This window comes from Tachysurus fulvidraco, chromosome 1 (genome assembly GCF_022655615.1).
Source record: "Tachysurus fulvidraco isolate hzauxx_2018 chromosome 1, HZAU_PFXX_2.0, whole genome shotgun sequence".
NCBI classification, from domain to species: domain Eukaryota; kingdom Metazoa; phylum Chordata; class Actinopteri; order Siluriformes; family Bagridae; genus Tachysurus; species Tachysurus fulvidraco.
This window is the reverse complement of record NC_062518.1, coordinates 14,049,912-14,122,000: the sequence shown is the minus strand read 5'-3', so window position 1 is coordinate 14,122,000 and position 72,089 is coordinate 14,049,912. Positions and strand designations below refer to the sequence as shown.

At 37.9% G+C, this 72,089-nt stretch overlaps 2 protein-coding genes across 2 annotated transcripts in view; one reads left to right on the top strand and one right to left on the bottom strand.

The window, feature by feature from the left end:
- Nucleotides 1-9,236, bottom strand: part of mgat5 (alpha-1,6-mannosylglycoprotein 6-beta-N-acetylglucosaminyltransferase) — a 70,115-nt gene extending 60,879 nt beyond the window's left edge. Inside the window, exon 1 of the mRNA XM_027168562.2 lies at nucleotides 9,045-9,236. The gene's annotated coding sequence lies outside the window, so the exon portion shown is untranslated. The remainder of the gene's footprint in view (nucleotides 1-9,044) is intronic.
- Nucleotides 9,237-40,374: 31,138 nt separating this feature from the next.
- Nucleotides 40,375-68,609, top strand: pth2rb (parathyroid hormone 2 receptor b). Its single transcript, XM_027168573.2, has 13 exons — nucleotides 40,375-40,971; nucleotides 42,145-42,247; nucleotides 46,832-46,942; nucleotides 47,149-47,264; nucleotides 47,435-47,532; nucleotides 51,403-51,586; nucleotides 51,691-51,844; nucleotides 54,465-54,525; nucleotides 54,711-54,777; nucleotides 55,584-55,678; nucleotides 63,080-63,218; nucleotides 64,666-64,707; nucleotides 66,921-68,609. Exons 1-13 carry the CDS (start codon nucleotides 40,918-40,920, stop codon nucleotides 67,470-67,472), a joined length of 1,776 nt encoding a protein of 591 aa, XP_027024374.1. The 5' UTR covers nucleotides 40,375-40,917; the 3' UTR covers nucleotides 67,473-68,609.
- Nucleotides 68,610-72,089: the final 3,480 nt, after the last annotated feature.

The window sequence follows — 72,089 nt, the reverse complement described above, 5'->3', positions numbered from 1 at the left end:
AATCTCAGCTTGCTGCAGACGGGGTTGCATAGCCACAGACTGCTTTCTGTGCCTCGGCAGCTCAGAGCTGTTTTGGTGACACAATGGGGACCTACACAATATTAGGAAGGTAGTTTTTCTGTCATGGGCTGATCGGTGCATGCTGCTCATTTGTCTCAGTACAGCTTCAACAACGGAAGCAATTCATTTAGCTTGGGGTTTTGTTACCATAAATAATTTATGATCGGATTCGTGCCCTGGTTTGGAACAGCAAGATATTACATGTCATTGGTTTGAAAGGAGACGGATGCTTGCAACGTCACACAAAAGGTTCATTGACCACGGTGAGCCAACAAAAGTCATTCATTCATTCATTCATTCCTTATTCTTGCATGAAATGCTTTTTTTGAAATGTTATAACAAGGAAAGCCACTCAGTAACCGCACCTTTATTAAAACGGCTTCAAACCAGGGCTAATTTTTCACAGAATGATCTAAAAGACACCCAATTTGTTTTATCATAAGTAATAATCTGTAAATGAGGATGCAAATTTCAAGAATCATTTCCTCTATAGATTTTGACCACTGTATAAACCATGAGATTATTGATAAGCCTTTATACTTGGTACATCGAAGCGCTTCTGTTAAAAAAATAAAATAAAATAGATGGTTTCCTCAAAATCTTAGCATAAAGGTTCTAAATCTAAAAGAGATCTCCAAGGTTATTAGAAATATGAGCTCTTGTGTGCCCTAAATAAGGTTGCGTGCTGGACTATATTCTTCTTCCTGTGTTGAAGCGAAGCCTATTGTAAAGAAGCAGGTCAGATAACATACATTGTTAGAAACAAACCATTTCTTCTTCTTTATAATAATGAAGCGTATACAAAGAAAAGCAGGGTTATACAGTACGTAGGGCCATCCTTAAAAATATTTTGGTTTGCGGTTAAAGTAAAAAAAAAAAAAAAAAAAAAAAAAAAGGGTCGGTACGTAGGTCTATATATATTTTTTTTTCAAGTTTCAATGTAAAAAAAAAGTACAATTTTGGTGATGGTGATTACGTAGGTATGACTTTAAACAAATTAGCATATCGTGACGTCACTGACTGGGTCTTCATCCCGTGCCTTCGGGCGCATCATTGCAAACCTTATTTTGATGTTTTTCCAGAACTTCGTGCCAAGCTAAAGCAGTGTTGAGCTGTTGTAATGAATTTTTTAGATGTATTATGGTGCCCGAACCCATTAATATTATTTTATTAGCTTTTGTATTAGTTGTTTGAAGAGTAAAAAAAAAACAAAAAACATCGGTCTTGACGCAAATTTACAACCGGCAAGTCGGTCGGACTTAAAGCAAAAAATAAAATTGAGTCGGTACTAAATTGACAGGGTCGGTCGGGTTACGACAAACGAGAATATTTTTAAGGATGGCCTTACAGTAAGACAATTATTCTTTTATTGTTCCCGATCACTACAGAGCAAGTGGGTCAAAACACACGTTCACTCGGTTTGCATTCATTCTTTTGCTCTTACGTCCATAAGGAACAAGAGGAAAAGGCTTTTTCATAATGTATAATAATCAGCGTTGTGCTAGTTACTAAGAAATAGTAACTAGTTACAGTTACTAGTTACTTCATTCAAAAAGTAACTCAATTACTTTGTTGATTACTTACACCAAAAAGTAACGCGTTACTGTTAAAAGTAACCTTTTAGTTACTTTTTGTAAAGAAATAATGAGCATATTTCCACTCTGAGAAACTCGTCTTGCTCTCGGCTTGACTCGCCATTACTGCCTCACATACATGAATAAATGGAAACACGCCCACATCATCCACCACTCCTACAACGCGTCGCTGCTGTAAATGGGTTAGGCTGTAGGCCACACATCAGCCTAAATGAACTAATTTAAAAAAGTAACGGACAAACGCACGGTGACGGCGTTACTTTATATAAACAGTAATGCGTTACAGTATTAGTTACTGTCAGAAGTAACTGCATAACAGTAGCGCGTTACTGCCCAACATTGATTATAATCACACCTATGAAGCTTAACAGCACTGCTACTGTGGCATATCCATTCGTTTATTTTTTAATAGTTAACCTGAAATGCTGTATTGAATCTTGTGTGAAAAGTTAATGTCCTGAATGCAGGAAAAATGAGCAAGCGTAAAGATCTGAGTGACTAGAAACAAATTGCGATGGTTAGACAACTGAGTCAGAGCATCTCAGAAGTGGCAGATCTTTTGGGGCGATCCTGGTATGAAGTGGTCCAAGACAAGACAACCAGTGAATCGTAAGGTGGAAATTTTTACTATGCGACTAATTAATGTCTCTCGCTTTAACACCCACACACAGGTTTATCATCGAAAACAATACAGCAGTGATAAACTTGTTCCTGTTTCACAACAATCAATCCTCCACTTCTGTTAAAAGGTCAGTTACTGATAAGGTGGAAGATTAAATGATCTGCATCATTCGCAGTTGTGATAAGAAAAAAATCTATTTATAGCAAACACGGAGAGGGGGAAAAAACGCAGAGATAATCTGCGACTGAATTTACTCAACTATTTTGACTAAAAATGGTAATAGGATTAACATGATAGGGAAGATTTTATGAATATTGTTGCATGAAATAAAGAAATAAAAAGAAATATAACTTAGTCTAGAATTTTATATATATATATATATATATATATATATATATATATATATATTATATATATATATGTGTGTGTGTGTGTGTGTGTGTGTGTGTGTGTGTGTGTGTGTGTGTGTGTGTGTGTGTGAACAAAACTAACATGCAGAAATAGTGTACAAGCCCTGAAGCCACAGAGCGCCAAATAACGCTCATGATTCAATCACCAAATGCAACTAAAATGATTTTGTCGATAACTGACAGGCTGCAGGCTAAAAGCCTCATCCTCCGGGAGCTAAAATGTCGATTGTCACACAAAATGCATAAAAATAAAAACCTCAGAGTGAACCATTGCCATAAGTTGGGTCATCGCTTTATGGTGAGCCGAACATTTTTAGATGAGCTACAGTTGAGAAAGCAGGAGCCATAACATAACCTGATTCATTCTGGAGACTTCTGGAGTTTCACTCAGTCAAGATCAAGATGAACAAACAGGAGATAGAGTTGTCTGTTCCTACTCTGACGTTTAGTATGAAGACGATAAGCTACAACTATGAAGATCAGTATGTAGCACGGTAAGAAATTTGTTGCATAGCCTGAGTTCATGATCTCGAACTTACGAGCTTTGGTTCATTGCTGAAATACGGCATAGCATCCCGTTTGGTGGATTCTCCATCACTTTAAATGGTCAATTACAAGCAAAACATTTGGAGTCTTCATGATTCTATCAAGAACATTTATGCAGGTTGATCTGAAGATGACGTCTGCCAAAACGGTTGTTGATCGAATAGAATTTGAAGGAGAAAAAAAGAGACCATAGAGGAAAATATAATCAAGAGGAAATTGGCGTCAAAGGGTGAGCTGAACTCTTTTCAGATCCAGGATTAAACAGCGATCAAATGTTTTGAACAGAAACACACTTTCATATTAGGGCCAAATTTGGTCCAAATGTTCCTTAGATCACTGGGCCAAATTTTACATCTTTTTACCAGATGGATCCCAGACGAAGAAACAAGAACGACAAAAAGGTGAACAACAACAGGATGCTTACACACTTTTAGTGCTTATGAGCACTGGATTCTGATTGGTCTAATGCAGTGTTGTAATGTAACGGAGTACAAATACTTCGTTACCGTACTCAAGTAGAAATTTCACGTATCTGTACTTTACTTCGCTATTTAAGTTAGTCAACTTTCACTTTTACTAAACTACATTTCCTAGATAAAATGTATACAGTGATGCCTCGAGATACGAGTGCATTGACATACGAATTTTTTGAGATACAAGCTGTGATTCGACCAAATTTTTGTCTTGATATATGAGCAAATTTTTGAGATACGAGCATCCGAGCCGCCACCAAAACAAAGATCCTCAACAACCACGTGTGCTCTGAAAATAGAATAGACCCCCATATAACAGAACCACTAATCATGCATAGTATTAGATATGCTCCCTTCCACGTTTTTGGAAAGTAAATGAATGGATGGATAAATAAACAATTAAATAATTAGAGAGATAGGGAGAGAGAGAGAAAACTATGTGGAGATTTATGGCGTAAACTGGTACAAGGAACGCGAGTTCTGGCATGGCGGAGTTGGGGTTGGAGGAGGGAGTTTAGATCGCAGCAATAGCGAAACGCTAGAGTGGCTCTATGAATGGTAATTTAAATTGTCGGGTAATATGGATGTCGTAACCGGATTGGTGCGCGTCGTGGACAGTTGATTAACAGCTAGAACTAGGCCTGCCAGAACTAATGCGATGCTTGATTTAAGTTCGTTAATTTTAGTGAAGTTTAGTTAGTCAGTGACATCAGACTTGGCTCTGTGATGGCTCTCTAGCCGATGGAAAGGCAAACCGGTTCTTAGAAGGTTCGCCAGTGGAACCAACTTTGAACCAGCACCAGCGCTAGCTCTGAACCAGCACCCGGTTCTTTTTGGCGGAAAAGGGGTATTAAGGTATTCTGGAATTTTAACACCAATTTCTTTCTGAGATGCTGGCTTTATATAGATATGTGTATATATATATATATATATATATATATATATATAGATATGTGTATATATATATATATATATATATATATAGATATGTGTATATATATATATATATAGATATGTGTATGTATATATATATATATATATATATATATATATATATATATATATATATATATATATATATATATATATATATATATACACACACAGAAAGAGTCTCCAGAGTCAGCATGTTCTTATCAGACAGTAAGTTCTCAAAGGATGTTCCAGCTTCATGGGAACATGATGACTTGTGTTGATGAAACAACAAGAACCTGTTTTGCAGGTGCAAACTCGAGTGAATTCTGGGTTATTTGAAATAATAAGCAACTTTTCTTCACTTGGAGCTGCAACCCAACACTCACAGTATGCCTTGAGTGTTTTACTGCTTACAGACACACTTATTATTTATACGTATATATAAATATACATGCAATTTAATTACAAGATTCTTCATATAATATAAAAATTACACGTTTTTGTCATTAAACTACAGCCAATAAAATGACACACATTCAGATAAAAGCATTATATAACTAAATGATTCTCTAATCATGAGACTTATATTCCATTATGAAGGACCCCGATGCCAACAGTCTGAGTAATTTGCGTGACCCAGCGACCAGCTGGGAATGAAAACGTTCAGAGATGTGTTATTAATGCAGAATTATAGAATTACAAGCAACCTAATTGGGGCCAGACAGGGAGTGGGGACACCGGGTGTATGGAGGAGGAAGGGGTGGGGTGTGGTGGTGGGGTATTTAACATCTACAATCAATAACAGGTTTCTCTGGGAATTTCATTGGCGGATTGTAGGAAACGTCTCGCTGAACAGATCCGGCTGAAGCCGAGATTCAGAGAGAACAAGAAGCACTCAGCTTTCAGGCCTGGAAATGACTCAACCCCCTCGGGCCAGCTCACTCGCGGCTTAATCAAATCAAGAGCTTTTAAAATATCGACATTAAAATGGCGTTCAGCTCAAAGCACCAAAGTGCCGGGTCAATTCTCGCACAGGGCAAAGATATAAGGCAAGAGCGTTGTGTATCAGACAACGTTTAAACACGTTTTAATAGTGTGTTGGGAGCCATGAATGGAAATTAGCACACGTTTATATACTCAGCATTTTGGGACTCATCAGAATATTCACTAAATTTTACGTTGAAAGCTAAACACTCATCGGTTGTTTGTTTCACTGTTGATTTTTTCTTTTGGTTTACTTTTAAATTTGTCATAATGTATGTTAGCTGCCCTGGACACCATACACTGCCAACACACAAACACACACACACCTTTCATTCATCTCTCCTGCCCGTTAAAGCGTTGCTGCTGCTTGGAGATTTACGTAAGCTCTGGAACATACAGTAAAGAGCTCTGCTGTTCCTGTGTGTATTGAGAACACTGGCAAAGCCTGTCTTCGTCCAAACGTTTCTTTTTCCTCACAACTTCACATACTCAAAAAAAAACAACAACGTGCAAATGAGACGTTTTCCTTTGGCTCAGACAAAAAATAAATGAATCAAATCAAAAACACTGCATAGTTAAGTTCCCTTCCTCCTACATCAGTTTTTTCCCTCAAGCTGCAATGCCAACTTGGCTCTTAATGGCAAATTATGTCCAGCGGCTAATTAGAAACAATCAAAAGAGCTGTACGACAAATAGTTTAGCAAAGAGTCATTTAGTTGTGTTCCAAATGACAAACAACACACTATACACTTACTCTAGGCACTCCAGTTTATTCCAGCACTCCATCGAGTGTGTGCGTTTTAGAGGGATTGTACCATCTCAAACAGAACGCTAACCGTTTCGTTTAAACTGGGAATGTAACAGAATACAGCAAATTTAAAGAAAAGAAGAAAAAAAAACGTTTATAAATAAATCACTCAACAGACTGGCCAATTTAATAGGCACCCAGTGTGGAAGCCCCGCCCCTTTTTCTCTACGTACGCCATGCTGCGATCGTTAAATGCAACAATTGTCCATCATTCCACATTAAGTCGTTTCTTATAGTTGAATTAGGGCATCATCCGAGTCCTCGAAGTTCATTTCTTCTTCTTGTTGGAATATTTAGTGTCACACAACTCACACTATATACACATATACATGTGTATACACACACACACACACACGCACACAAACAACAAAACCGACAAAGAACAAATCAGAAGTATGCGATTTCGATTCATATTCCATCTGGGCATCCAAGTAGTAGCTGCAACATATAAATGTATTAAAAACAACATATTACTCAAAAAATCAATTCAATCAAATAAATCTCTGACACCTTTAATCTATTAAACACTCAAATTCCAAACCCAATCGGATAAAAGCATCAGATAAATGAATTAACGTAGATCACTGATGGGGTTTGGTTGAGAAGAACTCTGATACTTTAAGAGTTTATGGAAGGAGACTAAAGTGTCCACACGTACAGTATGAGGTTAGTTCTTTTCAACGTAAGAGTAAATTAATGAAAAGAAAAAAGGTCAACGATACATAAATCCGATCTAGTGATTAAAAAATGGTCAATGTCCTTTGAGGATGTAAGATAAATACTAAAAAAAACCTGGACACAGTGATTTACACACTGATGACTGAATGATAACAAGAGATTAGTTAAGAGGTTAAATGCTGGTTAATTCCCACAGGCCCTAAAAACAAGCTGAAAAATAATGACGTTACATGTGCTGCGACTGGACGTTAATTCCAAGCGTCTCACTTACAAAATATTCATATCAACCCAGATCTCATATTCCAGAGATTTGCTTTTCACAGGTAATGTGCAAATCAGGTGCACAGGTGGAAGGGAAAAAAGTGAATATATGCTTGGGTAGAAACCTCAGCTATAACCTCATGTGATCTACTGTACATTTTTATTTTCTCCACCACGCACAGACATACATGCCTAATCCAAACCATTACAGAATCCCCGAGCGATCCGGATTAAATTAGAGGATCGTCTGGAGGACCCGGAAGAGCAAATTGAGAAAAAAAAAAAACTTCCTGGTCCAGGTGATTTCTCTGATAACATTCAAAAACTGGTCAGGTGTGATGTTCTGCACTGCACGCCACTGCACTGTACGTCTGGAAAAACCTCGTCAAATCCCCGGAGGGACGTGTTAATTATCCTGCACCTGTATGCGAGGTGTTAATTCAATTCGCTTTAATTGTGTAGTGTCACCCAGCCAAGGAGGGGAGACGACGATGCCATAAGAAAGAAATATCCTTTTGGGTGACTTTTGTGATTGTGATTACTGTATAAATCATTAGAGTGTACGATTTTATTACAGTGTAAAAGTTTAAAGGAAGAAAGTCCAGCGTGAGCAGATTAGAAAGAGAAGTCCTGAGATGAGCACACGGCAAATTTTAGATATTTAAGCAAGATAAAAGCAAGTAGTGAAAAGTCTTTTGACCCGTAGTGAAAAGTCCACTGGAATCGAACAGAAGTCGAGAGTCATACTGTAGCTTTGTATTTTCTTTTTGTACGACACTGACATTAGACTCTATTCATCTAATGTTGGGATTTGTCTCAAATTGTCTGCTAGATGAATAAACGAAACACCAGCTTCTGAACGTTGCCCAAATCTGGTGGTTAATAGTATTCACTAATTGCTCCTCAAGCATGGTTCTACAGTATACTCGTGAACCGGCGTCACATCATCATCGGATCATCAGATGGGATATGAAGCACTTTCACACTCTTTCTCAAGCTCGGGCTTGTTTTTTGCAAAGTTGGAGGAAACCCAAGCACCCAGAAGAAACCCATACAGACACTAAAACTTGTCAAATCACTGAGGACAGGTGACACTACCTGATCTAATGCAGCACGTGCCAACCCACATCAAGCACACTGAACAGAAAACCTATGCATGGGAATGATCTCATAAACACAGGACCAGCCACAGTGACAGTGACAGTGACGGTGATGTCCACACCTGCCGGCCTCATAGCTCACAGGGAAGCACGTGATCCTGCACATGCATCATCATTCAAACAGAACGAAGAAATCAGACCTGCCAAAGTCTACATTAAAGGGAACAGATGTGTTTAAAAAGCTGAATGCATGACTGTGTCTGCTCATGAACCCATCAGGACCTAAAACCTAAAGATCAATCAATGACAAAGATCAACCTGAAGCTCGCACATGAACGGTTTATATGCAAGGGATCGAGTGACAAAGCCACAAAACAGGACTATGTTTTATAGGTTTATTTTATTTCTCCAGATCACCTTTAATTGTGTGAGATTAAGGTTCAGTAGCACGATGGTGCTGGCTGTAATGTAAGGCCAGTGATAGCGGCACCGCAGCGCATTGCACGCACACGCACACACACACACACACACACAGACACAAAAAAAAAACACACACACACAAAACACACACAATGCTTCTCATCTAGCTTACCTTTCTGTCCTTGTTTAGAGATTAATCCACTATGATTCAACCCCTTTTGATTGCGAGACCTCCTATGATCAGCCCGGACTGTTAGCGCTCGTGCGTCTCTCGTTCAACGTTCAACAACATCACAGGGAAGTAAGGGAGCGTGTCAATTTTCGTTGTTAGGGGAAGAGCGGGAGGGACTGGTGCTGGGTTTAGAGCGTGCGCGTGTGTTGAGAAACAGGGGAAAAAAAGAACAAGTAGGGATCGGGTCGATTTTCTCAACAATAAATAAAGACGGACAAAAAAGTAAAAGACTAGTGTATTAAAATCAGGATTGACATTAATGATGTGTACATTACTGTAGGTCAACCGTAGTTGTCTTTAAATGTGCTTTGTGAAATAAAATAAAAATTCTCATGTTTACTTATTAATAAATATTTTAATTTAACTCAACGTGCGAATCGATTTTTTTTTTTTGCAGATTATTGATTTAGCCACAGATGCATTAAACAGCAATACATATTATTTTATACGTGTACTCAGGGTAGAATTCATAAATACAGTATATAGACCTACCGTATATTCAGTGGGAAGCATGAAGTTTACGTTCCTCAAAAAAGTTTATAAATTACGACGTGCCCAAACACAAGGTGGGAAAAACCAACAAAAAAAAAAAAAAACCCACGGAGTAAAATGTTTGCGTTTGTCGCCATCTGCTGTTTATTGTAGAAATTGCATTACTAAAAAAACAAGCACGTGCCTGTAATTGAAAGGTAATTGAGGTAACACTTTCTAATTACCCATAATTTATGAAATATTCATTGGAAAAAAAAATGTTGCAAAGGTCATGCTTACTTCTTTTCACTTTAAAAATCAACAAAAGGGGATTGGCTACAAATGTACAAAGTGACAGTACTTGTGAAGAGTACAGTACATAAGGTGTAACACTGGCATTAACTGGTGGTGTGATGTGTATAACACCTCCACACTCCAGACTCCAAACTCTGATTTTTCATCATCAGAATAGAAAGTCTACATAAATATTCGGTGGCAAGACACATCCACACATCATTTTCCTGTACGAGGCCAGAACGTCTAGAAATAAAGCAAGACTAAGAAAGCCTGAAACTTGTAAATGTAGACAAATACACAATGTTTGAAACACTTGATTAAACTGATACAGCACACTTTATCACAACTGGGCTGATAGTCCAGCAGGATGGCAACCAGTATTATAAAGGACCTTTTCCATAGGTCTGGAATTGTGTGATTCAATAGATGTGTTACTTTTAATATTGTCCAGAAGAATGATAAAGTTTTTTAACCCTTGTATGTTGTCCATATTTTTGTTACTCATCCAGTGTTCGTGGGTCTGGTGACTGCATTTTCTGGTTTTAAATTCAACACAATTAAAATGTTTATGTTAAAATACTTTACAGATTTACTTCATCCCAATTAAAAGTAATAAAAACAGCATATATGGTTAATATTTGCCCTTTACCTTTATTACATCACATTTTTTAAAATAAAATGTAATAAAAAAAAAGTAAATAAAATTTAATCGTTATGAGTGGGGAAAAATCAACAAATTTGCAAGGAAGCAAAGTTTTTCAAAACTGCTGATGTTTATGAATATGGGTCCCACAGGCCCGAACGCCATACAAGGGTTAATATAATAATTGATTAAGTACAGAAAGATTTTTTTGATCAATTGTATCTTATAAAAAAAAAAAAAAAAAAAAACGTACATGACTTTGTGGAACTTTTTTATTTGATGTGAATACGTGATGTTCTGTGAATCCCACCACCTGCTGAACTGCTTCGATGTGCTTGATGTTAGAAATAATTAGCCAAATCTATACTGATGAGAGGCTGTCCTATCTTGGTTGTTAAACATATGCACAGAAAATAAAAATGCTTGAATAATAAACGGGAAGTTCAAGTTTTGAAAATTTTATAGATGAGGATAATTATCATATATTTATTAATAAGCCTGTATTATTGAATTTAGCTTGCTAATTAGCTAGTCATATGATGTATTGTTTCACCAGGTACACAAGCAGCGTAGTATCTGGACATGGGGAAAAACAACATGGGACTGAGCAGCACACTGGAGCTTTTCCTATTTTCCTATTTATCCAAGGAAAATATTTGATGCACCTGCATTGTTAAAGGCAATATAGAAGGTGTTTTGGATCACTTTTTGTTGACATATTCAATATATTAAACTTTAACTGATGCCTTAGCTTCAGGTGAGGAAACTGTAGGTATAGATCATCCATGGTTCACCAGTTTGCTAGCAGTTTGATGTAGTATTCCACCCACTGCATTAGAAAAACTGACATATTTTAGTTTGGAATAACAAAATCCCTTTTGTCTTTGTTGGAGATGTGAAGGATGACATGTCTTCAGATGAGCACCTGGTTGTCATCCTATGCTGTAGGAACCACACTGTTTATAGCAAATCCTGCGGATGCTGCTGCTCGGGAAAGGGAACAGGCCGTGTGTCAGATGTGCAGATTTCAGAGTTTTCAGAGAACTCAATGTATATTGAGCATAAATAGATCATAATGCTTTTCTTTATCTTCTGATGTTCAAATGCCTTTTAATCATAGATGGACAGAAAACATTTTGAAGTGAGTCAAAGCTTCAAAATATTTAATTGCATAGACTAAAGCACAGCAAACATCATTTACTAATGTAACACAACGGCATTTGACTAAAATTTTGTCTATGACCTGTAGTAAACATTGAGTCTAACTAGGATCTTCATTTTTACTTGTGTTTAGATGTAAGTATATTGTCAATATATAGTAAGTAATAGTCAAGTAGTTGGTATTTAATTGAGAAAATTGTGTTAAGTGTACATACCAAATATCACCTTATTATGTATTAGAGGGTAACTGATATTAAAAAAAATCAATACCAGTAATATAGACCAAAATGTCATGTACACATAATAGATAAATATTATACCCATTCATGTCTGTACCACGTACTGTATACTACACAGGGTTACAGGGAATCTGGCATATATCGCAAGAGACATACAGTAAGGAATGAGGCAGTGGACATCCTAGAGAGGGTGCCAACCCATCGTAGGGCACAATCACGCTTACAGTATTCTCACACTTTGGACAAGTCAGAGATGCTAATCAACCTCCATCGCATGGACTAGGGGAGTACATTTAGTTCCTGGAGGAATCGCCACAAAGACAGGGAAAACATGCAATCTCCATGAACCCAGGGCAGAGGTGGGAATTGAAAACCAAAGCAAACCAAAAGAAAAAAACACCATACACATAAACCACTGACAGAGGAACAGGACAAACCAATTAATGAGGCAGTTTGTAAAAGTGAGTTCTAAGTCATTTTAAAACTATAATAGAAGAAAGCACATCGGATGTCCAGTGGGAGGCTCTGGAAAGGCAGCCATTATTATCCTTCATCCATGATCGTGAAACAAACACCTCCTAAATTGAAGAGTATAGAGACCTGGGAGCAGAGTGCTGGTGCAGTAGGTCAGAACTGTTGCATGGTGCTAGATCATTACGAACTTTAAAAACAAACAGTAAAATAATAAAAACAGTGTCTGTGCTATCTTGTCAAAACTGGAGTGTTGTTGCTGGTGAGTACCCTTGCAGCTGCATTTTGAGCAAGTTACAGAATTGCAGATAACAAAATACTGTGAATTGCATACTGTATGTATTGTGCTAGTACTTCTGAATAGTTTAACAGAACTTTTATGGCTGTGGATGGGCAAAACAGAATGAGCTCAGTGCTGTTGTCATTTCCCTGAAAAAAATGTCCTCATCCAGGACTTATTATCATAGGAAGATAAAGCTGAGTGTCATTATCTATTAATGGACCTACTGTAAACCCTCATAGCAAGTTATCCTGTAGGCCAACCATGGACTCAATGTGTGGGAAAATGGATATCATGAAGTACTGCTTCAAATGCAACACTGAGGTCTAAGAGTAGAAGCAGACCAAAGTTACCAGCATCGACTGCATGTAATAAGACATTTGTCAATTTTAACAAGGCAGGCTCTTGGTTTTAAAAACAGACTGGAAAGTTAAATAACAATCATTATTCTCCAGATGTAGCCACAGACCACGTGGACCTTGGAGAGAAAAGGTCATTTTGAAAATGACCAAAAAATCACCAAGCATCTTTAAGTCGAGATGTTTTTTTTACATAAATCACATACAGTACAGTACAGACATAAAGCAGGTGTTTCCGATAAGTTGCTCTGTTCTGATATTTTAGAAGGTGAGGAGGAATAACATGTTAAGGGGCCATAGTGCGCTTTGTGTAGGTAATTAATTGGAAAAGCAAACAAGTTGGAGCTGATTAAAATACTGCAGTGCACCCTGGGTCTGGATACTTTTAGTATAGAAACTAATAATGGTAAGCATGAAGTTACTATGGACTTGAATATCCAAGTATTACTTGGTATTTACAAGCAATTCTCCATTGGGGGAAGGTCATTTGCAGTAGCTTAAACATACGGCCCAGAAAGGACATAAGACATGCTGTAGTTTGGGTTTTCGAAGAATCACTGATCCCTTCTGATCATTCTCTTTCCTCCACCTGTTTTACTTCAAACTTTGATTTTTAGATCTCCAATCTTTTTTCTAAGATGGTCAGATGGTTACCTGGTTAAACTGTTTAAGAGCAACCTGGCAGTAAGTGTTTCTGTTGTGTTCGCATGGCTCCGCTCTGCTCCTGAACTCTGTATTTCTTCAGAACCTCTACTGTGAGATACCACCTGTTTCCTTAAATCCTGACCTCTCCTGGCTTACATTTTTTTCCCTCCTGCTTTCTTCATTCTTCCATGTTTTGTTCCATTCTGAAGGGTCCTGATTTATTTTCCTGTTGCCTTGCCATCTCTGCAAATATCCCTACCTTTTGACAAGGTTGGCATCTTCACAGAATCAATAGGGAACAATTCTTTCATTTACACATGCCATTTGCACTGAATTACAACAAGAAATGCCTGTCAGGCTTGTGTTCCAATTTCCAGTTGTGTTCCAGTTTTGATCACTTGGAAAAATCGGTGTGTTTCAAGAAATGCTATAGAGAGCCAAAGTCTGGAAATGAACTGTGGAACGTTCTCTAAGACTGTTGGAAAAAATTAAACAAACTGTAAATCTTATGTTGTGCAATATTATTGTGCAATATTATTTCATTAGCTGTCAGATCCCAGGAGCTCGCTATCGTGATACACATCTGTTCTTAAAATGTTTGGCTCTCATTCATTAATCTTGAGTTGTTTGACATGATTTATGATTTTATTCAAATCACTTGTCATTTGCAGCAAAATACTGTACATTCTTGCACATCGTCCCTCTGAACTACACATAACAAAGCAGATTGATTCATAGCTACAACTGCATATGAAACACTATCACCACCGAATTGGCTGGAATACTCATGTGAGGGGTAAACAGAGGAGCAAAAACTTGAAAAATATCTTCTGTAATACTTGTTGACAGGATCATCAGATGTTGTACAAAAGCAGCCTATGCTTCTTTGGGTTCCTAAAAAATGGACTTTCCGTAGCACCTCTTTTCTACTTGAAGGTGAGGGGGTGAATAATAATAACCTGAAAGCTTTTCCTTAAAAAATCACAAGTGTACAAATTATAGAAACTATTATGTAGCCGGGGGCATGGTGGATTAGTGGTTAGCACGTTTATCTCATACCTCTAGGGTTTGGGGTTCGATTCCTGCCTCCGCCTTGTGTGTGTGGAGTTTGCATGTTCTCCCCGTGCCTCGGGGGTTTCCTTCGGGTACTCCGGTTTCCTCACCAAGTCCAAAGATATGCATGGTAGGTTGATTGGCATCTCTGGAAAATTGTCTGTAGAGTGTGAGTGAATGAGAGAGTGTGTGTGTGCCCTGCGATGGATTCTTTTGTCCATATATCAGAATCAGCTTTATTGCCAGGCATGTTTTCACATGCGAGGAATTTGTTTTAGTGTCAGAAGCTCCACTGTGTAACAGAATGACATATACAGTATAGATGAAATTGTATGTACACATTTACAGGTGTGAAATGTGCAGTTTAAATAGACATATGAAATATACATATACTGTACAAATATAGACAATTTGTATGTACAAATTTGCAAGTGTGAGAAATGTGCAATTTAGGTATACAATATATACAATATGTATGTACACATGTGCAATTGTGAAATGTGCGGTTGAAGTAAACAGTAAACATTTAGACAATATGTATGTATGTATGTACAGATGTGCAAGTATGAAATGTGCAATTGAGGTATACATAGTACAAATATTAGGTGTTGTGTGTTCCATGGTGTTAATTGTTCATCAGATGGATTCCTTGAGGGAAGAAACTGTTCCTATGTCTGGTCGTTCTGGAGCTCAGGGCTCTGTAGCGTCGACCAGATGGCAACAGTTCAAAGAGTGAGTGTGCTGGATGTGAGGGGTCCAGAGTGATTGACTTTGCCCTTTTGCTCACTCTGGAGGAGTACAGGTCTTGGAGAGTGGGCAGAGTTGTGCCAATGATTTGTTCAGCAGTCCGGACTACTGTCTGTAGTCTTCTGAGGTTGAATTTGGTGGCTGAGCTGAACCAAACAAACACTGAGGCACAGAGGATGGATTCAATGATGGCAGTGTAGAACTGTTTCAGCTAAACCTGTGGCAGGTTGAACTTCTTCAGCTGATGAAGGAAGTACAACCTCTGCTGAGCCTTTTTCACAATGGAGTCAATGTGAATGTCACACTTCAGGTCCTGGGAGATTGTGCAAGGTCCATTACTAAAGGTCTTATTAACCATTCTATTAATGGTCCTATTAACCGATCTATTAACCATTATGTAGATGAATATGGTTTTCACTTCTAAAAGTTGAAAAAAAAGAAAAACATTTAGTGTGCATTAGAGGAATTTTAATTGATGTAAAATGCAGAATACTGCCACAGATCAGAGTAAGCAATTAGTCACACTGGCACGGTGTCTGCTTCCATGTGCAAGTGCACCAGCTGCAATGTGATAGTTCTGCCTCTGATCCTTACAACAAAGAACTATATTAAAAGTGCGTTTGCAAAAAGTGCCACGGTCTCCATACGGCCTTGAAGTGAATAGCATTAAGGCTCTCTGGGATCTGCAGACACTCAAGCATATGAAAGCAGAAGTTAGGAAAAGAACTGTTACAGGTTCTTTGAGATTCCTTGCACAAACTGCCAGTCTGATTTAATTTTAAACCCAAGACATTCTTGAAAAATGGATATTCATTTTTATTTCATCATAGCCAGCAGAATCTACTCTGAAAATGTTGCAGTTTTTAAATGTTCTGAAATAATCAAGACCATGTCAGGTGTGTTAAGACCGAGGAACACCATTCCACTAGGTTTGTGTGCCAGGAATGCAGGCTATTCCAGGCCTCTGGGTCTCTTCTGGGTACTACGGATTCCTCCCCAGTCCATAGACTTGTGTAGTAAGTGTTAGATTCACTTCTCTAAACTGTCCATTGTGTGTGTGCAAATCCTGTAATGGGTTGATGCCTAGTTCAAGATGTCCTCCCTCCTTGTACCTTGAGTGCCCTGGGATAAAGTCAAAAATGGTTTATTTATTTGACAATCTAACCCTCCATCAATTTTCTGAACTCCTTGTCCCACACAGGGTTGTGAGAAGCCTGGAGTTTATATCAGGGTACTTGGGCTACAAGTCAGGGGATACCAACCCATTGTAAGTCATAATCAAACACTATAGATACTTTAGAGTTGCCAGTCATGGAGTCTACTGTTCAATTCAATTCCATTCAAGTTTATTTGGATAGCGCTTTTTACAATTGACACCGTCTCAATGCAGCTTTACAGAACAAAAACATAGAACAAAAGGTTATTATAAAGAATAATATAAAGATTAATATAATACAAAATTCAAGATTAATATTAGATATATTTAAAAGTGTTTGTATTTATCCACTATAAGCTTGTCTGAGGTGACTCAGGCAGCCTTGGCAAGGAAAAACTCCCTTAGATGGCAAATGAAGAAACCTTGAGAGGAACCAGATTCAAAGGGGAACCCATCCTCATATGGGTGACACTGGAGGGTGTGATTATAAATATACAGTCAAACAAATGTTGTATTGATGCAAAAGACCACATGGAGTTCACATCTTCTCTTTAGTATCGCAGGGTCTAACTGGCTCTGGTACTGTAGATCTCTAGATGCCTAAGGATCCTCACAGAGTTGGCCTCATCTCAGTGGAGGTCTAAATCTTCATCGCACGGAAGACGATCGGAGCTGGAACAATTTCTGGATGCCTCGGGATGGGTAGAAAGAGAGAAGCAGTGGAGAGGGATTAACATACAGTATCTGCTGTTCATAATATTAGCAAGCACTAGATGAAAATGTGCATTTGGTCTGATGTAATAGAGCACAATATTATGGGATGTATTATATACCGCCTTCAGTAGACTTAGATTTTCTGGGAACTACCAGGAGTCCTGAGTTTTGTGATCTCGGAGAGCAGGAAGGATTGTAGCGTGTTAGAAAACTCGTTAGATACATGGGAGCTAAACCATTAAGAGCCTTGTGCCTAAGTAGCAGCAAAATACTGTACATGTCTTTTAACTGGGGGAGGAAACCAGAGTACCCAGAGGAAACCCTTGTAGCAGGAAGATCATGCAAATAGGGTGAATCTCGAACTGGAAGCCCTAACCCTGCCTAACAAGCATTCACAATCCAGGGACAAGTGATGAATTCATTAGCTTGACCACCAGGCAAGTACAAGCTCTAGTGTGTTGCCTTGGGGGAAATGAATAGGATTCCTCAGATCTATAAGGAATTTTCATCAGCTACCTACGCATTCATATTTGTGTCTATGTGCAACAATGATATTTATTAATGTGTGTTGTATGCATGCATTTAACCTGTTTTTGCTGTTTTTTGTTTTTGTTTTTTGTTTTACTTTGCAGGTCATTTGCAAGATTTCATGTTGTAGGTGAACTTTTAAAATACAAGTCAACTTTGGATAGATTCTCACCCAGACCAATCATTTTATTTGATACATGAACAAAAATTCATATAAAAATTTAAGTTTTGAGAAACCCGTGCAAGTGTTTTTTCTTCCAGTCATACACCAGTTAGCACAGCGATCTTATTGCATCATCAGCTTATGTCAGTTTTGTCAATTCTGTGTTTTTGCAATCATTCTCTGAAGGAATTTCAGACATGCCTGTAGCTAAGCTGATACCTGAACGTGAAATACTATTTTGAGACCCATTATTAGCCTTGATTGACTTGGATTGTTCAGAAGACCAGTTTATACAAGTATCTGAGCAAACTGAGTAGTGCTGTCTGTGTCTGGATGAGAAACAAGGTCTTTATGAGTCACTGCACTATGAACTATGAAGAAAACACGTCATTTTTTTATCCAGACATTTTGAAAAGGATTTGCTCAGAAGCAACTCTTTGTCGATAGCAATACCAATTTTGGTGACAGTTAACGATTAAGAGATGAAACAATGGAGGACTTCAGCTGGTGTTAAAAACAGTCTAACATGTCAACATGGCATCTACTTCATAAAGCAAACCACTTTGCTTTGTGAAGTACTTTGAAACACATTAAACATTTTGTAATTTAATATTTGTGATATATTTATCAATTCTAATTTGCTATAATTTGTTGGTTTGCTGTACTGTTTTTTTGTTGTTGTTGTTATTATTCCAAGTGCTGGTGTCTCAGGTGCATATCGATATCAATAGAGCAGTAAACAATAGTGTTTGTTAGAAGAAAAAATATTCAACAATTTTAAATGTCAGTTTTTAAACTCCAAAAAACTAGATCTGGTCTTTGTTTTTCCACTTGTCATTGTTCAGCAATGTCATATTAATCTGATAACCACTGTAGAGATAGTAAATACCGCAAAAATTAGACACAATGTTATAGACACATTGAAGCTACTCCAAGTCATGGCAGTCTGCATAGTTAACATCTACAAGGTAATAAACATGCTTTAGGAATTATCATGAATGTTTAGGGCAAGTCAAGACCACTTTTGTAAGCTAAGTGAAAACAATTTTCAGTATTTGACTACATCTCAGATTCCTGTGATCATCACATCTGACTAAATCTGCACATCTTTAAGCATTGTGACCTCCAGGATTCGAGTCTAATCTGGCAACCGTTTCATATATTGACCATCAGGCCTTGCAGTGATTGATTGATAGCATGCATCAAAAACCATAGGAGAAAGTAGAGGTCTGGAGAGGAAACAAAGGCTTATAAGATAGATTTGCTTCTTCTCACAATCTGTGAAACTGCTGAACTCTGCTCTTCTCCACACAAGGTAACAATATCCACATAAGACAACAATTCAAATAACAGTAATTGGGTGATTCCTGGATTGCACTGCTGTAAAAGACCTTAGGGCAGGGGTCGGCAACCCGCGGCTCCGGAGCCGCAAGTGGCTCTTTCATCCCTCTGCTGCGGCTCCCTGTAGATTTGTAAAATAAATATTTAATTTAAATTTATTTTATTTTAGTTATTTTTTTTTAAATGCAATTTTACCATGAGAGATACCATGAGCATCTGTGAAAACATCTGTATGCAAAAAGAAGAAAAATCACAAGTTAGACTCCTCGGATGTACAAACTTCAATCTGAAATGGTCCACTAAACTCCACGACTATGACAAAGGACCAGATGAAGGAGGCATCTGGTACCAAAGTAATAATAACATTAACAAAGTGCCTCAGATCTATGTCTTAAAAGGAAGAAATCCCTGCTCCAAAACATAAACCATTTGGAATAGTTTCCTCTGATGTGATGAAATAAACATTTAATTGTTCAGCCATATCTGCGAAGCATAGTGGTGGAAGCAGCATGGTGTGGTGGTTTTGCTGTTAAAGACTCGGGACTTAAAAAAAATTATAATAAAGGAGGATTGGCTAGAAAATATGCTAAAACAACAACTCATGCAAGCCAGAAAACTCAAATGATTGCAAGCAGACCTTATTTTATTGGAATATCGGAGTCTGATCTGAGCAATGAGACCCAAACCTCACTGATTTACCTCAGTTCTGTCAGGAGGAAAAGGCAAATATTGTAACAAATGAGATGTGAGATGCTTGTGGATCTGGTTTGGTCAAGGGAGTGGATATATGGATATCAGTGTGAACCAAAAAAAAATATGATACAGGTTGATGCAAGCTAGGCATTAAAAGGTCTTATTGTAAGCTGTATATGTCTTTTAAAAGATTGGTTCTGTATTGGTTCTGTATTATATATAGATGAAACCCCAAAATGGTTGTTTATATAGAACCATCTTAAAGGATTTATTAAAAAAGAACTCAGTGATTAAAGTGTTTCTATCATCTCATTTATGTAGACTACTTCACAAATTTACTAAATTATTTGATATTTTCCTATAATACCTCATTCAAGAACATGTAATTTTAAAACATCTTGCAGCATTATCAACATAAAGGAACAAAAAAATCCAAATATGCAGCCCTTGAAATATTGAACTGTTTTAAAATAAAGGTTTCATTATATCCAAAGCAAAGTACAGAGCCCAAGGGGTCTTTACAGAAGACCAAAGAATCTTTTATATTTATTTATTTAGTCCAGAGGTAATATGACGAAATAATGTGCAGGTAACCCACTGGGATAGTAAGCAGTTTAGGGCTTATTGACAGGAGACAAAGTGAAACATGATCTGTATTTTCTATTCCAGATTATTTGTATCTGCGACTTTTGAACCAGCTGGTGAGACTTTGAACGCTGCGTTAATGGAAGAGTTTCAAATGTGTTTATCACATGCAGACAGCAGGGATAATAATAAGCAGGCTTTGATTAGCTGATTTTGACACTAGCAGACAGTAATGCACAGATGCCATTTATGCACCAAACATTGTGCTACAGATGTCCTTTAAATACTTGTTTGCTTTGTAATCTCATTTATGTTTCAAAGTCCACTGAAATTTTATTTTCTCTTGTTAAAAGAAATGTCCCCTGTAGAGACGGCACAGTTGTTTACTGGCCGTTTCTGACCTTTATCAGAATTCCCATATGGACGAGTTTCTACAATAGAGTTTACACAGAATAATGGAAACTAAGTGAGAAGTAGGAAAGGCCTTGTTGATGAGAGAGTTTATTGTCTTTTGTGTATTGTCTTTTGTTTATTGTCTTTTTTGTATTGTCTTGTCATTTTTTGTCCTGCACTGTCTTTTGTCCTGCATTGTCTTGTCTGTCTTGTTTGTCTTGTCCTGCACTGTTTGCACCAGGTTGCACAGATGCACTTTACAGTATGTGGCTAAGACTTACTTGAAGAATCATTGTCTCACTGTCACACTGTGTACTGCAACAGCTATATATGACAATTAAAGCTTCTTGACTCGACTTGACTTTTAAGTCCAGAGGAAAATATTCAGATTGTTCTGTATTCCAATTAAAACTTACAGGGAAAGGTCGTGTAACTAATATAACCACTAATTAATTTTCACGACATTAACATTAGGCTTCAAGTTACACAAATTGCGGTCACAACTTCAATATTCCGTGGCTAAAATTATTGTTATGCTTGTGGTTTGTGGCCTTGTAATTGAAACTCTTTGCCTAGATATATTACTTTCTTGTTCATTTGTCAGGATCCAATTGAAGAGCTGGGTACAAGTAAAAATGTTATGTATGAATGTATAAATTGCACAAACAGCAACAGAAATGGTGAAATAAAAAAAAAACATGAATTTAAACATAAAATATAACAGATGTAGCAAGATTATGGTATACATGGCAACACACAAAAACACATATTGATTAGGACGTGTAGTTAATAAATGTAGTTTGTTCCATATCAAGCAAAAATCAGTGCAAACGAAAATAATGGAAACAGGACAAATAATACAACAGCTCAAGTCAAGTCAAGAGACAAGAAGCTTTTATTGTCATTTCAAACATATATAGCTGTTGCAGTACACAGTGAAATGAGACAGCGTTTCTCCAGGACCATGATGCAACATCATTTCAAGACAATACACAAAAGACAATACACAAAAGACCAGTGTAAATACTGTATGTTTAAACAATATTGCGTGTGCGGAAATACTGGAATGAACACAGTGTTGTAGCAGCAGTTACCTGAGATATTGTAAAGGGTTGTGCAAAACAGCAAATGACTGAAATGTGAGACAGCATGTGCAAAGAGCAAAAAAATGTGTACTACAAATTAATTGCAAATATGCAAAATATGGCAAAGCAATATATAAAGCAATACAGTATGTAAAATATAAGATATATGTATTAGAAAACTAAATACATGGATATACTGTATAACCAATTTTCTGCTTTTATTTAGTTAGTGAAGTAGCCTGTTTATTGAGGTGGGTCGCATCACTGTTGCAGTAGTGTTAGTGGGTTATTACAATAATGCTGTGCCGGTAAGATTTCAAATACCACTCCTACTGTTGCACCATTCCACCCTGGACATGAGGAACAGCTTATTTACTCCCAAGGAAATGCTTGAGTCAGCACAAAACCTGCTCCCTAAATGAGTTGCAATTCCCTGCTTGGGAGGTTTGTTCAAAGCTTCGAAGCTACTAATGCAACCATATTTTTGTTCTTTTGGTAAGTCAATGTTTGAGCTGCCATTTAGCTCTGTTTAAAAAAAAAACAACTGAAATGTGCATTTTAAATTTGAACATTCTTCTTCATCAACATCAACATTTCATTTTTCTGACACTGGCAGTTTGTTCATCAGTTACTTACTTACTTACTATTTATAGACAGTGTTTGTCTTGAGGAATATGCAAAAAAATAGGGGTGTTTTCTTCCTATCAAATTGCAAAACATTAGGTCTGTCTGTCGCAACATATTCATTTGGCATCTGCAAGCTTGAAAATGAACAGTGAGTACAAATTCATAGAACTGATGGGAGATTTTCTCTGGAACAAATACTGCACATTTATACAGACAGTACACAAAAAGCACAAGCATGGTATAGGATTTATTTTGGGCCAATCAAACAAAAAGAAAGACCTAAGTTTCATTAGCAGTACTACAGTATACATTTTAGAAATGTATAGGTATTTGAGTAGTTTGATGTATAAAGGTAGGTCTCCAGAAGGATGGTGAAGTTTGCTAGTGCTAGTGTTTACTAATGCTGGTGTGATTAGTAATTAGCCAGTAATTATTGTAAAACAGCTATAGTCCTATACATGGGCGAGGCTAGCCCCTTTTTAGGGGTGCTTCATAATGTGATTCATAATGTCCAAAACATACTTCGTAGTTTGTGGTTTAAAATGTATGTTTTAAGGATGAAAATAGCAAATGGTGTCATCCTCTATTTTATTCCAGTGGGTCGCCGCTTCTGTGGAGTAGCACAGGACCTGGGTAACTCGTCCATAGTCATAAACGGAGAGAAGTAGCACCGGTTACAATGTAGTTCTGTTTATTAACTGCTAGAGCGTGAAACAAAAACAGCAGCGCGACAAATAAACTGCGTACCAGTGTAGTGCTGTCATGATTCAGCCCGGACTTTGGCCACGTGCAGTTGTTTGTTTACGTTTCTCGTCACGTGTCTGCCCCGCCTTCGTTTGCTCCTCCCTGTCACCACACCTGCTCCTCATTGTGTCATCATTGTCTTGTATTTAAGTGTGCCGCGTTGCCGATGGCAGCGCTGAATCTACTGTTGTCTTGTCTTGTCTTGTCTTGTCTTGTCTTGTCTTGTCTTGTCTTGTCTTGTCTTGTCTTGTCTTGTCTTGAGTCTGTGTCATGTTTCGTGTTTCCTTTGTTATTAAACCCTGTTTTGTTTTGCTATCCTGCGTCCGGGTTCGCTTCCTGCCCTGCGTCATGACAAGTGCGTACGTGTGTCTCTGTTGGTAAAGTTTATCGTTAAGTTGATAGATGGCCATTTGTAAATAATTTACAGAAGATGAATTACATTTTGTTGCCCAAGTACCTGTTACTTTGTTCAATGATAATAAAGTTGAATCTAATCTAACCAATCTGATGATTGTTGACACAAAAAGAGGCAGATGGATAAGGTTTTGTGTTTGTTACAGGGGGCTGTGTGTCTGTGTGAACTCTCACAATTAATCTGGTATTCTGAAAAGGTCTCCAAAAAAAAAATCTGGATTTTGGAGTTTCAATAAAATGATAAAGTTATTTTTCAATAGACATATTTTTTGTTTTTGAGGAAAAGAGGGGTGGGTGGTGGCAGTGGGGCTCATTGGGTGCTCAGCACCCCCTAAAGCTCTGACCCTAGAATCGCCCCTGGTCCTATAGTGGTTCTTCAGGAGATATATAACCCTCAGAAATGACAGCATAAAACTATTAATTACTGAATAATTATTAGTGAACTCATAATTATTAACATTTTAATTGAGTTATTAACTAGTAGTTAATAGGAACATATGTGTTGATGAAGAACTAAACATTAGTGAGCTATAATGTGTTGAACAGTATAAGATGTCACCCTTATGAAAAATTCTTAATAATAATAATAATAATAATAATAATAATAATAATAATAATAATAATGCTTCTTCTACTCATGCAAGATTTTCTCCATTTCAGATACTTTCCACCACTAGTTGGATCACTCCTATGGCTATACAGTACTATGATGAACTGTTTCTGATCATTTCTTTCTTTTTTTTGTCTTTGTAAAATATAAAAAAATATTTTTCAAAACAATTATTGTTTGCAGATGTGTCTAATTGCTATCTTCCCTTATTCTGTCATTGTTATGCATGAGGAACATCTTCAACTGAAGCGTATCCTACAGATAAAACACCCACACTGTCTTCCAGAAGAATCAGTTACAATATTTTTTGGATGTATTGCTTGCAGTGGAAATGAGGTCAAAGCTCTGCAAAAAAAAAAAAAAAAAAAAAATAGTGAACAGTTATTATAACAATCCAGTTTATGAATTAAATTATTTTTTTTTCAATGGTGGTTACTCAGCATCCCTTCTAATGGCTTGAAGACATTAAATACATGATTTACTGTATATTGTAATAGATTTACTTTATCAGTCAATATCACAACATCACTGAGAATTTACTGTTCTTTATTTGAAGATCTTCAAAAAATTCTGATGATGCAACTACCTGTTGAACATGTAACTGGACTATTCCAAATACTGCATAGGAGTGAATGGGTGCCATTTAGCTCTGTTTTAAAAAGAATTGAAACGTGCATTTTTAATTTGAATATTACAATCGGAGTTAATCTTGTAGAAAGACTTTTTTTTTACTTAGAGAGGATTTCGTTTATGAAAATATTGCATCAGGATCTGCCTGTACTGAGATGTGGGATGTGGCTCAACACATGGTAGACAGAGATACAAAAAAGACCCACTAACATGGCATTTTTGTCAGCCAGGATTAATAATCAAATCTGTTCAGGAGCCTGAAACTTTCTGTTCATTGGTGCACAGTGATCCTGAAAAAACTCTTGTAGAGGAGACAGCATTTCTACAACATGGCCTTATATTCATGAGAGTAAAATCTTTATTACTGTAAGTGTGACATGCACTGCTGCCATTACTTCCCTTGGGTTCAATGAACTAAAGAGATATAGTGATTAATTACATCCCATCACTGGGAATTTGTTTCAGCATTTTGCTATAGTGATAGAATTCAATTCAGTTCATTTATTTTGATCTTTTATTCTCAGATACAAGCCATTGATAAATCATTCCGGTCTACGCAGAGTGGTAATAAAACGTTTGGCTACGCCATTATACAGAAATAATCCACTTCAGTGTAGTAATTCTTAACCCCAGAAGGTATCACACTAACATGCCATGGATCGTATAACAGTGCAGCCCAAACTATATAATACGGTAGAATTAAGAGAGTTAAGAGTGTGCACTTGACCAGTACATGTTCATTGAAATATGTTTCCTTTTTGCTGACTTTTTCTCATATGGTTTTATCAAGACATTTATGAGATTTAATGTAGGATCCTCACAACATCGCTCAGTGGCAGGCATGAGTCACCATGCAACTCACCGAAAACTGAATGTCCTAAATGTCTGTATCATTGACGTTTAAATCTATTCTGTATTGTCTGCTGTATTGTCTGCTGTGTGGCTTTTGGAAAATAACCTCTTTAAAGGAGCATGAGAGCAGGTCTTGCCCATATAATGGAAAATAATGGGATGATGCACATCCAAAATAATAGAGGTTCACATATCTGCAATCAGGCTGAAATTATCAAGCCTCACCATCTCAGTCTTTTTGTTCAATGCCTCTAGAGTAGCAGGAGTGTAGTCAGTGAGGGGGAGGTGTAGGACTTTTGCACATCGCACATGCCTTGAATTGAGCCTGTGACTGACAAGTGCAAACCTCAAAGGGGGGAAAAATTCGGTGACCAATCCAAACACATTTATTTCATTTTAGAATTAAATTGTGTGGAATCTAATCAGCATGAATGCAATGAATGAAAAGAAGAGGTCTTATTATAAAAATGTAGAGACGTTAGATACATTTAATAGCAGTACTGTACTTGACAAGAAGGTATGGAAATAGAAATTCTTTATAATCTGCCATAAAAATGAAATTGCCTATGGAAATGTTTGGACTTGCACCTCGAACCCCACTGAACACCTTTGCAATGAGTTGGAACTGTGTGTCAGGTCTTCTTGTAAAATGTTAGTAAACCATTGTAAATAATACATTAGCACTAGCGGATATTGTGTTTTGGGATAAATGTTTGGAAGGGATATATGCAGTTGTTTAGGGTACAGGTGGCCCTCAGAATATCCATCCACCCATCCATTGTTATGCATTACTTGGCCACTTAGGTGTACAGTACCATGCATGAGTTTATCCATTATGATTCTGGCACATGATTGGCTGCTTGTGTAACTGCTTGATGATGTCATAGCATGTAGATAATCCTAGCATAGACACAGCACTGGTTAAAGTGGTAAATGACCTACTACAAGACTTTGATTTTGGTTGTATCTTCTTACTTGTGTTTGGGTAAACTTAGTGCAGGTTTTGACACAGTTGTATGTTTCAGCAATACCAGAAGAGAGGCACCAGCAAGAACATACAAAGGGCAGTAGGCACTTTATGATTATTAACTTCCTCCTACTTAATTCTGACAAGGCAAATCAACTTGTCTTGGGACCACATGCAGCTAGAAGAAAGCGTTCTGATTGCACAGTAATTCTGGATGGCCTTTCTGTTCCATTATTTGTAGACTTCACAGTTCATTTTGACTCAAGTCTTTCACTTGAAGCTCACATTCTTTTCTCAGAAATATCACAAAGATAAGAAATCTTGACAACATGATACAGAAATGCTAGTTTATGTTTTTGTTTCCTCCAAGTTAGTTTATTGTAATGCCATATTTTCTGGATGTTACAGAAGGTGCATAACCAAGCCTCCAATTAGTCCAGTATGCAGCAGCAATATTCCTTACTAGAACCAGAAGATATGACCACATCCATCACCCATATCTTGAACACTCTGAATCAATGTTGCATCGAAGATAAATATAGCTCTTGTGTATAGTGCATTCTACAATAATTTGCAGATTTGGAGGGTTTACAAGCAGAGTGTCTTTACAGTAGGTGACTGTTTGTATGTTGTCACCCTAACCCCACCTCACCCGCCCCACTCTCAAGCATTTACTCAGGTTTGGTGATGGGATAGTGGCTGGTTGCTTTCCTTCTGGCTCACCCTTTTAGAGTTTTGTTCTCTCTCTCTCTAAACATGTCACTCCTGAGATACCAATGATCCTGACCCCTTCTGCTCTCTGAACATGAAGTTCATATCATTTGGAAACCACTCGCTGATGCTGAGGATAAACCCACTCAGATGATAACTTTAACAAAATATATAACACATATAATTAAACTACTGTTAGACAATTGCACTATTTAACCATATATACTGTAATAGAGCAGATATATAGAATAATGATTTATATTCTGCTGTCAACAAGCTGAGCATGGCTTTCCTGGGGGTATCTATTCTCCTCTGGCTTGCTTGGTAGGGATGATCATATATTTCTATAAAGCTGCTTCGTGAAAATATCCATTGTTAAAAGTGTTTTACAAAACAAATTGAATTAAATTTCCATATGTTGAGTCTTCCCAGGTTTGTAACTTGTTTTAACTGTTCTGAGCAATTATGGCAGACTACCAGAGCTAAATGTGTAACTGTGTGGGCTGTTCAGGTCACCGCATTTGAAAGCCTCATTCAACCTGAGCGCATTCTTCTGCACTCTTGCCTTTTGAAGAGCCTGATTGTAAGTCTTTTGATTAATGCCATCTGGATCTGTCTGCAATATTTAAAATAAGCAACCATCTAATTACAGAGACCATTTAAGTACTATATATATATATATATATATATATATATATATATATATATATATATATATATATATATATATATATATATATATGTATGATTATTTCTACATTTATATAAATAAATAAAGCGAATGAGGAAAATAAGAAATATTTAGAAATAAAAATGTTGGTGAACTTTTATGTGAATTTTCCAGGAAATAATCTACAGTTTCTAGGTGATCTCTCATTATTGTCAATGCACAATGACATTTATAGCCTAGTGTTTATCCTAGCACTGAAAACACTTAGGCAGTAATTAGCATTTCTTTCTAAATCATCTTGCTCCTTATGAAATGTCTTATACCATAGTGCTGGTGAATTCTTGATTAGTCAGATGGTGTTGAATTTTCTCTAACAGCAATTCTGTCTGAAGGACCATCTATGTCTCAAAAGGGTTACTATAAATAAAAAATTGATGTGTTCAGTAATTAAAGAACTGGCAACCTGTTCTGCTGAAAGCCATAATTCGGTGGTCACATTAGATGGAACTTGTAGCAGTGTATCAGTCGTGAAGTGACATACAGCTAAGCATGGTGACCCATACTCAGAATTTGTTCCAAAGTGCACACACACAGCAGTGAATACACACACCGTGAACGCACACCCAGAGCAGTGGGCAGCCATTTATGCAGTTGGGGGGTTCGGTGCTTTACCACTTCAGTCATGGTATTGCCGGCCTGAGACTCGAACTCTCTAACCGTTAGGCCACGACTTCCCTAGATGGTTTTTAGGTATGTACAGTATTACCATCTGTGCAATATTAAATTTTTAATGAGTTTTTTTTTTTTTTTACTGTTGCTCATTTTATACTTTTTTATTAGAAATCACCATTAATATTATTTGGGAAGTACTAGATTTTGAAACTTTATTGTAAGCCTTTTTACTTTAATAGTTATCCTTTTTTTCTTTTTTCATTGGAAAATTTAAAGATATATATTGACAGTTTAACTAGAACTATACAGTATACTTTAGATACATTACTTATAGCCTCATTTTAACCAAGTTGATTATATACTCATGCAATGATTCTATTGATATTAATGAACTGAAAACATACTCCATATAACTTGACAAAATGCTGGTATTGCCTGTAAATTCAAGAACATGAGAGGGTGAAGTGCCTTCCAGATGGTGTCTATAATATCTATAACATTAGCATGAGAAGTAGGAGTATGGGAAAACAGTCCAGATTTGTATGACTCTTTGCTCATTTGGCTCATGTGTGATTGGAATATATATTTGGGTAACTAGACAGGTTAAAGACTATTGCATTTAATTAATTCATTATTTAGCCCAAACTCCCAACAAGAGACTGAACAAGTGGCATCTGTGGATAAAAAATGGCTGGTTCCATCTGCTGTTTAAAGTAAAAACATGTGGAAGTTAATGAGGCTAGAAGGACAGTTAGTTGTCAGGATTACCTCAAAGTTGCATCCATTGACAGATGGTGAAATCTGAAAGTTGTCCAAAATGATAATTATTACACTATGTGACTGCTTTGTGCCTAGAGTTAGAAACACATCTAGTCACTTTCTCTAGGTTGTGTGTTTAGCTGTAGCTCTGGAATAGTTCGCTCATAGTTCTTCTTGTTTTTAGGAACTCATCTTACTATTGGCTCCTGCAATATTTGGGTACTTTGTTTTGGAACATAATTCAACAAGGTGTAGTGAATTTTGTGGTTTAAGAGACACCAGCTAGACATGTGTTGCACAGAGATAACACTGGACACTACAGTTTGAAGCAATGAAGCATAAAACTGAAAAAGCTGAAAGCATAAATATACAGACAGAGGAAAAATAAAATTGTCTTTATATCCACTTTGGAGACAAAGGTAAATGATTGATTGATTGCATGATTTATGTAAAATGATATTTCACATATAAGGGTTTGCATTTTGGATTTAAATTTTTCTATTCCTAAAATTTTATACATAAAAATATGGGAGTTGGTGAATTGCCAAGCAGTAGGACTGACCTTCTCTGCTAATAATGAGGGAGGTTTGCCACTACTCTGAGGAGCTTAGTTCAGCTTAATGGCATGCAATTATATTACCACTTTAATTGAAACCAGAATTAAATGAATTTTAAAGCTCTTTTTAATATGCATTTATATCTATGTATAATTCACACACATATCTATGTATAATTCACTGTGATGCCATGCCGAGCACTTGTGATGCTCAAATGTACCATTGAGATACGAGCAAGGTCACGGAACGAATCAAACTCGTATCTCGAGGTATTACTGTATACAATCAAAGTTTAAAATTCATTTAAAAATATTAACTTAAAATTTAAAACACTATATATCTATCCCTATCCCTAATGAGCAAGCCGGAGGTGACGGCGGCAAGGAAAAACTCCCTGAGAAGAAACCCTGAGAGGAACCAGCCTCAGAAGGGAACCCATCCTCATTACAGGTACAGTACAGTACAGTATGTGAATTCTTTATTCTTGTAGATTTCTACACCCAACACAAAACAAACGGAAAAGAAATGGGAGTTGAAAACAAGCACAATATGAATAGCTTCCAACTATACAGCTAAGTAAATATTGGACAAAGCACATGCTGAGTCAATTATAAATTGACCAGATTTTATAAAAAGAATTTGGGACTTGATGATCTGTGCAGTTCTGCTTTAATTTTGTACATGCAACCTTTTCCTTTTAGCATTCATACATTTCTGCCTCTAAGATTCATGCAATGCTGAAATGTTTGAGTTGTTCAGAGCAACAATAGAGTCATAAGCCATAAACATTGCCACGATCATAAAGATGGAATCAGACTTTAATCCTCTAGGACAACAAAACAGCATTCAAAAACATTAATTATTCAACTCATCAATTACAATGATCATCAGGGGCCTGTTTAAATTGACAGTGATTCACAGAGAGTAAGCTTATGCTGCATATAAGCAAGACAACAAGGGCAGATATCTATATCAACGAGAATTCCTCTTTTTCTTTTAAATGCTAAAGCTAAACCTTGCTCAGGGAAGAAGACATGTATCCACATCCAAATACTTAATGAAAATATGAACCATATATGCACCAAAAAGGTCTTCGAGAATATTCTAACATCAAATCATGTGATTAGGTAAATTGACACTACAAATACAACAAAGGTCAAGTTGTATGGCCCCATCCCATACTCCAACACATTTACAGCCAATACAGAATCTATACATAAAAAGATACTCATTCATTCATTCATTCATTTTCTACCGCTTATCTGAACTATTCTCGGTTCACTCAGGCGTCATCGGGCATCAAGGCAGGATACACCCTGGATGGAGTGCCAACCCATCGCCGGGCACACACACTCTCATTCACTCACACAATCACAATTTCCAGAGATGCCAATCAATCTACCATGCATGTCTTTGAACCGGGAGGAAACCGGAGTACCCAGAGGAAACCCCCGAGGCACGGGGAGAACATGCAGACTCCACACACAAGGCGGAAGCGGGAATCGAACCCCCAACCCTGGAGGTGTGAGGCAAACGTGCTAACTACTAAGCCACTGTGCACTTCATAAAAAGATACTAAATTACTATATACTAAATATACTTCAACCTGTCATAAAAAGATACAAATATACTATAGGACTTAGAACTTAGGAGGTTCGAGAAATCATGTTGAACCCCAGCTCCAGTTTAATGGTCTGAATATTGGCATGGCAAAGTGAAGAAGGAGAAGGTGCCCTATAATCAAGGCATGCATTGCATGAACAGGAAAGGATTATTTACAAAGTAATTTAAAGAGATTTACAAAGTTCAGCCAGATCAATGAAGGACACAATGCAAGGTAAAAGGAGCGAGGTTTCATAGAATAGTCAAACTTTCACTATAATGCTACAGACAAGTTGCAGTAAATAAATAAAAGGGGGGGGGGCAAGTGAAAGGGTAAATGAGGTTAGATTACAAAGTTTTTGTAACAGGACAACATTTCTGGTAAAACCACATGATATGAACAAACATACATAATGATGAAATAAGTTTGTTGGCCAAACTGTCCCGAGCCATCAAACTTCCTGGAGAGCAGAGACACCCGGTCCATGTGGCAGGACATCCAGGTGATCAAGAACTACAGTACAGGACAACTTCACCTGCCTGTGAAATTGATGCCTCCTTACCAGATTCTACACTCGGTTCGAGGTTCACTCTTCTGACTCACGACTGTGTAGCAATGCACAGCTCTAACCACATCATCAAGTTCACTTATGATACCACCGTGGTGGGTCTCATCAGCAAGAACAATGAGTCAACATACAGAGAAGAGGTGCAACAGCTAACAGTCTGATGTCGAGCCAACAACCTGTATCTGAACATTGACAAAACAAAAGAGATGGTTGTTGACTTCAGGAGAGCACAGAGCGACCACTCCCCAATGAACATTGAAGCATCTTCCGTGGAGATCATCGAGAGCACCAAATTTCACGGCGTTTATCTGGTGGAGAACTTCACCTGGTCACTTAACACCAGCTCCATCACTAAGAAAACCCAGCAGCTCTTTGATTTTCTATGAAGCCTGAGGAAAGCACATCTCAAACCACCCATCCTAACCACGTTTTATAGAGGAGCATCGAGAGCATCCTGAGAAAATGAAACACTGTCTGGTTTGCAAACTGACAAGACCCTGCAGTGGAGAGTGAAGACAGCTGAGATCATTTGCATCTCTCTTCCCTCCATCACAGACATTCATCACAACAGGATGCATTCGCAAAGCCAACAGCATTATAGGTGAGCCCACACACCACTCACACACTCTCTTTACCCTATCAACCATCTTGAAAAAGGTACCATAGAATTCAGGTCCTCATAACCAAACTGTACACTAGTTTCTTCCCTCAATCCATCAGACTCCTCAACAAACAGAACTGAACTATTCCGAACATACATACAATACACACACACACACACACACACACACACACACACACACACACACACACACACACACACACACACACACACACACACACACACACACACACACACACCACTGTGTGATCTACATTGGACTCTTCAAATCAATTACTCACTCAGTTGCTGTTTTGCACATCACATTTCAATACCTCATCAAACTGCTGTTATTACATAAGTATGCATATGTTTATTTGAACCCTGTCTGTTTACGATTTCTCTAGTTTTGCACAATGTACTTTATAATATACAGTATGCACACTGGTCAGCACTATTCTGTGTGTCTGTCTTGTACTGTAGTGTTTTGTCTTGTCTGCTTGCACTGTCTTTTGTTTCACTCTGTTTGCACTACAGTAGGTTTCACACAATGAACTTTATGTGGCTGGGACTTATAGTCCTTAAAATCTTTGCTGTTCTTTTGTAGCTTTATATCATTTTCTGTAGCACCATTGAAACATTGTTTTATTTCACTGTGTACTGTGTCAGCTATACATGGTTGAAATGACAATAAAAGCTTCTTGACTTGACTTAGAAGTGTTAGAAGTGCAATTCGATGCCCGGACAATTTTGCCCTTCGACAACACCGTCCACATCCACCAAGGCTCCACCATTTCACCCCATTGTTCATCTTTTGCACAAACTTTTGTTGTCATAGACATCAATGACCAGGAGATGAACAATACTACTTAAATTGAACCAATTTAACTAAATTTAAATGCATTGTGTCCCTCATCACCTCAGTGTGTAAAACCCTGCCAGACACCCAAGCTTGTCACAATGCAGCATGGATGAAATGATATCAAGTCCACAGTGGATTCCAATCCAAATTAAAGCCAAAGGCTTTTAAAACCTTATCATCGCTTGCCCTGTGGTGCTGTAAGGACAAACAATGTGATAGAGATCCACATCATGGAAATTAGGATGTTGTTCTGGTCGCTTGGAATTTCTCGAATCTCTCAGCAAGACTGGGTCATGAACAAAGAAGTAAGGAAAAAGATGGGAGTGGCACTCATCGTGTACAAGATCTGTGAAGCGAGACTGGAGTGATTCGCCCAGGCTAAATTTACAAAGAACACTCCATCTCCAAGACGGCTCTCTGAATCAGCTCTGATGGACACTAAATGTTTTAGCAATGAAGCAGTGTACTGTCAGGAGAAAGCAAATCACAATCTCCACTGATGAACATATTTATGTCCAAAAGGAGAGCAGAGGAAGATGGAGAGGAGAGGAGAGGGAGAGGAGAGGAGAGGAGAGGAGAGGAGAGGGAGAGGAGAGGGAGAGGAAGAGGGAGAGGAGAGGAGAGGAGTGGAGAGGAGAGGAGAGGAGAGGAGAGGAGAGGAGAGGAGAGGAGAGGAGAGGAGAGGAGAGGAGAGGAGAGGAGAGAGGAGTGGAGAGGAGAGGAGAGGAGAGGAGAGGGAGAGGGAGAAGAGAGGAGAGGAGAGGGAGAAGAGAGGAGAGGAGAGGAAGAGGGAGAGGAGAGGGAGAGGGAGAAGAGAGGAGAGGGATAAGAGAAGAGAGGAGAGGAGTGGAGAGGAGAGGAGAGGAGAGGAGAGGAGAGGAGAGGAGAGGAGAGGAGAGGAGAGGAGTGGAGAGGAGAGGAGAGGGAGAGGAAGAAGGAGAGGAGAGGAGAGGGATAAGAGAAGAGAGGAGAGGAGTGGAGAGGAGAGGAGAGGAGAGGAGAGGAGAGGAGAGGGATAAGAGAAGAGAGGAGAGGAGTGGAGAGGAGAGGGAGAGGAGAGGAGAGGAGAGGAGAGGAGAGGAGAGGAGAGGAGAGGAGAGGAGAGGAGAGGGAGAGGAAGAGGGAGAAGAGAGGAGAGGATAGGGATAAGAGAAGAGAGGAGAGGAGTGGAGAGGAGAGGAGAGGAGAGGAGAGGAGAGGAGAGGAGAGGAGAGGAGAGGAGAGGAGTGGAGAGGAGAGGAGAGGAGTGGAGAGGAGAGGAGAGGAGAGGAGAGGAGAGGAGAGGAGAGGAGAGGAGAGGAGAGGAGTGGAGAGGAGAGGAGAGGAGAGGAGAGGAGAGGCGAGGAGAGAGGAGTGGAGAGGAGTGGAGAGGAGAGGAGAGGAGAGGAGAGGAGAGGAGAGGAGAGGAGAGGAGAGGAGAGGAGAGGAGAGGAGAGGAGAGGGAGAGGGAGAAGAGAGGAGAGGATAGGGATAAGAGAAGAGAGGAGAGGAGTGGAGAGAAGAGGGAGAGGATAAGCAGTTAATATCTGCTTTCTTTTGAACTCTTGAGTTTTAATTTTCTTTTTTCATATTATCTCCAATTTTGCTTGTTATGGCCATTCTTGTACTACTTTTGGAGTTTGGAGGGTGTTTTAATGTACTTAAAAACTTTTTTTTCCATAAAAGAAAGATTAGGTTAGATGGGGTAGTTAAATATTCACTGAGATTAGATAGAATTTATCCTGTTTAGGTCAAATTAATCCATATTTAATGATGGTCTCATTCTGCTGGTGAACTACTGTATATTGGGGATCTCGACCCAACATGATGAAGCCAAAACTTCATAAGAATTTCAGCCCCTTAAAACGGATTTTCTATATCTGCCTCCACAAGGACATGTAAGGACGGCCCGGTATGCATATGCAAAGACTATAACTACAGTATGAGATGTGAAACTGGATCGAAAATGAAAGAAGCAAAAATATCTTACTGAACACAAGCATCTCTTAAATGTCATGCAAACAGGTGGATGTTCAAAAAGTCTGCGCAAGTTTATTTAAGCAACATGATGTGTTTACCAAGGAGGTATGGTGGTTTAGGGGTTATGTTTGCTTGCACCTCTGGGGTTAGGGGTATGATTCCTGTCTCCATCCTGAGTTTTCCATCAGTGTCAGAGGTTTCCTCTGGTTTCCTCTCAGTACAAAAATATGCGGTGTAAATTTGACTAAAATGCTGTGGTGTGAGTATGTGTGCAGTTGTGCCCTGCAAGGGGTTGGCACCCCATCCAGGATGTTCCCTGAGGATGGGAATCTGTGTAGGACAAGCGGTCCACAAAAAGGATAGATAGATAAATGTTTTTCATCTTGTCTGAATCTCGTAGATGTAAGAATACTTCATAATAACTTTTATACTGTAGGAAATGCCTGGATAGGTGAAGAGGGAACAGTATGATATAGTAGAAAAAAAACACATGAAATGTTTGTATGTTTGCCTGACAGGTGCTTAATTGTAAATGACTGAAAAGGGTACGTAAAAAGCAGCACAGGAGCGCTCCATTTTCCACTCAGCATGTGCAATTATACTCAGACTTCCTTTTTCTTTAAAGCTCTACCGCCTTTTTCTCTCGTAAAGGTTAAATGTGCGCGAGCTTGTGTTTGCACGTCCTTGGTCTAAATCTTTGACCTGCTCTTTTTTTTTTTTGGCACCACTGAGTCATTTAGAAAGCAGTCAAGCAGTCGCTGCTAAAGTATGTTCTATTTAAAATATCTTTAATATCTGGGATGTCATTGTGGCCATAAAGCTTCAAATCCTTGAAAATCAAAATGATTCATTTCAATATTTGTGACTTTCCTTAATGATGTTCACAGACGAATAAGTACAGTATGAAATTTTTTAACAAAGTCATAAGCACCACACTATAATACATGGTTTATCTATCTATCCATCCATCCATCCATCCACCTATCCACCTATCCAACTATCTATCTATCTATCTATCTATCTATCTATCTATCTATCTATCTATCTATCTATCTATCTATCTATCTATCTATCTATCTATCTATCTATCTATCTATCTACAGAAAAAGCTCCTAAAGTGCAAATAAAAAAGACAGATCATTTAATTTACCATGTTATTGTGGTCTATTTGATCGTTAAAAAGGACTTAGTACTGTCCTGTAGTACTATGGAGTCAAACCTGCTTCGACTGATGCAACTTCAAAATAAAGTCATGGATTGAGGTCTCTTCCTTTTAGAAACTCTTTAAGAGCTTTACAGACCTTCTGTAGAAAGTGTCACCCATATACTGAGACTAAAATAACAGACTTATTTCCATCTCACTGCAGCAGCTGTGCTAGTATTATTATTATTGTTGTTGTTGTTGTTGTTGTTGTTGTTGTTGTTATTATTATTATTGTTGTTGTTATTATTATGGGATTCATTTTATTTTAAGTCATAAGGAAAACTAAGCCAGTAGCAAAAAAAAAAAAAGAAGAAGAAGAAGAAGAAGAAGAAGAAAAAAGAAAGAAATCCCTGGGGTCCCAGGATATGTCAGAAGCTTACCTTGTTTTAAGATGAATAATTGTATACTAAGTCTATAATTTAAGCAGCTAAATAAACACACTGCAGCATTGTTATATTAGTCCAGTCTTTTAGCTCCAGGGGGAAAAAAAATAACAAATAGAATATTTTATTTGGACAAATATGATTCATGAAAATATTTTCAGTTTGTGAACTCCATGAACTACTTGGCAAATAGAAAATATGCGTCAGTTAATAATGAGTCATACATTTTGACTCATTGTTTTTTTTTCTTTTCTAAAAATCCCATCACTTTATAGATACCATTTAAATGATGATACTGGCAGCAAAGGTGAATCAAAGCAAATCGAATTAAAATTCTTCCACAAGCAATCTTGCGGAACACACGGACACCATCAAGAAATTATGACATTCAAAAGGTCTTCTTATCAGCAAGAAGTCAAATCATACTCACACACACACACACACACACACACACACACACACACACACACACACACACACACACACACACACACACACACACACACACACACACACCAGCCCTAAGGAAAGGGAATTTTAAATAGTCTCCCAGGAAACTCTTTTTCTCCTGTAATTGTGTGTTGACCTGTTTTACCTTTTCTTATACAATAGAACAAGCTGTGCATCCAATTAAAGCTTTACCAAAAAAAAAAAAGTTAAAGTCTACCCTGCTTATGTGTTGAATGGGTTTGTACATGATGAACACATTACTTTGTAAGGTGGCCTGTCCACGTGGTGTATAAACTCCATGAAAACTAGACAAATATTGACTCATTGCTACTGAGATCCTGAGATATTCAGCTTCTTCAGAACAGTTCTCTGTATATTTATAATCACACCCTCCTGTATCACCCATATGAAGATGGGTTCCCTTTAGAGTCTGGTTCCTCTCAAGGTTTCTTCCTTTACCATCTAAGGGAGTTTTTCCTCCCCACAGTCATCTGGGTCACCACAGACATGCTCATTGTGGATAAATACATACACATTTAAATATATCTAATATTAATCTTGAATTTTATATTATATTAATCTTTATATTATTCTTTATAATAACCTTTGTTCTATGTTTATGTTCTTATGTTCACCATTCCTGCATTGCTTTGGTCTTGTGTTACGCCCCGTCTAGAGGTGAAGGCGAAATATACAAAACAGAGGTAACTGAAAGAACAATATTTTAATGAGAAAAACAAGTGTACAAGCGGGGGTATGTCTTCAGGAGCCAACAAGGCCAAAATAACAAACAGAACAGCTAATTATTGTACCCTTTAACTTCCCTACTAAACAGTCCAAACAAGGGCAATCCAAAATCAAAGTAAAAAAAGAAACAGGCAGGAGTCAGTATTAACAGGAATGCTAAGAATACAAATACAACGAACAACTCTCACGATATTGGCTAACAGCAAACAAGTAAATGAGCCAAAAAAGCTAAACAGGCCGAGGTGGTGGAGGCTTTTATACGCTGCAGGGAGTCAGCTGACCAGCAGGGCGTGGCACCAGGTAAACCAATCAGGGTTTATCCTGCACAGAAACACAAACACCTCCCCAAAACAGAAAACAAAAATAGAAAAGGACGTAACACTTGTTTCACTAACTTTGCTAACACTGCTAGAAAATAACAGAATGACACAGGTTTTCTCATAATATCTCCCTGTATTTTACTCCATTCATGCTCTTTTCAATTTTGGCCGGTTCTGAAAATAAAACATATCCGCAGGGCATGGTGCGACCATCACCATATTGCAGTGTAGGAAATATAAAGTATCGAAGGTGTAGTATGATAGGTGTCAGGTTTGCACCAATCTTGGTCTGATCACACCAAAAAAAAAAGATCTTCACTGGGTCACTTTCATGGGTCTCACTGGAGATTCCTTCTGTCTTGATAAGAGAGAGGATCTTGACTAGGTAGCACTTGGGTGGTGCGATAGTTTCCACACTAATAATGCAACATCTTACAGAAAGGTCCAACTTCTGTGACGTAATTTTGCACCTTAGTGCCAAAAAACTCTATTAACTTATCTTTAACTTGCTTCTATGGCTTCATTTCGACTTTGCCTCTTCAAGGATAGTTTAAATGAGTTTTTTCCCTCCAGAATCTTTCATTTTAGACGAACCTCAAATATATGACGGTTGTGTCCTTGTTGTCGTTCATGATCACTTCAGATTGGACTGCGGCTCTAAATGTGGTTGACGTCAAAGAAGAGAAGAGCTCAGTTTTATACTCATAAAAAGATAAAGTTTGTCACTAGGTGCAATCATCAAAATGTCAGCCATTCTGGGTACATTGTGTGTGTATGTATAGACCCTGTACACTCTGTACCTCAGGCTCAAAGGGTGCAGAATTGCAGTATCTCTGTACCAAAGATGTTAGAAATGTATCTTCCACCATTTCTGATAGGCAGATTTAGTCTTATAATAGTATTGCCTTTTTTCAAAGATTTTGATTTTATTCTATTCAAAAGATTAACGGTGATAAAAATTCTGTTCTTGTTACCTTGAGACCTTAAACAGGCTGACTATGTGATTGAATTTAATTACGGAATTAAGGCTTACATCTTGTGATGGGATAAATCTGTCTGCCAAATGTGTTAGTGTAAAACTTGAGCCAATAATCTATATTTTTGTAAACAGCATGATTACTTGTTTTTCTTCTAAGATCAGTCAGCATTGCATCCAATTTAAAGTTTTGAATCAGCTCAGAGAACATGAGATTTAGTGATCCGTGGAAATTGAGTAGTTATGAAATTATCCCCAGGGCTTGTTTTTTTCAAGAGTGTATGATTACTGCCTCTTTTATGTGAACGTGGAACACTCAGAGGAGCAAGATACAATGTCCAAAAAAAAAAGAAAAGAAAAAAGAAAGAAAAATCAGTGCGCACTCTCAAAATCTCTTATCGACTTTATCTCTTTCTTCGCTCCACCACCACCAGCACCACCACCACCACCATCAGACCAACTGCCATTATCTCTCTTTATTCATTCATCTTCCTCTTTTTCTCTTGATGCCACCTTACGCAATGGTGAATGTACATCCTTGGATGGTGTAAATGGAGCTGTTCTTTTTTCTTTTTACTCGCCTGAATGACGAGACAAGGATGAGGGACAATGTGGAAAAAAAGTGTTCGTTGTTTTCTTCAGCATTTTTCCTCCCCATCACCATGGAAAGCTGGTCACTTGCTCTATAAACTCGCGTCGTCATCCTGTAGTATCTCACTCTGGAGAAGGTTTTACGCGTGATCAGACTGTATTTTGCGCCTCCGTTAAACCACGAGAGATAAACGCATTCAGCTGTTTAAATCAGTCACACACTGGATGCATTTAATTCGCATAACGAAGTAAAACAACTTGGATGTGAGCGGACTCTGAGATTTTGTTTTTCTTCGCCATACCATTTGGATCATGCAGAAGGCTCTGTGTGTACAAGTTCTGCTTTGGAGTTTGGCCAAGGCGCAGGTGAGCACCCGAATCTCTTTAGCTAATAAATAACTCAGTATGTTTGTGAATAAAAAGAAATGCTTTTTTAAATCCTCCTATCCAAATATAACCCTTTATTTCCTAATCATTTGCGTGATTGCAGTTAAGACTTTGGAGTCTAATAAACAAAAACCTTAAATATTCATGACGCATCGGTATGACTAATTAACGCAATACCAATTGTAGAACAATAATAATATTTTTTGTGGAAAAAAGTTAAGATACAACTCCAAATACTGAAGAATTACTGATTTGATTAAATCATGCCATGATTAAGATAATGATGGACACTAAAACGTCTTAATAATAAAGACGTGGCGAGTATTGAGCATGTTATTGAGTAAAAAAAATCAAATATACAAAAAAAAAAGAAAGAAAAGAAAATTAATTATATAAATGAGGTTTTATTTCAAGTGATTTCAATTTTGTTTGTATTCTGCATCCATGTGAAAACTCATTAATACACATTTTGCGCATGATAGCCTGATCTTTCCAAGCGTTTAGGATGATAAATATTATTTTCTGGGTAATAAATTTCACATCCCTGCAAAATGAGACAGAAACATAATGTCGCTGCTTGAATCCAATAAGCTGGTACATGTTCAGTGTCAGTCCTTTAAAGCATTCTGTGCAGCTGCTGACTGGGTGACTGCTGTGTGATCATCAAGGCATTCAAGAAGCTCTGATAGTTTCTCGTCAGTCTAATCAAGAATTAGTGTTTGCTTAATGATGATGATGATGATGATGATGATGATGATGATGATGTTTTGGGGCAGATGAGAGTGAAAGTAGGTACTCTGAGGATTCAACTTGTTGAGATGGAGGGCATTTGATTGGAAAAACCCCACATTTTTATCAACATTAAGAGGCTTTATTTGTTCATTGTTAACCCAAATTGTTTGGAACAGACATTTGCCCAAGTAAATATTTATATCTTTAAAAAAAAACGTAATTGTGAAAGAATAAAGTTTGCATTCTTAAAAATGTTATTTTATTTTGTACATTTTTAAGGGAAAATTCTATTCACAAATAGAAGACATGTGTAAGTAGGATTTAAGTGAAGTCTTTCAGACTTAAATTTATTTGAAGCGAATAATGACAAGAATTCTGGAGCTGCCTTGCATGGGCCTGACTCTTTACCTTTATCCACAGGTGGTGGATCCTGAAGTGGGACTCACTGCACAAGAACAAGTTCTTCTGCTCTATGACATCAAACTGCAGTGTCTCCAGAACATTTCAGAACATGATCCTGAAGGTAGTCAATGCTGACTTTGTTCTTTTTCAGAAGTCGTCGTCTTTTTTTTTTTTTTTTTTACATTCGCTGTAGTGTTATTTTGATAGGAAGGTAAAATGGGAATTCAGTCAACAGGGGTGGACCGGGTAAAAAAAAAGAAGAAAAACATCAACTACTTTAAATTGGCAACCTACGTGACATAAATAAGAGCGAATAAACTTAATAAAATTACTGTAAATCCCTGTCTGTTTTATTATTTTTTTTGTTCCACAGTCTCTTAGATAAAATGCTTAGACAAAATCCAGAAATTTCTATGACTCTGTGACTCGGCCATTTCTATGACTCGATCCAGTTATATAACCTTCACGGACACATGGACTTCATGAGAGTGTGAATTCTTCTTTGGTCCATCACATAGAAAATGACAAGCAATTTTTGCATTTGATTATCAGCATTAGTCCCAGCAACACTATGCTCTTGTTGAGGCATTTCAAACCACTGCACAATTTATCGCAGTATCTCTATTTTCTATGTTATTCTCTCTTCTCTCACCATCACTGTGTTTCTCAGCATACTGTAGCATCACAGCAAGCAGAGTGGTTTGCAATCAACAAGCTACGTTCCTCAAACACATATTTCACAGTTCAGTTATGTCTGGATGACGCAGGTGTGTTTTGAACTCATCCCATTGTCAGTCAAGTGCCAGAGAGATCTGGTCCCAAATTAATAACTATATAATAAACACTACAAAACAGAACATTGACAAAAGCTGCAAAAAAACAAAACAAAAAAAACGGCATGTCCTGAATTGTAGATTCCACTGAAACTGGAAGATACTGTTGGGCCCTTGAGCAAGACCCTTAGCCCTATTATGGCTGAGCGTATTATTGCTGACCCTTCGCCTACTTGGGACAAGTTGGGACATACTGTACAAAGAAAGAATTTCACAACGGACATTGACGCTAAGCGGAACTAGTGCTGTAATGTATGTCACATATACATCCTGGGCTCATTTACCCACCCAGATAGGAACAGAACAGGCGTTGTGTTTGCAATTCAATAGATTGTTATCAGCCACAATCACAACCTTCGTGGTTAAATGAGCCCAGCATTTCATTAGGAATAGAAAGAAGCTTAAGATTTAAAAAACTCTCAGACAGGTTAAGACAATATCAGATAATTAACTACAGCTAATGCTGTGGAGATAAATTTCCCAGTTGTCCCATTACATAGGGACTTGATGTAACATGCAGAATTTATGTGTATTAGGAGACTCAGCAAAAATGAACAGGAATCTTCTTTTTCTAATAAAGCACAGGTTTAATAACGCTGTTTGTGTCAAAGTCAGTGTTCGGTTTTCAGAACAGCAGGATTATGACAAAATGCTCATGTATACAGAACTATATACATCATGGGTTACATTAGCTGCAGTTCATTACAAACCTCTGACTCTAATAATAAACAACCAATATGAACAAATGCATTTCTCCTGTAAATGTGCGAATAACCTGATCACATGCGAAAAATAAATATTCTTGTGAGAAAAGCACGTGTTAAAAAGAACATCATGTGTAATCATGTGGAAAATCAGAAAGGGATGCATTTATGTCGAAAAGAATACACCGTAGAAAATAAATCAGAGGAAATCAGATGTGAAAAATGATTCATATGGGGAAAAATGCATCATGTGGAAAATATGATATGGGGAAAATGGAAAAGATTTGCATGTAGAATGAAATATCTGAAGATAAAACAATCATGTAGAAATGTAAAAGATGAACAATACCATGGAAGAGTGGACTGGAAAAATCAGATTTGATAAATGCATCATGGAAAATGTCAATTAAAAAAAATGTGAAAAATGAATTATGTGTAAAATCAGATTCCGAAACAGATGAATCATGTGGAAAAATCAGGCATAAAAAAAGTAATCATGGAAAATCAGATGCGGTAAAAATGAGTCATGTGGAAAATACGATATGGCAAAATTAATTGTGGAACATCGGATGGGAGAATGAATAAATCATGTGGAAAGTTCACATTGAAGGTCAGATCTGAAAAATGAGTCATGTGAACCATCAGATGGGGAAAACATGCACCATGTGTAACGTAATAAACAAAAATAAAATAATCGTGTAGGAAATCAGATGTGAAATAATATACCATGGAAGAGCAGACTGTGGTAACTCAGATATGATTCACGAATCATGGAAAATCAGATGTAAAAATAGATGAACATGCAAAATCAGATAAGTCAAAAAATAGTCATATAGAAAGTTAGTGAGCATAAATGAATCTTGTTGAATATCTGAAAAAAAAAAAGAATCAGTGAAGATTCTGATTATTTTCATAGAACAGACAAATATGGAAAGTTTCCATTTCTACCACATTGCTTTGACAATGATTACAATGTTTTATTTATAAATATATAAATTGTTCCCTATTTTAATGGTTTATAGTATAATTTGACAGAATGTCGTCGAACGTTTAAAAGAAGTTAGTTTCTGTCCTTACTCATGTAATTCTCACTCAATTGCAATAAACGATTAAAAACGATCACGATCATAAGCGAAAATCTTCTAGAGTCTAGAATTTCATTTTAAATAAAGGTCTAATAAAAAGAAGTCACCATATCAACAATGATGAGTTCTACACGGCTTAATTCTTTGGGGGTCCTGACTTGCGGGCAGAAAATAATTCAGGAGCATAGTGGAACACCATTGTACTGGTAGAAAGGGTTAAACAACACAACACCTTTTCAAAATCTGTTTATTATTAGTTTTAAATTACACTCAACATCTTCTACCTTATAAGTCCTTGACTCGTATGACTCGTTACTATAGAAACAATAACGCCTTAGAACGATCTCATTAAAATAAACTCATCATTCAGGTTACAGCCAGAACTTCCCAAGCCGTGCTGTTACTATATATGATCCGATTGGACTGTTCTGTGGTGATACTGTAAGTCAAGATATCAGATGCACTGTGGAATGCCAGTCAGACAGACCTGTTGTATAAGTTATTTAAAATAGAAGGCATCATTAGAAAAGCACAAACGTAGAATCCTGAAGCTTCACATTTAATTAAACCTGCACCATATAATCTAATGTGGTCTCTCATCAAAGCATTCGAGGACATCTCTCTTATCCTGTCAATTAATGAAGAATACGCTAAGCCTTTTCCCTCCTCTCTCTGCCAGCTTTGAAAAGCAATGTCGAAGGAATCGATTAACATTAATAACTTATTTTAGTCTTATAAAAAAAACTGGACAACTCGTCGACCTACTGTATAAGCTTTTTGCAAGTAGACTGGAGCGCAAGTTCAGAATTACTGTCAAAGACTACTGTAAATTTGGAGGCAAAAAAATCATGATGGAAACATTCCTAAATTCCTTCCTCATTCCAAAACTAAAACAAAAAAAAAAAATAGTCAGTGCTTCACAATAAATAGGAAAGGAAGTCTGCACTGTGACGGCTAAGAAAAACACATGAAATCCAAAGGCGATTTTTGTGTCCTAAGGAAAATTGGCTAGCAGCACGAAGCCTCTGCGAAAAGACATTAACAAAAGGCTCCATTTTCTATCATTTATTCTATCATCATATTACAAATATTGCCAGATGGAAAGGATATTATCTACTGTATATATCAGGAATCCCTGTTAACAACAGTGACCTTCTTACCCTACATTTGAGTGTCTGGAAAAAGAAGGTCGTTGTGTGTTTTTTTTTTATGCAATTGGGGTGCTAATCTACATGCATCCATGGTTAATGATATTCTCTCTGCTGGGTTCATCTTGCACAACTGTGCTGAATGACCATCAGTGTTAAAAGGCTGATAATCGACAACATACTGTACTCAGCATAAGTAGCCGATAGCATAAGTGTGGACAGCATGGGAATTAAAGGCTATGGCATTATTAATAAAGTCCTACCCCGGTAAAATCTATGATCATGAATTCATTGTCTATGATTTGATAGAAATTAAATTAGAGATTAGATTTTTAACCCTTTTTCCTCTCAGTGCACCGGAGTCAGGAGTCAACGAGTCATGAATCTGTTGGCTTTTAGGCTGAGATGGTTGTTGAGAACCTTACACAGTGGTTGAAGATCAAATATTAACTCCTTATTAACAAGCACAATGTGTTCAAGAGCAGAAGCATTTACTTTGAAACATCTGTTTGTGAAAAAAAATCTTTCTATGAAAATGTCGCCCTAGTATTGTAGAGAAAAACAGAGCTTTAAGAATTTGTAGTTTTTTTTTAAATCAGCATTTCTGAGTGTCTACTCTTAGATGAGCTTCAAATTAAACACCACTGTGGAGTGAGACTTGACGAAGACATTCAATGCTGAACATGGACATAACACAACAAGAGCAAATTACATGTTTTGTCTCTGGAAAAAAGAATTTATATCCAACTATCCCATTTAATATCACCACCAGCCATCACTGACCTCATATTATTTCAACATGGAACACAAACCCTGGAAGTCACGTTTCCTTTACGTCCAGCTTTTTCCGTTTTGTGATACCAAAAGAATGATGTATGTACATTGCTCTTACAGTATAATATTTCTCATGGACATTTGCGTACTCGTGTGTACAGATGACGTATGCGCCCCTGGATGGGACGGGCTCATTTGCTGGCCTCAAGGTTCTTCAGGGAGCCTCACCAAAGTGCCGTGCCCCAGATACATCTATGACTTCAATCACAATGGTACAAATGTTGCTTTCCTCTCACAAATGGTTAAATACTTCATTTCTGTCTGCCTTGTAATATAGAAGTAATAATTTCGTAGTTGCTTCATTGGAAAACATGACATTATTGCCTTTAGGCATAAATTGGTTAATCCAAATTAATACGCTTATATTTACAAAACGTTTTTTGTATGCCAAGTTATATTTGTCCATGTTTTCTTGTAGGCTATGCATACCGTAAGTGTGACATGAACGGAACCTGGTTCTCGCTGGAGAACAGAACCTGGGTAAACTATTCAGAATGTCTGTGGTTCCTGACACCAGGCAAGGAAAGAGGCAAGGTAAATCTCATTCTTTTTGTGTTTTAATAGATATTTTTAAAGTGTTTTTTTGAAGCAACTAAAGAAATTTCATATGAAACTAAACATAACTCTGACAGGTGTGTAGAACAAGTGCTATAAAAATACCTCCAAATACCCTCTCTGTCTTGCTTCTTTCGTAATGCTCGCAGAGGGACTTTTTTGAGAGACTGCACATCATGTACACTGTTGGCTACGCTGTATCCTTCAGCTCCTTGCTGGTAGCCATTTTTATCATCGGCTACTTCAGGTACTACTCGTCGGAATGGCTGTATTGCCATTTGTCCTGCCCTTGCTCCTTGAATTTTAGTCCTCCATCCATAACATGGTGTCCAACATCACAGCAACCGTTTGTGCCACTGTTCGTCATGTCGTGTCTTGTCATTTTGTCACGTGCATTACGATTTGTATTGTACGTTACAAACGCCATCCTTGTGGAGGTGGTCCAGCTAAGTTTCTTTGTGTTCGTACTTAGAAGTGAACCTCATCCTCATTTGGGTGACACTGGACACTAAACAATGTAAATATAAATAACGTCTTTTCTACAACAGTTTATACTGAAGTGGAATTGTGCAACCAAGAGCTCCTGAGGAACTAACAGGTCAGGGTCATTCCTGGTTTCATTACAGACTTAACACTAAATCTTTCCTGGAGAAGTCTTCAAATGTTCAGTGATGATTACTTTGTTACGAATACGCACCTTATACAGCATAGAACAACGACTTGTACTCTGTTTAAAAATATTTCGGTAAGTCAATTTTGATATCATGCATTGGAGCATATGTGACTGTCAATAAGGGAGTATGAATATTTACATCCATGATAGATGTAGCAAAAACACTATGTGCTATATTCTTAGAAACATTAAAAACACTCTAGTGAGCTCAGGAAAACCAGACCATCCAGAGGACCACAAAAAACTACTGTGAGATGACAGAACATGAATGTAAATTTGGCCAGACCAAGATGCATCTGTACCAGTCAGCAATCATAAGATAAGACTTCACCAGAGGTATTTTTTGTTTGCAAAAAACAGCTTAAAAAGCCTTTACAGATGTAGAACAATTCACTATGGACAGGTAAGCCATTGTTCAACATGTATAAGAATTATGGGTGGAGAAATGTATGGAGAAGGAACTACTCATGATCCCAAGTAACAACACATCATCTTATGGTACTGGTTCAGCTGGATTCATTGGTATGACTGATTACAAAGGCAGCAAGATGAATCCTGAGGTATAATAGCCAATACTACCTGCAATGGTTCACCCAAACGTTTCAAAACTCATTGGAAGATGTTTCATAGTGCAAATAGACAATAAACCAAGGCATACTTTTACAGCAACCAAAAGCTGTGGAATTTTTAAGCAATGGCCAAGAAATCACATGACCTGTATCCTAATTTTACTTTAACTGAATCCAATATACTGGGAAGATAGTGAAGGTGTGTGATAGCGTAGTGGGTAAGGTGTTGCCTTCAATTGCTCGGTCGTATAAATTGAAATAAAAATGTAAGTCTCTCTGGATAAGGGTGCCTGCTAAATGCCAGAAATGCAATGTACTATAAATCTCTGCCTGATGGAACATTACCAGCGTCTGGTCGTGACTATGACTAAAGGTTTCTGACTTCAGGTAGTCTTTGCCCAAGAGGTGTCCCAAAGGGCAGACCAGAAAACTATAGATCTATAATTATAGGATTTATTACTTGGTTTTGTTTCTATCCTTTATTATCTTTGACGCTATTTGTCATTTCAGATAGATTACAAATTAACAGAAACCTGGTGGCTTTTTTACCCTGTGGTAACTACCTAAGGCACTACATAAGAACAAATGAGTAGTTCTCCATTAACACATTATATCTGTTAAGTACTAAGAACTACGAGTTAAGTGTTCAGTCAGTATGTATGTAGGAGTTCACTTTATGTGGTCAGTCAGATCTACAAAAATCTTTACAATACTTCTCCACATCTTCTTTAACTATGGCAGAACAATATATTAACACTTAACCCAGTTATGAGTAAATATAGTAAAAATACATACAAAGAACATTAAAGTGGTTCATACACATCGGATGATGAGTTAATTTAAATCTTATAAGTTATAAAATAAACTGAAAAGACATTAACATTTAAATGTATTACATAAAACACAGACGATTAAAAAAAATGGGGGGAAGTCATGCAATACCACGACTGAGGTGCCCTTGAGCAAGGCACCGAACCCCCCAACTGCTCCCTGGGTGCCGAAGCATAAATGGCTGCCCACTGCTCCGGGAGTGTGTTCACGGTGTGTGTGTGTTCACTGCTGTGTGTGTGCACTTTGGATGGGTCAAATGCATAGAATGAATTCGGAGTATGGGTCACCGTACTTAGCCGTATGTCACGTCACCTCACCTCACTTTAGAAAAAAAAAAAAATCATACGAAAGTAATGTCAAGTTTATTATTTACTTTAGACAACATAAAAACCTGTATTTTGACTACCTCATTGCTACTGCATTTCAGTATATCTATTTATTAGAACCTACGTGGTGCCTTATATGGCCACTAGGCTATCAAAGACAATAAGGTTTTCCATGCAACCTACCATTTCTTACACTGCTTATCCTACTGGGTTGTGGGGAACCTTAAGCCCTTTCTAGGAGACTTGGGGCAGAAGGCAGGGTAAACTCTGGAATTGATGCCAGTCTATCTAAGGGCACAATTGCACACACTATAGACACCAATTCACCTACAACATGCCTTTGGATTGGGGAGAAAACCCGAGAACCCAGAGGAAACCTCTTCATTTACAGGAAAAACATGCATACTCCATACACACACAGCAGGTTTTGGAAGTACTGTAGCTATATTAAGGTAGCAGTTCTACAGTAAGAAAGGTAATCCTCCACACTACTGGAGATCTTCTACTGGGAATTAATGTTCCCAGTAGAATCACCATAGTCATTCTGTACACTAAAGTGCATTAACTAGGGGATGTGGTAGCCTAGTGGTTAAGGTGTTGGGCTACAAAGCGGAAGGTTGTGAGTTTGATTCCTACGTCCACCAAGCTGCCACTGCTGGGCCCCTGGGAAAGGCCCTTAACCCACAATTGTATAAAAAAAGGGCATCTGCTAAATGCTGTAAATGTTAACTAAAACTTAAAAGTAATGTTATTTGAGGACTATTCATTGGTTCCTGCTTAGTTCCTGTAAAGTTACCAAAATTGTTGGACATTGCTGTAAAGTGTGTTGTGGTTACTTTACTTCCTGAACAAGCTCAGACCCAAGTACAAACTGCGTTCACATTCACAAGCATGGCAACTTTCACACTGCCGTTTTGTCATGCTCTGTTTTGGAGTAAACCTCCAGAAGCAATAAATCACCGCAAATCAGTATTATTCTCAATGAGCATCTTTGTTCTATGATAATTATTTCTATTTTGGTGAAAGTGATGTCTTTCAGTTTGATCCTATCTGTATGTTTCAGGGTACAGTGGCTTAAATCATCTGCCATGTCGTCACACTTTTGAGATTTTGGAGTAACATGTTACACCCCATTATCTTTGCTCCATTATCCATTATCCATTATCTATGCTCAATAACATACTCTGAAGGAATATCTTTAAAAAAGAAAAGTAACAAATCTGATCAGTGATGAATCTGAGGAGCTGTAGCGAGGGTGGCCTGATACTTTATTTACCCTCTTTATGTTTGTTGATTTTCCCTTTAATTTGGCACCCCTCTGTATATCCATGCAACATTTTTCCATTGATTGTACTACTAAGAATTCAAATCCAATCCAATTTGCATGTGTTTCAGTGTTTCAAATCACAAACAGATGACAAATCTGTGTGATGGAGTTTGGACCAGACTGTTTATTATATGTGATGTATTTATAAAAAAAAATTGTGGTAAAAATTAAATAAATAAATAAATAAATAAATAAATAAATAAATAAATAAATAAATAAATAAATAAATAAATAAATAAACTTTCCCTGAAAAGATGGACCCAGGTTTTGCCATTGAAAGCAAGTCCTTGATCCACCTCTGTGCAATGTGTCTCAGAATCCACATGAGCTGAACCACCCGATTCTCAGGTAGTACAGTATTGTAAAAGTATGTCGTTTATTCTCTTCGCAGACGTCTTCACTGCACCAGAAATTATATTCACATGCACCTGTTTGTGTCCTTCATGCTGCGTGCCGTCAGCATTTTTGTGAAGGACCTGGTGGTGGATTCCAACGGCGGCATGCAGCAGTATGACGCGGTCCTCATGGACAACATCAATGTGGTTTCTATTAGCCCTCTGGACAATACTCAGTATGTAAGTTTATATGTTGCTGCTGTGAATGAACCAATCTATGAATTGTGATTCGTTCTTCTGAGTGTTCGTTTCTGCTGGGATTCTAAATTGGTGTCTTTTTGCAGGTTGGTTGTAAGATCACTGTGCTGCTGTTTATCTACTTTCTGGCTACAAACTACTACTGGATCCTGGTGGAGGGACTTTACTTACACAGCCTTATTTTCATGGCCTTCTTTTCTGACTCCAAGTACCTCTGGGGCTTCACACTTATAGGATGGGGTGAGTGTGTAGAGTTTTTTTTCCACACCTGAAATAGTTACCCCTGGGGTCATCTATACTCCAGGTAAATGGAATCCTGGGTTATTTTATTTGACCTCTCACACTGATCATATTTTATCCTGGGTTAACAAGCAACCCTGGCTTTTTACAACCTGATGTTTCATGCTGTACATATTTCAGCATGGTCAACAACCACAACTGAATAAAAACAGCATGTGACCACTTGTTACTGATATCCAACACTTTTCAGAGTCACGTTTTCCCCCCTTGCTATGGCACAAACTTGCATGAAGTTTCATCTTGCATGTTCAGTTTTATCTAAAATAGCTCAGCAGTGTCAGAAGGTAAGCAATAAATTAGCACATCTAAATTAAAAGTGTGAATTGTTCCTCTGCCTGGGCGTTATCTCAGTGTGAATGTCCCATCAATCCATCTGTGTTTTTTCTTTCTTTAATATCTTAAAAGTAATTACTAAACAAATTGTGTTCATCGATTTGTGTTTTGTTTTTTTCTGTAAGACTCCTTAAGAGTATTCTATGCAGGATGTGACTGTGCCTAAAACACACTGAACATATTCACAAATGAGCATATTTGTGAAGTCAGGAATTAAGTTTGAGGCCCTTTCACACATCTACTCTATCATTTTCTTTCATTTTATTCTTAGACTCGATTTTTATTTCTCCTCTCCTCACATGCACACAATACATGTTAAAGATATCAGTTTAAAAGTAATTTCCTGTCTCAGTCTGTGGGCTTTGTGCATGCTTTCCCCCATGCTTTGTGCATGCTTTCTCTTTTTCCTGTCATTTTTTCAGTCACTATTATCATTAACCCACACTTTTTAAAATGATTCTTCTTGCTACATGTCATGCGTCATTAATCCTGTCCAGAACATCTCATTTTGTCCTTTTCCCGTGCTTTCACTCCTACATCTTGCCTGTTTGCTCTCATTGTTGACAGCCCCTTATGATTTCTCATTTATCCCTCGTTTCTGTTTGATGTGCAGCAGCACCTCTGATAGCTTTGAAGTGCAGCATTCAAAGGAATGGATTTTTTTAGCATCGCTACCGAATGCCTGTATGCAAAGCATGTGAACGGTTGCGTAGTTGTGGAACCATTAACAATGCCACCTCGGATCGACTGTTATGTAACATGTATGTGTTGAAAGATTACTGTAGAATAAATTTTGAGCGGTAAATTCCAATATATAAAGGATTATTAAAAATACAAATCAGTTAAATAGATAATTCCATACATTGTAATACATTACACTCTCTCACTCACTCACTCACTCACTCACTCACTCACTCACTCACTCACTCACTCACTCACTCACAGGGAGCCTGTGCCTATCTCAGGCGTCATCGGGCATCAAGGCAAGATACACACTGGACAGAGTGCCAACCCATCACAGGGCACACACACTCATTCACTCACACACTCAAACACTCACACACTACGGACAATTTTCCAGAGATGCCATTCAACCTACCATGCATGTCTTTGGACCGGGGGGAGGAAACCGGAGTACCCGGAGGAAACCCCCGAGGCACGGGGAGAACATGCAAACTCCACACACACACATACATTACACAATACACAAAATTGTTACATTAAAAAAATACATTAAAACACACAACACTGCTACTTTTATTAAACGAACAAACATAAAAAAAAAGCTTCTTTGGGGTTCTGTGTAGGTTCCCTGTGGTTCAGAGTTCAAACATTCAACAATTCAATTACATTTTTTTTTCTGTTAACATTATGTGGAGCGTCTGCTTTTTTTTTTAAGCATTTATATTAAAATAGAGATTTTTCTTATGATGATATGTTTTTTTATGATATAGATATTTTGTATGAGTAGACAAAAAATAGGAAATGTGCAACAGTGAAGCCACAGATTTCTTTTTTTTTTCAGGCGACTCTTAACTTTACTTTTCTTAATTCCTTATACATGATGCCTATGTGTGCAGGTGCATGTCAGTGAGCTCATACTTGCCTTACGGTTTGAGATCAAGCTTGTGAGTGTTTCTCTCCTGCATGAACGGTCTGTGTTTGGCCTCAATTTCCAGCATCTCCGAATCATTTGTAGAAGATTAAAGCTCTGACACTCGCACTTATATCATGTCCGCTAAAATTCTCTGGCATGTTCTGCAATTTGCTCGTTTAGCCTGGTTTCTAAACCTGATACCCTGCTTTTCTTCAGTTAAGGCATGAAGGCTTTTTTTCCCTCACCAAATGTTTAGAATTTGTAGCCTTGACACCAGAGTCTACTTTATTCTGGATCCAGAAAGATCTTTGCCCAGCCTGGTTTAAGGCTAATCTAGCAGATGTTTTGCTGTAAAAAAAAATCCATATATATATATATATATATATATATATATATATATATATATATATATATATATATATACACAGTATATACATTATATATATACACTAAACAAACTAACTAACAGTATAATACAGTAAACCCAGCTCAGAACTTGGGTAAGTGGCAAGTGAGAAGCGTGTTTATGCAGCGAATAAACATTACAGGAAGTAGTATTAACTAGTATTCGGCTTATGTTAAGTGTGTACATGTGTGACTGATAAGGATGTTTTGTATGTGTTTCTATAGGTGTTCCTGCTCTCTTTGTCTCGGCTTGGGCCGTCGTCAGGGCTGTTTTAGCAGACGCACGGTGAGGACTAATTATCTCTAGCCCCCTGACCGCCAGTATGGATATGAACCCTGCAACCTTGCAAAAAAAAGATACACACAGAGCTCTCACACAATCCAGTGAAATTATTATCAGCAGCAAATTAGCCTCTTTATTTTGGATGGAAACTTTCTCCTTATATTGTTTACTCTATTTTCTTCTTGCAGGTGCTGGGAACTGAGCGCAGGCAATATTAAGTGGATTTATCAGATCCCTATTCTGACAGCAATTGGAGTAAGTAAAGAATGAATTGACCTATAAGCGCTGATTAGAGCCATAAAGCTTATTACTGATTCAGGAACCTTCTGTCCATAGACCATATTAGGGCCGTTATTTATAGCCATATTGTTAATAAGCTATTGAGGGCTGGATGAAAATCAACCATTCAACTAAATGTATAAGAACCACAGCATATGTTCTCAATAATGCATTTAATGACTTTGGAAGTACTTAGTTGTGATTTTCAGAATTGCAACAACAGCAAAAAGAATTCCAAATGGTTTCACTCTCACACACACACAATCTTTAATATCTTGATAATTAACTAATTACCGAAGCAGGGTAGCCTCCGATTTTTTTACCATGCTTAAGGGAAAATTTTAGCTTTGTGTTCGTAATAAAAGGCCCCCAAGACAGAAATTTGGACAGGCACTTTTTTAATAATGGACGTGAGGATGTTGGTCCAGAAACCTGGCTTTTTGTTCAATTTTATGCAATCTGGATGCCGTGAGCCATTCCCACATCTAATGTTGAAAGCCAGACATAAAAACTTAATAAATGGTATAGAATGGTGAACAAACAAACAGAATATCTGGTAAAATTACAGGAATATGTGTATGAACTATACATCCAGCATCACATGAAGCTGCATAGAAATAGGCCTGAAAATAGTCTGATAATAATGTAGAATTAATGGCTCAGGTGTTCTGACAGCTAGTTATTTTCCTGGAATTTTTTGTGTACTGTGCGTATAAGGAAAAAACAGACCTGTCAAATAAAGTGCATAGCTCCTAAAAATGGTCGGTGTGTTTTCCTTACAGCTCAATTTTATTCTGTTTGTGAATATCGTGCGAGTCCTGGCCACCAAGATCCGAGAGACGAACGCCGGCAGATACGACACTCGCAAGCAATACAGGTAAATAAAAAAAAGACATCCAAATTATTCCCTCAGTCTGTAGCTTGATGATGGTGGAGGAGAATGTTGCCTAAATCTACAGAGATTCTTTTGGGTTGATATCTGGAGTTGGGTCAGAATAGAAATGATTCATCCTAGGAAAAAAAAAGTGTTGATTTGTATTGAATCAATAGTGCAGCAAATAGAGGTCATGAAGATCAAATCATGATCACATCAAACAACAGAATGAGTAAAAAGTCTGTTGTTGGTGCCAGATGGGTTGGCTTGAGTATTTCAGAAGCTGTTGTTCTCCTGGGAGCGCAGAAACACCTCGTTGTGGAGAAAGATTAAGGAGAATTACCAGACCGGTCTGAACTGGCAGGAACTCATCCACTTCAAGGTTTAATGTTTTGTGCATGCAGAAATGCTTTTCTGCTCACCATGGTTATAAAGAGTGATTGAGATACAACAGCAGGAGACCACGTCAGGTTTCACACCTATCAGTCAAGAACAGGAATCTGAGGCTATAATGGGCACAAACTCATCTCAAATTAGAGAGCTTAAGAAATCAAGAAACATTTATTGTCATGTTATTGTCATCGTACAAGTTATTAACCAATCTAAAGTCTGGAAAATAGCTTGAGCGCAAATCTCTTACCTCCATTGGATGCTTCAACTGTCTGAGAAATCTTGTGACTCCACCTCTTTTTCACTCCGTGGGAGAGCTTCGCGGCATATTTCTCCTCAAGATTAAGAGTCACAACGAATCAACATGTCTACTGAGGTAGCTTTGGTTAACTATTGAAGCCTTGTCTCTTGTCAAAAGGCTCAACATGACCGCAAACTTTATTGAACACTGCTAGCAGCAGCAACGTCCGTGTCCGTTCCATTCTTATCAATGACAGCATAATCTCGCATCTCCCTGCTCCCAAGTCATAAAGCTTGTATCTCTGATAAAACATGACTTTGGGAAAATGTTGTGTTAATGTTGGTACACAACAGTATATGATAGCAATATAAGGTATAATAACAACTTTAACGATACAATGTTTAATAACAAAAAAATAAGACGTTTTTTTTAATTTCCTGAAAAATAATGGTTTTGGAGATACGAGGATTCCGCCCGACAGCGATGATATATAGCATATACGTATAGAGAAGAGTATTGTGTGTGAGGGGTTTGTGGGGTCATCCACAATGCTGTTGGCTTTGCGGATGAGGCATGTGTTGTAAATGTCCATGATAGAGGGAAGAGAGACTCCAATAATCTTCTCAGCTGTCCTCACTATCTGCTGCAGGGTCTTGCAATCCAAGATATTGCAATTCCCATACCAGACAGTGATGCAGCTTCTCCCTCTGTAAAATGTAGTCAGAATGGGGGAGGGAGATGGGCTTCCTCAGCCTTCGTTAGAAGTACAGACACTGCTGGACTGGGGTTGAGTGACCAGGTGAAGTTCTCCACTATATAAACACAAAGAAATTTGGTGCACTTGATGATCTCTGCAGATGATCCATCAATGTTCAGCGAAAGTGGTCACTCTGTGCTCTCCTGAAGTCAACAACCATCTCTTTAGTTTTATCAACATGCAGGTTGTTGGCTCTACACCAGGCAGTTAGCTGTTTCACCTCCTCTCTGTATGCTGACTTGTCATTCTTGCTGATGAATCCCATCACTTTTGAGCATTGCTACACAGTCAGGAGTCAGCAAAGTGAACAGCAGTTGGCTGGGCACACAGCCCTGAGGGGTTCCAGTGCTCAGTGTGGTGGTGCTGAAGAAGATGTTCCCGTTTCAGTCAGGAAGTCCAGGATCCCATTGCAGAGGGAGGTGTTCAGTCCCAGCAGGCTCAGCTTTTCAATCAGGTGCTGAGGGATGTTCGTGTTGAATGCTGAATTGAAGTCTATGAACAGCATTCCTATGCAAATGTCTTTATTGTCCAGGTGGGATGAGGGCTATATGAATGGTTGTGCTAATGGCATAGTTCGTGGCGTGGTTTGGACTATATGCAAACTGGAGGTGGTCCAGTGAAGGTAACTGGGTCTTGCAAAGCAAACGCAAACTGGAAGTGGCTGTAGATTGTCTGGGCATGTGAGCACTTTGATCTTCTGATGGTCTGGGACAGTTGGGCCCTTGCTGTTCTTATGGTGGTCATATATATGAACAAGGCTAAGAATGTAAATAACAACATATTAGATTCAGACTAGCCGCTGCGTGTTACTGCCATGCCGCCATATTTACCTTGAAGAATATTAAATAAAAAAATTAAAAAACTGATCTCTTCCCAGTCTTCAAAAACATCAGGTCTCATACAGAAATGGTTTGACCTTCTGTTAAAAAAAGACTTTGTCTTCCCTTGTTAAGGTTTTGAAGCTCCTCACATTTGCAAACAATCAAGGTGGGGAAAAAACTGTACTTTGTTTGACAGCACAAACTTCAATAAAGGTCATTTACTGGATTGATGAGCTGAGAGATCGTGAGATGAGTAATAACTCCCTGGTGCAAATGAGACTGTATAAAGAATACAAAGTGTGGTGTTAGTGTTCCACACAATCATTGATTCTTTTGTTATAACGGCATATTCACAAGTGTTTTATTCCTCATATACAGCAGTATCCAAAAGACTGAGACCACAGTGACAATCTGAGCTTTTCTGTTTAATTAAAAAAACAAACAAACAATAAAAACAGGAGAAGTCTAACATCTTGACTATTCAATATTTGTTTCAAATCAAGCAAATTTGTGATATTAACATTTGGATGACCTGCCAATGGATTTGAACGCACTTGATAGGGCATGTACCAAATACTACCAATTTCAGAATTTCGTTATCATATTATTTCGTTCTAAGATTCTACTTAGAGTTTACTTTATTTGCTGCCGAATAGGTCACCAGTAATGAAAGCCTTTGTGTTGAACTGAAGACAATTGCTGAGTGCACTTAGCAATTTGGATCTCCAGTGTATATTATACTTTAAACTGATAGCATTATGCCTAGTTAAAAATGGAACGGATTTAATAGTAATATTATATTCTATAGTGTAATATTAATATTCTGAAAATCATGTCAAAGACTCACCTGCCTTCTGGTACTCTTATTTAAATTAGATCAAGTCGTTTTTTGCATGTTGTTTATTTATTTATTTATTTTCCACACATTTCCAAAAATTTAAAATTATGGCCCGAATCTTCCAGATTTCAAGTATATTTAAAGCAACCTGTCTCGTCAGCATCCTCTACTGCAGGTTAAAACACATCCTAGTGAACTGTCGGGACTTTCCACCATCACTGCAGATTCACAGCCGGCAGGTTTATGACAACGTAATTGGTCGTGCTGTCTTATCTGGGAGAGGCTATACGTCTCGCTTTCGTCTCAGTGTTACTCTTGCTAATTGCAGATTCCTGTGAGCTCATTTCTATTTAGAGCAAGGAAATTAATAGGGTTCTTCAAGAACAGTTTATCTTGTGATGTCGCGTAAGTGGATGTAGGCGTTCGTGTAGATTAGAGGAAGTATGTTAACGTTCATGCCCCATGCAGCTGCTGTGCGTGTGAACAAGTACGTGTCGAAAACGTATTTGCAATTTTGCAATTTTACATTTCGCACAAATTTGGTTATAATCGCACATTCAACCAAATCCCTCTTTGATTCATCGGCATGGAACCTGAGTACAGATATCATAGAAAGTAATAACGTTTGTCTTCACCTGCTATTAGTTTAAAAGAAATAAACAAGTTAATTTATCAAAAAAAAAGCTTACAATATCAAACATTTTTTACTGAAAAATATTCGTCTTGCCTCACGAATAAGGTCCTCACTAAGAAGGTATTTGTACATCAATCTGTTTCTTTTTCTTTCAAACGTAGATTTGACTGCTAAAAACTACCCCCACTGCATGAAGGTACCACCACTGTGCTTCACTGAGCTCAGTAGGGATTATCTTACCCTGTAGGCGAGCGAGCAAGAGAGAGTGAGAGAGATGGGGTGGGGGGGGGATGACAGAGGTTCTGAGATATATTGTCATAAGATAGGTTTTTAACTGCTGTAAATGGTAGTATCTTTGTATTAAGGGTATAAATGACTATAGTCAAAATGAATCAAGATGTACTTTCAGTTGTCTCAGTTACTAAATTGCTCATTGTCTCCTAGCATAAGACAGTTTACGTTATCAAAATCAATCTGAGCTTCAGATTTTTTTAGCTGAAAACAGCAGAAGAAATTTCCATTATCATTTACACCTGCAGAAAAATGAAGCACAGCATTCAAGCTAGTAAATGCTGTTAGAAATGAAAGTCCTATTGACAGAATTTCGTTTAAGCAGATAACACATCAAACCCAATTTCTGTGTTAAAGCAGTAAAAAAAAAGCACTAGTACGATAATTCACTATTGTTTAAGAGCATCGAAACCTTAGTTTTATTATATAATGATGCAATACTAAAAACCTACTTGTTTTGTGACCTCTGATCTGTATATATTCTCCAGTTTCCTGAGGGACATTCGGCTAAAATTGGAGCTGACCTACAGTAGCTCGTGTTATTTCCCGAAGTATTGCTTTAGAAACAGCGTAGGGGTGAGAAAGACATTTCTTTGAAAGTGAGGACACCAACACACACACACACATCTGAATTGTGATGTGGAAAGGAACTTTTCACCTTTGCTCACCGTTATGTGAAATAACTTCAGGCCAGGTTTATGCGAATGACACCTTAGAGCACCTTCTTTACTGAATTCAAAAGCATTCCTTTAATCTAGTGTGTTGCCTCGAGGCTGCACAGAATACCGCAACTCGTCATTCATTGGCCAGCACAAAGAACATCTAAAACCTGAGTGTTAAATATATAAAATACCATAGTTCTCTAAAAGAAAAGTCTCTTTACATAAATCTAAAGACATCTTCACACCATATACTGTAGACTTGTATAGACACCATAATGACATTCCTTTTGTACGGCTATATCTGTCATACCACTTCATACTGTATCATACTTATATAAAAACCACACTATATTTACCCTTATTCAGTTACATGTACATATTACTACACTTCTGTATAACCTCATACCCTTATTTATTACACTGCCACTGTAAATAAGCTATCTATGCACTTCGGGTTAGATGCTAACTGCATTTCATTGGCTCTGTACATGTACCTTGCACAATGCCAATAAAGTTGAATCTAATCTAATCTAATCTAATCTAATCTAATCTAATATAAATATCACTGAATATGAGAAAATATTGTAACAAATGTATTTAAATATTACTTTTTTGGGGGGAATCAAAAATGCTTCTACAGCATCACTGTAAAAAAACTGTTTTGGTTCTTTCTAGAACCTTTTTTCTATATTTTTTCTAAGACTGCTAATAAAATCCCATCCCTCTTATTAAAGGATGTAAACTGTAATGTCACTGATTTAATGTTACACATTCTGTGAATTCTGTAAGAGTTTGAATATAAAATGTTCATCGCTCTCCAAGCGGTACCAAATAGAACCTTTTTTTTTTTTTGCGAACCCTAAGGCACCTCTTAATGAGACACAGCAGATTCGTGCTGAACATCTCTGGTGGAATGCTTTTAAACCTGCCATTGGATTAATGTCCAAGAAGTATGTTGTGTTGATGTAGTACTTTGGAACTTTAGCCCTAGGAGGGTCCTATTAAAAGTTACCATAGCCCTCAGACAAGAACGTTTAATCATATTACAGTAAATTCTGCCAATTTCTGCCAATCATATTATAGTAAATTCATCCATTTTAAAGAACATTAGAAAAACATGAACACCACAAATGGTGACAACACACAGAAAATGCAATACAGCAAAATTATACATACCAAAGGAAATATTCCTCTCTGGATGAAAGAAAAAGCTGGAACGCGCAAGCCATCAAACTCATACAAAATCGTTCATGTCATAATGTAATTAGTGTTTAATTGACCTTGTGATTACAAATTTGATTGCATAGCTACAGTTTAATAATACATGTGTTATGCTTTGGTTTTACAACAAATGAGTGAACATTAAGTAAATTTTCGGCTTAAACACCCCATTTGTGAAATAAAGCCCAAATACAACTCCCGAGCATCCTAGAATCTACAAACCTCTTATGTTTTGTACAAGCTTTTCTGCAGATAATATCACTCCGGTGAAAATATGACTGAACAAACCTGTTACTGTACTTTCCAAGATGTGCTCTGCTTCCCATGTGAAGATGGTTTACAGTGATAGTCCATCATTTTTTATGCTGCTACTAAAACTTTATGCAGTATCTGGGTATCCTCTTGAGACAGACCAAATGTGTCTGCAGTCTCTGTTTTTGCAGACTTTACTGGATGTCTGCGCCAATGTCTTCACACTCATCCGATCTGAGGTAGCCATTCCAGGATGTAAAGCCTCCCAGTGACAGGTACAGTACCACCCTTCAGGCGTGTGCTCTGTTAGACTGTTGATGGTGGGAAATACTGGGAATAATCAGGGTCACTGAGGCAACAGTACATGAGGTTAAGGCGAGGCTGGTACAGTAGGTGTTTTGGGGGGTGTTGGAACATAACTGGATTGCCATGCAAACATGTTTTCGCTATGATGGCTTCAAGATTCAAAACCCTGCATCCACCATTCTAAAGCCTGAACCTGACAAATTCCAGAGAATTAACTAGGCATTGCATATTATTGCAGAGCATAAAGTTGTCCCCATCCTGTGCTTAGGTCCCAATAGGACGTTTTTTTTTGTCTGTATATTTTAAATAAGAAGTAAGGACATGTTTTAAAGGATACATGCATTCAGTTACAATACTGAGGATTACATAGTGAAAGAAGTGTTAATCGCATTATTTGGAACTTCCACATATTAATTGTTAAGACGGAGTGTGTGTGTGTATTATTTCAAAGATATTAACATATGCAGGGCACGTCAATGCAGGAAGAACTACAGAAGATTAATGAAAGGCTTTTAAATCAAAGGTTTCTTCAAAGCCCAAAGTCTCTTTGTGCTGTTTTAATGCTAAATGGTAAAAACATTAGACTGTAAGAAACATTATATTTATTAATAGTAAACTGGTAATATTATAAAATTTTGCCAACTTACAACTCCAAGGTCCTCAGTTTGGACCTGAGCTAAGGTTACGATATGTGGAGTTTCTTCTTTATGTTCTAGCCATGTCCACAAGACTTCCTCCAGGTTCTCCAGTTTTCTCCCTCCTCTTGCTGGTGGTGGACTGGCCACACTAATTTGTCCATGGGTGTGAATAGTTTAGAGATGGACTGGTTTCCTATCCAGTGGTCTACTCCAAGGATAGACCCCAGATCCACCTCAACAATGAACAGGATAACATGGCTTCACTCTCTCTCTCTCTCTCTCTCTCTCTCTCTCTCTCTCTCTCTCTCTCTCTCTCTCTCTCTCTCTCTCTCTCTCTCTCTCTCTCTGTGCAGGAAACTGGCAAAGTCCACACTGGTGTTGGTGCTGGTGTTTGGTGTGCATTACATTGTGTTTGTTGGGATGCCACACACTTTTACTGGTCTGGGCTGGGAGCTTCGCATGTACTTTGAGCTATTCTTCAACTCTTTTCAGGTAAAAACAGATCCTCAAATAATCCAACAATTCAATATACCACACATAAATAAGTCTGGTGAGATGGTCTTAAGACGGTCATTGATTTTGGTACTTAACACAAGAGATATATATTGAATGGGTAAGGGGAGGGGCATGTCTAGTTACTGTTTTAGTTAAATACAACTCAAATTCACAAGCAAAATTTGCCACTGTTATTATAATCATTAATATATTTGAAACATTGGGGAAACATATGCTCAGTCTGTGATTGACGACTCCCTTCCCCATATACCTCGCATGTATATATCCTCTTTGAATTTTCAGACATTTGACTTTGTACTATGCAAGATATAACAAACATATGTTTATCTCATAAACATATGAATCTCAATTAATACACTCTGTGGCATTGTTTCAGCTTTTCATATTTAGAGGATGTTTTTTTTTTTCATAGAAATACAAATGATTTTTGTATATGCTTGTGAATATGGAATTTTCCTTTATATTTCTAAAGTGCAGTATACTTGATTCAGAACTCTGAGTTCTGAGTCAGGTGTGTGTGGGGATCCTATCAAAACTGAACTGCTGATCATCCCAGGTGATTCATCCCCAGGTCATGACCTTGCTATATCCCTGCAAATCGATCTGCTCTCCCCTTCAGCCACAGCTCGCAACCTTGGGGTATCCATGGACAATCAACTGTCTTTATCCTCTCATGTTGCTAATGTGACTCGTTCATGTCGGTTCCTTCTCTACAACAACATTAGAAGAATTCGGCCATTTTTGTCCACACAGGCTGCTCAGGTACTTGTTCAGTCGCTTGTCATTTCAAGACTGGATTACTGCAATGCACTGCTGACAGGTGTACCATATGAACACAATCCATCCTCTGCAAATGATCCAAAATGCAGCTTCACTGCTTGTTTTCAACCTGCCTAAGTTCTCGCATACCACCCCGCTGTTGCGATCCCTCCACTGGCTTCCGGTAGCTGCACGCATCAGATTCAAAACTTTGATGCTGGCCCTCTTACATCATAGCCCTCATCACTCCTCACACTGCACCCTCCAATCTACCAGCACTGCTCGACTGGTTCCACCGTCTCTCAGGGTAAGAGGTAAGTATACTACAAGACTCTTTTCTGTTCTGGCACCAAGGTGGTGGAATGAACGTCCCCTATTTTCAAGCGGCGGTTGAAGACCTACTTATTCATGAAACACTTCAACTAGCACTTTTTTCCCTGTTTGTTGCATTAAAAAAATAAATTAAAAACATGTATTAAACTCATGGTATCTTAAGTATGTAACTTAGTGAACCAGAGTAATGTATCCAATGATAGAGACAAGCACTTCTGTACAGAATGTCTATAAGGATAAGGGCGTCTGCCAAATGCTGTAAATGTAAATGTAAATGGTCAGGAAAATGCAGTCTCTAATATCCCTAAAAGTGTTTTCTGTTCTATTTAAGGGATTTTTTGTATCCATCATTTACTGCTTCTGCAACGGGGAGGTGAGTGACAGCCTTGAACTCTAACTGTGTGTGTGTGTGTGTGTGTGTGTGTGTGTGTGTGTGTGTGTGTGTGTGTGTGTGTGTGTGTGTGTGTGTGTGTGTGTGTGTGTGTGACAGTTTTTCCCTTATTATGCTCTGCCAATGTCCTGAAGAAAGGTAGATGCCAGACTGCAGCAAAGAAAATAGCATTGTCAGGCTTCTGAGTGAAAAGAGAACATGTTTCTTCAATTGCTTTCTTAGACATGACCAGCTACGGAAATCCGTGCTTTTAAATGTTCACAGCAACCAAAACTAAAAGCTTTCGGGAGCAGTTAGTATGACGCCATCTGGCTTTTTCAAATTTCAGGGTCACAGTAGTAATTGCCTCTGAGTTTTAAAAACACTTAACCTATAGAGTATTATAATCATGTGACTACAAACGGTTTGATAATAGCCAGATAATGTATGGTTTCTTTCATTATCTGTGAAATGAATGTGTTTGAAAATAAAAGCTTTTTTTTTGGAGCTTCTGAATTACAGAACTTTTTAAGAGACTGTACTTTTAGCAGTCGGCCCGATCTTGTAGGCTACAGCATAGATTGAGAAGAGTTTTTGGTGTTTTAGTGAAAGGTGGTCATTATTTCACACAAGGATTCTCTTTGTCTTAATTCATGATTAATACATGTCTTAACTCGTCATTATTTTATACTTGAATACAGATTCATTCAAGTATTAGTGCAGGATTCATCACATACGGTTGTTGTTAAATCTGTACCATCAAAACTTTGTGCGTTGAACTCTGATTAATCTCTGACTAATTATTATTCCCACCACAGTTGACTCAGCAGTGTGTGTATTTAGCAGATATAGAGTAGATCCTTTCCTATATTTGATAAGTTGTTTTGAAACCATTTTGTAACCTTTTGTAAACCATTCACGACAGCATGCTGAATGGTATTGTTTTGCCATTCCCCAAAGGAGTTTGGTCTTGGACAAATGTCTGAATGATTTGTGACTGTTGAATTGCAGACTGTCATTTACAGAGACTTGCCCTAACAGCAGCAAGTATGGGAACAGCCAATTATTGATTTTCCTTCTTCTGGGATTTAAGTGAAGAAAGCTCCTTTGTTGATTTGTTGCAGGGTAGAAACAGAAAGGGGCTAAAAGGAACAGCTACAGAAGAGCTTTAATGGGCAATGAGACAAGTGATGAACTTTGACAATGCCATTGAAGTGATGAGCATCACAGGGTGACATCTATCGTATTAAAATGCTCTTGCTTTAATTGCAGAGTGAAGTAAACCCATAATTTGCTAAACAAACAGCATGCAGACACACCAAGAATGCCTCCACGCCTCAAGGCCTCCAGTTAAAAACTACTGTAGTGTCCATAAAACTGGTGTCTGCACCAGGTGTGGTGTGAAAAAGTTTAATGGTTCATGGGAGTGGTTAATAATCTGGGTCACCGATCAGACGGACAGGGATTTAAGCCCCAGCACATATAGTCTGCCATTGTTGGGCCTTTGCCGTCTTTTACTTATAACACAACTGCTCCTGACCCGTAATGAGTTATTACTTGTAGCTTTAGGTGCAATTGGTGAAGAAATCCTAGAAGCAACACCAACAAAGCAATGCGGTACTGGCTGAATCAAACACTTGCTACTAGTAGCTGCAGCTCTTTATCGCAATTAAACACTGGAAAAACTACATTTACAGGCATTTTGGAAAATTATTTTCTAACTCAACAATCTCAAAGGGTCTGCCACACGATGGTACGAGATCAACACCAACCAGGTATACTGACATACAGTAGGAAGAGCAGTTACTATTACTGTTAGTACACAGGCTATAAAGCCTGGCTGGAATCTTTTCCTATTCAAATAAATGAAGTCTTAACCTTAACGCAGTCTTAAAAATTAATGTAGAACAAACAATTTGTTTGCAAAGATAAGCAACTGAAGTACACTTCATTCTGGGTTAGCGGCGACACCCATGGTGATTACAAGTTTTATATAAGTTTGTGAGCTCACAAGTTAGTCGGTCATTTGAAGACTCGCTTGACCCCTTCACAAATATTTAAAAAGAGGTACAATGAAAGGCAAGAATGTCAATAAATCTTAAGATATTTTAGGGATATTTAACTGACAGAATGGTTTAGAACCCAAGGCAGGAAAGAAATAACAGCCAAAAAGTAACTACCAAAATTTGGCACACTTCTTCTTTCCTCTTCCTCAGGTCCAGACAGAGATCCGAAAGATGTGGCAGCGATGGACATTAGCATTCGACTGGAAGGGTCCAGTCGTGCTGGTTAATTATCGCTACCGCTCAGTGTTAACGAGCGTCAACCGCAACAGCAGTGTTCAGTCCCAGGTCCCAGCCCAACTGACTAACAGAGTGTATCGCTCGTCTAGACGTAGCAGCAGCACTTGCATCTCGCACAGCATGTGTACGCACTCTCACCTCACCCTTCCTGGCTACGTCTTCAGCAACTCAGATGCCGAAAGTCTGCCTCCATCTAACCCTGAGGAGAACGAGGACGAAGCAAAACACGTCGACGACATCACGCTCAGCGAAAGCACAAGAGCTTTTCCGAAAGACGGTGCCAAAAGCTCTGATGACATCATCCTAGAAGGGGAGACCAATCACAACGATGAATTCCAAGAGGATCAGGCATTTGAAGGGGTTGATTTCCAAGAGTATGGAAACAGTGCTGGAGACATCATACTGAAGGACACGGTACAGGTGCGCTACAGTGGTTTGGATCAGGAGGAAGAACAGGAGCTGTAGGAGGACAAGGGACAACTTTGTCTTAGTTTGCCTTAAATATGCAGCGTTGCTGGCTTTATACATCACTTTCTATCTCAGCATGGGATTTTTCATTCCAAGGTGTGAGGCATGGAATTTTAGGAGACGTGCCAGTAGGTTGTTGTAAATGGAATTGCTGTGGAAGGATTTGCATTAAGAATCAATTTCCAGACTCAGTTCAAGTGAAGAGAATGAACTTTGTCCACAATATCTGTGCATGTGACATATGCAAGGACAATCTGTAAAATCTTACTAGCATTTAAAAGGTGATGTAAAAGTAAACATGAGAGAAGGAGAGACAAATTGAATTATTTTCTTAGAAATATTACTATTACTATGGTGACTGTCATTTCCTGTGGTTATTGACTTGATGCAAACCAATTTACAAAAAAGACATAAAATGTGATTTATTTCAGCAGCATCATAGTTCATGCTGAAGGTCTTAAGATCTGGAAGATGTATAGAAAATGAAAGACAGCAGCATGAACTTTCCATCGAAAACTTGAGGCCTGAGCCTGCTCTTCAGCCTGTGCTCAGTATTACTCCAACACTGATTTTGCATGGAGCTTAAAGATGCTCATAAAATTCAGTCATTTTTGCTGAACTGCCTGACAGGCACTTCTCATTGATTGTGTCTCAGTGAATGCTGTCATTGTATATGTAGTGAACATCTTCTGTTTTCTGAAGAGGTGTGAGAATGTACTATATTTATATTATATTATAGTATAACCGTTATGTATTCTGTGCTTAGCTAGCTAGCTTCTGGTGTATCTAGATTAAGTTTAATAAAAAGGGTGTTTCGTTTAGACCCTGCGTAAATGGCTGCTTCACTGAAACCGTTTCGACACGTGTTTAGCGCTATGCAGTCGAAGGCGGGTCAGCAAAACAAACTGATTGTTTACCACAAAGAGAACAGATTAGCATAAATGCAAAGTGCACAGCTGCAAGATGAGTATATGCTGTTTTTTGTTTTGTTTTTTTTGCACTGCTGCTTTGTTTTCGATTATAAACCTGGTGTTCAACCTGAGATTTCGATATGGCAATGTATTTATGTAGAAAATGTGAACCAAATGTGTTCCATTATTATTATGTGCAATGTTTATTAAAAAGTGATTAAAAGTGAGAAAAAAAATTGAGAGCTATTCCATTCTTCAAATTTTCATGTCTCTTCATGCAATTCTTCAGATTATGTTTATATAAAATATTTCTGTACACTCAACGCCCACTTTAATAGTTTAATTTAATAGGATTTTGACAGTTGTAGCCCATCTGCATTAAGGCCCATTGAGTTAAAACAGAATCAATATCTGAAAAGCAAACAAAACTGTGTCCCACCAATTACCAGGCTACAGTCACCGAGATTACAATACCATCAAATTCTGAATGATTTTCATGCAGAATGAGCATGTGTACACATGTTCCTATTAAAATGGCCAGTAAGTATTGTTCACTTGGATTACCTTTGTTCAATCATTCGTATGTCAGTTCACGCCACTTACCATGAGAACTGACACAAAGCTGAAAACTAGCAGGTTTGTCTACAGACTACAGTACAGTATGTTAAGGAAGAGAAAATCGTCTGTTAATTAGCTTTAGAAAGGTCATTGCCTCTTCATGTCTTACTGGCAGTGCGGTTCCTGGTGTTCCGTGTGCTTCATAAAGAGCATTTTAGTTTCCAACAAGACGACCTCATCACATCTCCAGTGTACAGTACAGTAGTTTTCTCTACGTTAACTTGATCCGAATCAAGTGGTTTACAACAAGTGGTCCATCTCTTTAAACAGCTGGATGATTGCTGGATGATTTAAAGCGCCTCTGATTGGCCATTTGCCATAATTGCATTGATTGGGGTCATCATATTGAGTAAAAAAAAACAAAGCCTTCAATCCTGAAAAATTCCTACAAAATTAACATTTCAACATGTTTCAAAGCTACTGATGTGGAGGAACCACTGAACAAATGGCCATGTAGGTTGCTACAGTAGGAAAGATGATGTATTAGTGTAAGTGTGTGTGCTTTGTAGGCAGCAAGACCAGCAGAGCTAATGGTAGGGAAAACCAATCAACACCTACTGACCAATCAGCTTTGAGAAATCAATGGTGGTCTATTAAAGAGGGTTCTTCAAATCAGGGCAGAGATGGGGGACTCGAGTCATATGACTTGACTCGAGTCAGACTTAAGTCGCATATTTGAGACTTGAGACTTGCTTGACAAATATTTAAAAAAAACTCGACTTGACTTTGACTTGGCATTCATGACTTGAGACTTGACTCGGACTTGAGTTAAATGACTCAGAGATGGGGGACTAGACTTGACTCGAGTCAGACTTAAGTCACATATTTGAGACTTGAGACTTGCTTGACAAATATTAAAAAAGACTCAATGACTTTGACTTGACATTCATGACTTGAGACTTTCTTGTGACTTACTCCCACCTCTGAATCAAGGTGTTCAAAAATAGAATCATGAGCTAGAAGTGCTTCTGAAAAACTTGATATGATAATTACAAAGGGAAAAACCAAATATGCAGTGGATATGCAGTTCAACCGTTTTGAATCATTTAATAAAGACTACGGTTCAACATCCGCTTGTGCTAATGCATAACCTATAACTTCTTCAGTGGTTTCAAGTCTGTATTGATAAAGACACAGAACTGAAGATTCAGAAGTTGAAATTCTTTAACACTAACATTTAAAGGGCCTTTCCTTGAAGAAAAGCAGGTAGAGAAAAGATCTGTGAATCAGGGATGAAAGGGATCTATGTGAAGCCTGCTAGCATTTGCTTGATTAGGCATTGATCAAAGTAACATGAGCCTCCTCAGATGTGGATGTGTGCCCTAACCTTGTATCTAACTTCAGTGTGGCTATGGTGCCATTTGCGGCAAGTCTTTCTATCCAAGAATGCCTATTATGGGTATAAATACATTATTCATAATAAACAGAATGTATTCTAAACAGATACAATCAAAAGCATGCTATTTTTTTTACTTACCTTAGTGTTTAAATATTACTATTACAATAGATTTGTGTATTGGTATCCTACAGGAGGTAAGATGGTTACAAATGTAGCAGCTGGAGATGTACACATTCAGTCAGAGGTTACTTAGAATAATATAGACATGGTGTTGCATGACATATGATGATTAATGTTATCTGGTTCCATTCCAGTGCGCTGTGGTAAGTGCGGTTTAGAGCAGGTCATGGTCACCGAACTGCTGGAAGTATAGGTGATGTATTACTGACAGTTGTACCTTGCATAAGTATTTACCAACCTCAAATGCTTCTTTTGTAGTGTTGGAATGGGAATTCAACGTTTTGCCAACTTTTATCAAAACTGCTTAAGCTCCGTCAGTAACGTTTCTGTTAGGATTGCCCTTTAGAAATTCTGCCTATATTTCCTTCATGAGTGACCAGTTTCATAGTACTTGCTGATGGATACCATCACTGTGGGGTGATTTCAGTGTGATCTGCAGTGTTATGGAAAAAGCCACATCTTTATGTCTCAACACAGAGCTCTGCTTGTTTATTAAGAGAATGTGGGGTTGTTTCTTCCCTTCTGTAATGCCCAGATCTGTAGAGTGTCTTGCACATATTGGGGCCCATTCAACACCCATCCCTTGACTATGAGACATTCTGTGTAAATACATGGCATACAACACATTTGCTAAATACTTTTGGTGGCCTTTTACTTGTTTACAAGCAATGTTGTTGACAATCTAATGACAAGAGAGGTCTATGCACTGGAATGAATTCTTTCCCTCAGATGTGCATGCTGGAAAGTTCATGTTGTAGAAAGTTGTTGGCACAAAACTAGTAAACATCATTAAGTTCTCTGCTTCTCATCAAGCGTATAATATACATGTACAGTCATCTTAACATCACTGTGCTTAAAAACACCACAAGCTCTTTGGACTGCAAGTAATTACTATCTGCACTCGAGCTGCTAGAACGAGGCAATGGTGTTTACCAGGAGCACTAAGGAAGAATCAGTGAGGGGTAAATAAGCTGCTTTCTGCATGCTCCATTCCTTCTCCTCGCCTAGTGCATGCTAATTACAGAGAATTGAACAATGACTGCAGTAAAGAAACAGAAAGCTTTACATATCAGTGCATATGCACTCGGGCTCAGCCTTTGCAAACACTTTAATACACAGCAGTAGGATTACAGAGCAGACAGGGAAAGACTCTTCTACTAGGACCAGCATGCATGAAAAATCCAGTCAAGGTTAATTCTCTTGATGAGTCATTAATGTAGTTAATACATTACAATACAATCAATGGTCCTGCTGAAATGTATGTTACAGGCTGTAAATACACGCAATATACTATGAAATATCATTTGCTGCCCATATTAAATGGATAAATGTGACACTAGTAATAATTGCTGTTTATCGGTAGGACTGGATTTTTTTTTTTTATAAATTAATTTAAGTGGGCTGTAAACATAGCAGATGAATGCTTGGTCAGATTAGAGGGGGAGAAAAAACACTTCAGCTCGCTAGTTCAGTAATCCAATGCAACGATCAGGGAGGAAGCCATATTAAGAGCCATCTTTCACCTTTGCAAAATTGTTCCAGTGCTGAAAAACCAGGTGGAATGGG

Coding starts and splice junctions, on each gene's coding strand:
- pth2rb (XM_027168573.2), top strand. CDS start 40,918: ATGCAGAAGGCTCTGTGTGTACAAGTTCTGCTTTGGAGTTTGGCCAAG. Junction 51,587..51,690: donor CTCTGGACAATACTCAGTAT/GTAAGTTTATAT, acceptor GTCTTTTTGCAG/GTTGGTTGTAAGATCACTGT. Junction 54,526..54,710: donor GCTGTTTTAGCAGACGCACG/GTGAGGACTAAT, acceptor TTCTTCTTGCAG/GTGCTGGGAACTGAGCGCAG.